This window comes from Lolium perenne, chromosome 7 (genome assembly GCF_019359855.2).
Source record: "Lolium perenne isolate Kyuss_39 chromosome 7, Kyuss_2.0, whole genome shotgun sequence".
Classification (NCBI taxonomy): domain Eukaryota; kingdom Viridiplantae; phylum Streptophyta; class Magnoliopsida; order Poales; family Poaceae; genus Lolium; species Lolium perenne.
The window spans coordinates 33,306,898-33,378,986 of NC_067250.2; the positions used below are offsets into that span (position 1 = coordinate 33,306,898).

The window sequence follows — 72,089 nt, forward strand, 5'->3', positions numbered from 1 at the left end:
TGAAGAGGTGCATTACTTGCAACAAGTCTAAGTTCAAGCTGAAGCCTCACGGTTTGTATACTCCTTTACCGGCACCTACTACACCTTGGGAGGATATTAATATGGATTTTGTGTTGGGTTTTCCGCGTACTAAAAGAGGCCATGATTCTATATTTGTGGTAGTGGACAATTTTTCTAAAATGTCACATTTTATTGCCTGCCACAAAAGCGTCGATGCGTCGCATATTGCTAACCTGTTTTTCAGGGAGGTTGTACGACTACATGGAGTCCCGAAGACTATTGAATCTGATCGTGACGTGAATTTTATGAGCTACTTCTGGAAGACGCTGTGGAGAAAGCTGGGGACAAAGCTACTTTTCAGTACTACTTGTCATCCCCAAACTGATGGACAAACTGAAGTGGTGAATTGAACATTGTCACAACTTTTGAGATCCATGATCAAGAAGAACCTGAAGGAGTGGGAAGAGTGTTTGCCGCATGTGGAGTTTGCTTACAACAGGGCGGTACATTCTACCACAGAGTTATGTCCTTTTGAGGTGGTGTATGGTTTCAAACCCATTACTCCACTTGACTTGTTGCCTTTGCCCATACATGAGAGAGTCAATATGGAGGCATCCAAGAGGGCAGATTTTGTGCGAAAGATCCATGTGAAGACTAAGGAGTTGATAGAAAATAAAGGCAAGCGCAATGCTGCAAGGATGAACAAGAAGCGCAAGGAGATGTTGTTCAAGCCTGGTGATATGGTCTGGGTACATTTTCGCAAGGATAGGTTCCCGAAGCTGCGGAAATCCAAGTTGCTTCCTCGTGGTGCTGGTCCTTACAAAGTGCTTGCCAAGATCAACGATAATGCATACTCGATAGATCTTCCACTTGATGAGTTTGGTGTCAGTAATTCTTTCAATGTTGTTGATTTGACACCATATGACGGAGAAGACCTTGGAGCGTCGAGGTCGACGCCTTTTGAAGGGGGGAGATGATGAGGACATCCCTACTACAACACTACCTCCGTCATTGCCAAATGAAGATGAACCTGCTATGAAGCTCAAGTCCAATGAAGTTCGGATTGGACCTATTACAAGGGCTCGTGCGAAGCTACTTAAACAACAGGTGAACTTGTTTCTAAACAATACTTTGATTGATGAGAACTTTATACTGCCTAAGTCATGTTACTTATGTATCATCAGGTATGAAGAGGAGACAAGCATCGCACGAGGAGGAGAGGAGCAGCTGGACAAGACGATGGACGTGAAGCTGGACATGGAGCTGGACCTGAAGACATCCCATGGACGCGCGAGGGAGGAGCGGGAGGCATGCGCGAGAGGAGGAGATGAAGTTCAGGAGGTCGGCGCAAGGGCCGGTCCAACCGGCCGTGCCGCCGGGCCACCCGGTCCCAGACCCGGTCGGCCGGCTCCCACGCCGGATCCGCCCGGTCCAAACCGGATTCCACGCTTGTGCCAACCGGGGCGTATCCACTAAGCCTGGACGCTCCATCCGGTCGCCACCCGGCGCCAGGCCCGGTCCAAACCGGACCGGCCGGCCCCAGGCCCGGTCGACCGGCCCCCAGACCGGCCGTGTCCGAGTCTGTCTCGACCAGATCTATTCTAGGTCGGTTATTTTTGTATCTTTTCGACCTGAGGTCGTCCCGGACGGCTATATAAGTACCCAAGACGCCCCCTAGCTGCTTTAGACCACATTTAAGATAAACCCTAGTTCTTAGTTGTTTTCTCTGCAAAACTATTGAATTCCCTACACCATATTGCTTGATATTGTGTAGATCTGAAAGTCTTGTGCAATCTGCTATTCCATTGGGAATTAGAAGGTTGCAACTTACAGCTTCGTGGTCGGCGGCTACGTGCGCAAGTGTGTGGAGTTGCGAATATCTTGCAGGGTTGAGAGCTGTTGCCTTGGCGACAGGGACCAATCGAGAGATCTCGTTGCGTCATACAAGTTATCATCCACTTCATCAAGTTACCTCCGCTGCAATCACCCCGTGATCATCATCACCACCGTTGCTTACTGAGAAGATCGGGCCACCCCTTATCAGAGAGGCTAAGTTCTGCAGGGACCTAGCTCTAGACTTATGGTGGCTAAGATTGCTAAGATTGTGTGTGTCCTCGTCAGCCCCTCTCATGGCCCTTATATAGGGAGCCAGGTCTCGAGAGATCTGTCCAGGTACGACTAGGTTACAAAGGGCCTTAGTTCTAAACATTCATTGTATTCTTCGTCTCTTCATCTTGTTCTTCAAGGAATCTTCTTTGGCACTGACGCAGTAGTCCACCTTGCCATCGAGTGTCTTCATGGGCCTCTAGTTGGGCCGTACATGATAGGGCAGCAATAGTTTCCCGAAGGGTAATGCACACGTCAGTAGCCCCCGAGTGTCTAGCCGAAGATATTTCGGGTAGAGACTAAAGCATGCCTCCACCGAATGTTCTCCTCTCTTGATAAATCTTGTCCTTCTTGTAACAGCATCATCTCTGATACGGGGCGACCTTCGGTCTTCACCGCATCATGTGCTTCATCGCCAAGACGGCACACTAAGGTGAATCTTCTCCTTTACGCGTGCCTCAAATCGCCTATTTGGGACGATATACTACTTCATACCCCGTCATATCTTGATGATAGGAACTCGACGACAAGTACGGGGAGAAGAGAGGATGCCATGGAGACCCGAGGACGCAAGGCCGATGTCACGGAAGCATGGAAGAGAAGGAGAAAGAGGAGCTGGACGCTCCAGGCCGGAACTTCCGCCCGACGCAGCCGGAACTTCCGCCCAGATTCCATCCAAGACTGAAGATGCTCATGCTGAAGAGCTGCGGCCGGAACTTCCACCCAGGACGGCCGGAACTTCTGCCCCATCGAACCTCAGCCAGATCTCAGCCCCCTTCGGCTTGTAACTTACCCCTTCATCCTCTTCCCTATAAATAGACACCTACCCCCACCTTCATGAGGGAGAGGTGATGTTTAGATGAATTGGCTTATGCCTCTATTATCCCTTTGTGGATTTGGGAAACCCCCACCTTAGGTTAATTCCTATTGTATCACCCGGGCTCCGATCGAATCCTATTGTATCTCTTTGGTGACTTCTACCAATCTTGATCTTTTGCTTGCACTTCTACCTATTTGGTCTTTTGCTTGCACTTCTATTGTGTTTGGTCTTTTCACTCTTCTAGATTCATAGGATCTTCGATTCGTCGATCTTTTTGCGGGACTTCTACCGAAAGGTCTTTTCCTTGCAACTTCTATCGAGTTGGTGGTTCGGGCCAATGAGAACAAACCGATTGTGTTGTGTGCGTGTGTTTGTATCGAGTTCTTCGCGTTCATCCACTTCCCCGCGAATCCTCCTCCGCAATCACACTCACCCGGGTCAAACCGTGAAGATTGGGCACACCCTAGGGCTTAGCCCGTATCATATGGTATCAGAGCAAAGGTTGCCACGGATTTGACCCTCCGATTCCACCAATTTTGCCCAAAAAAATTTCCCAAAAAAAAATAGCTCGAATTTGGATCTCTGAATTTGTTGCGTTGTTGTGGTTTTGGTCCACAGATCTCTTGTCTTTGGTGTTGATCTACACTTCCTCCAATTTTCAGCCGTCAATTCCACCGTTTTCCCCTCCAAATCCACGATTTTCTTCGCCCAGGCTTCCATCCAATTCGGTTTCCAGATTCGCGCAGAAAAATCAGGAACCGGAACTTCCGGCCCAAATCACCGGTACTTCCGGCCTGGCGGTACTTCCGCCCAACTTTCGCGCAACTTCCGGAATTGCGCTTTTTCCTCGCAGTAGCCCCTGTATACTAGCAGTGTATTTCCGGAACTTGGCCGAAACTTGACCGGAAGTTCCGCCCGGACCAGTTTTTGACCCAAATTTCAGCAACTTTTGACCACCAACTTTGACCCAACTTTTGACAACTTTCCGGAGCCCATTTGACCTCAAATTTCGACCAGTTTGACCATCCATCTTGACTCCAACTTTGACAACTTTGACCGCTCATTTTGACCAAACTTTTCGGGCATTGACTTTTGTGTTCGGATTTCCTTGTGGAGTGCATTGGTTGTCTAATCCGCTTCCGCGCCTACACCAACACCGCGACGACACCTTTGGCACCCCGGATTCCGGCGCAACTTAGACACCATCATCGACACCACCTCGATCATTGCAAGTTCGTGTGCTTGACACCGCCTAACATCAATAGGTATAACTTGCCCCACCCCTTGTAGCCCCGTTTCTTTCTTTGTGTACCTATCCCATTGAGAGTGGCTTTCTGAGTGTTGCGAAGCATTGCACAAGTGTCACGACCGTGAGAGGGTGTGTGTGTGCGTTGTGTTGAGCAAAGCTCCGAAGCAAGCTCGGTGAGAAAGATACACAAAAGAAGAAAAAGTGTGACATAGAGAAAAATAAAGCTTCTAAGCATAGAAAAAAAGTGAAAAAAAAGAGAAAAGGAAAAGGAAATACAAAAAGAGTGTGTGTCCACCGATACAAAGGAGTGCAAAGCTTGTACGCACTAAGAGAGATAAGAGAAGAGTGGCATTTGTGCAAATCTAGTTGCTTCTCTCATATGCAACCAAGCTACGGTCTCTCTTGTGTTGGCGCGACACCGAGCTAATAGTCTTCGTTAGGACCATCCTTGTTACTTGCTCACTTCCTTGGTCGTGCTAACCCCATTGTTCTTCCTTGTGTGTGTTTCCGTCTTTCCTTGACATAGATCACCGCTTTTGACATTTGACTTTGGATCTTACCCACATTTGACAATAGACATTTTCTTTGGTTTTTTTCGTTTGCTATCCACTTCCTCACCTACCACCATATAGAGTTCTTAGCCTTTTGCGTGTGCTTTGAGTGTGTGTGTGAGTACATATCGGTTATTCTCTAACTTGAACCATTTTCTCGATTTTGGTTTGCGAGTTTTGACCTTTTGGTAGTTCTCCTTCCACCATATATACACCAATCCTATAGACTAACATGTATAGTGAGGATGAGCCTACGGAGGACGACATGGAGTACTATGAGGGTGATCGCTCCGCAAGCACCGAAGATATGGAGGACCATGTGGAGCTCGACACCAACAATGGCTCTGCATGCATTGGCGACGTGACCGACATCGAGCATCTCTACACCGACCATGACTCGCCAAGCATGGACAACATGGTGAACCACCACTCCGAGCTCGACTACGACTACGACGTCATGGTGGAGCACCACCTCAACCACGACTACGACTACGACGACATGGTGGAGCACCACCTCAACCACGACTACGACGACATGGTGGAGCACTACCTCAACTACGACTATGACACCATGATGGAACATCGCACCGAGCACTACCTCGAGCACGACATCGACACCATGGTGGAGCCTAGCTTCGACCCCACCTTGAACAAGACCGGTGCCTACAAGTTCCCCATCTTGGCCAATGAAACTACATATAACGATAGAGGACCTTCAAGACGGCGCAACCATGAGAGTGCTTATGCACATGATCATCTTCGTCGAGCTCATCCTATGAAACACCAAGAGCGCCCCCTTCATGATCGCCATCGACACTCTCCTCCAAGCTCAAGAAGGCGCCACAAGCAAAGTGCCAAGCCACATGAACCATCATCTAGGCATGCCGAGGATCGTCATCAACACACGTCGCCTCATGATCGTCGTCGACCATCACCACCCCATGACCACCATCGACATGGATCACCACATGACCGTCGCCGACACAAGTCACCTCATGTTCGCCATCGACCAACACCTCCCAAGGATCTTCGACGACACCCCACAAGACATGGTGATGATGCAAGAAGAAGACGAGAGCCTCGACATGAAGCGGCCAAGGCTACAACGAACAACAACACCAACCATATGGTGTCCACAAAGCCTAGCGCCACCACCAAAATGGCATCTCCAAGACCGCCTACACATGAGAAGATCTCCAATGGTGCAAGACAAGGCGCTACACCAACAAGCAAGATGGTGCCAAGTGCAAAGAAAGAGGAACCACATATCATGGTGCTTCCCCCTCCTACCGCCACCACCATAATGGCGCCTACAAGAAGCTCAAGCCCCAAGATGAAGACCATGGAGTCTACACTTCAAGATGAAGGACGATCTACCCATCTTTATGCCAACATGACAATGCGTTATCCACCAAGATCAAGTAGCTCCCAATGCTTTCGTTGCAAACAAGATGGTCATCTTTGGGAATGCCCCTGTCAACACCCGGATTTTTAAGTCCGAATGCCTATTATGTCATACGTCGCAATCCCAGGAATATTGTTGTTGCGAGGCATAATAGTTAAGTATCACAGTCATCATTCATTACAAACCATAATGTCTTATAAGTGGAATCACATCATCCATATTACACTAATAGTTGATCTATTGATCAACGAACAAACACAAGTTCATAGCGGAAGCGTAAGATACGAGGACTCTCTAGTCCACATGCCAACGCTTGACGTCGGAAGACTCTTAGTTGTCGTAGGCGTCCTGCTGGTCATCTCCTTGTTCATCTTCATACTCTGGCCATTTGAATAGCCAGGGACAAAGCCGTGAGTACTTCATGTACTCGCAAACTAATACGAGTGTAAGTGCTAGACAATTCTAGTAATGTTTGCTAAGCTCTAGTTTATTTGCATAAAGCAAATTTTAGTTCACAAGTATTTGAGAAAAAGCTTATTCCTGTGCTAACTAACTCAAGTGGGAACATTAGTGTCATTCCCACCATTCAAGTGGTGATTTCAATTCAATTCACCACTTCACAATTCAGTTCACCCATTTCATGTCAACATCATTTTCAAGAATTTGACATCGGAAACTGCATGGCCTTTCCAACCGTTCGTAACCATGGATGCGGCTATTCGAATAGATTGACACTCTGCAGAGGTTGCACACTTGTGCCACAACATTTGATTTCATCCGTCGGGATTACCCCGAATCATCATAACACAGTACGCGGATCATCAACCATAACCTTTCACTTACAAATCCTAGTATGAGCACCTCTCCCCATGAGCTTGGCCTCCCAGTGAAGACCCCAACTGTCAACCTGGGAACTGCACAGGGCTTGGCCGTACAATTCACCTCAATTCACATCATTTCTCAACAACGGAGGCAGCCTCAAGCATAACCCCTATGATGTGTGTTCAGAGGGAACCCATACTAAGATGCATAAATTTCCAATTAAGCCCTACCCATAATCAGGTATTGTGGGGGTACTCAATATTGGAAAGGTATCGCATTCAAACCAATATCAGTTTTATCAAAAATCACCATCTTCTATTTGTCATATTCACCTTCAAAAATCATTCAATGGAATGCTTCATCATTCCAAGGTTTCAAAATTCAGTTCAAGTCACATTGTTCCCATCTAGAGTAGTCAAGTTTTAAATAATTAGCACTAGCTCTAATCATGAGGGGCGCTATCTTGCTTTGCTAGTTTGATACTAATTTTACTACTCTAGTAACCATCTTTAACTTAGACCAAAGTTAACTATAAAAGTAACTTCTTGAGAAAACAAGTGAAAAACTTGTAAGGTAGAAACTTGGGATAGGCTTATGGTAAGAAAAGGTAAGACTATGTGCCTTGCCCCAAAGGGCTTTGCACTTTGCAAGAATATTAGCTTGCAACATTATAATTTGCAATAGTCTAGCTTGCCTTGGTGTTAGCTTGCCTTGGTTGTTGAGGTGGTCAAAGTGCTCTTCTTCTTCTGGGTAGAATCCTTCCTCTTCCTGGTATTCTCCGGCACTAGCGTCTATACACGAATACGAGGATACAATGACCAAACAATACTTAAGTAACCTTAATTAGCCCTAATGTCTCACTCCAAATGATCTAGCATCATTACTTAGCATTGCTACCAAGAATTAATCTAGGGTTTTCTTTCTTAGGGTTAGGGAAATAATTGCTTCTCATTACATATGTAAATGATAGTTCCCATTTAGTTCTTGAGGAATAATTTCCTCTCATTGAATCTTCTTAAGATTTAACTTCCTCAAACAATTATACATGAAATCATGTTGACATAAGTCAACCATTCATCATCATCATTTGAGGAATTGATTTAAATGAGGTAGAATACCTCAGACCATTTAATAATGCCTATTATGATTTAAAATCACCAAGCATTTCATTTGAGAGTATTTGACCAGGGGTCAATACTTCATATGAAAGTATTTGGGACAAGATTTAAATGAAGTGAAGCACTTCATATCATTTGCATAATAGTTTTGGACAATATCACTTAAACAAACTAGCCATATTGTCCCTTAATTAAACTAGGGCATGATCATGCAAAGTGACCATACCATTTTCTTGCAGAAACAATTAGTGTAAGTCAAATGTGAGCTATTGGAGTTTGAAATAACTTAATATCTATTTTGGTTGATTTTTAATAATTATTTGAATATGGAAAAGTCCCTGCCTTTATCTTTTTATCAGATTAATTCTACAACAGATCTTGAAGTTGGACCAGTGGCATATTGTAGAACTTTTTCATAGCTTTCCAACAATATAAAATTCATCAAATTTGGTTGGGTAGATTTAAAACTATACAATTTCTAAAACAGGATCAGTATTTAAATTTCTCTGAATTAATTTGACAGGATTTGAGAAATGGGCCGGCGGGAAAACCGAATGGGCCGAAAGATTTAAATCTCAGGGTGACCAGCCCAACTAACGCTGCGGGCCTGCTGACAGCAGGACCCACCCGTCAGTGACCGTAACTTACCGAAGCGGTATGATTTAAAGAGGGCCGCTGGATTAGATGACGATCGGACGGTCGCGCGTCGTCGTCGTCGTCGACGAGAGGGGAGTGCTGCCGCGGCGGAGGTAGGGGGTCGACGGCGATCCTGGACTCCGGCGAGGGGCGGCGATGGTGCTGGACGACGTGGTCGACGACGGGGAGTCGACTGGAAGCAGTGGCGTCGCCGATGGTGCTCGAATTCGTCGGCGGCGATCTCAGCTCCTCCGCGGGCTCCGGCGATCAATTGGGCGGCTCCGGTGAGTAATTGGGTGAGAGGAGTGGACGAGGAGGATCAGAAGGGAGAGGGGAGCGATGTTTGTGTGAGGAGTTGGGCGCGGGAGCTTCTCCTTTTATAGGGTTGAGTTGGCCGTGAGGTGGGCGGCGAGAGCGACAGCAGAGCGGCGGCTCCAGCGAAGGACTGGGGTCGGCGAGGTGGGCGCGAGTTAGGTGGCGTCTAGGCGGTGCCAGGCAGCTAGGGTACGAGGTGGGGGACGGCCTGATACGCGCGCGAGAGGGCGAGGTTCTGGCGGCAGGGTTGCGGGATTCCGGCGAGGTTGTCGTCGGCGACAAGGCCCACGCGAGCAGGGGAGCGTGTCTGACGGGATCCTGGCATGGTGGTGAAGCTCAACGCGGGGCATGGGGGTCCAGGGAAGGCTTGCTTCATCAGCGTTGCACGTGGCCAAAGTTCGTCGTGGCGTGCGCGCTGTGCGACGCGAGCGGCATGCTCCGACAGACTTGGGCGCGCGAATTCTGGCGAATGTCGTCGTCCTCCTCGACAAGTAACGGTGCTAGGTGCTGTAGGGAGTCGAGGTGGCACTCTTGGGCATGGTGGCCATGGCCAGGGAGGAGAAGAAGAGGGGGGAGGTCGCCATGTGTGCCATGGCCGGCATGGCCATGCCATGCTAGCTTGGCTAGCTCCCCCTAGGGTTTCTGTGGGTTGGCTAGGGTGAGAGAGGTCAAGGGAACCAGAGAGAGTGAATTGGAGGCAGTAGGGCTTAGGTAGATCACTATTTAGAATAGTGTTGGCATAGTTCCCTATTTGTAATTTGATATAATTTACCAAATTTGGTTTGATTCAAAAGGTGGCAAGATTTGGAAATGTTGTATTTAGTTGAGTTGTATTTGACCAGAGAAGATGAGAGGTGGTGGTGGAATTTTCCAATTCAAAGATTTGCAAAAACTCTAAGTGTGAGATTGTTGCATATGATAAAATGTTCCAACTTTGGATGAGCATAGCATTTGATCTAGGATGAATTTGACATGGTGGTCTTTACAAAAAAGTGTTCACCTTGATGTGCTCTTGGATGAGGTGCAAAGAATTGGCAAAGTTCGGTTTAAATTTTTTGAATTGCAAGGGCTCAAAGTAGTGATCAGACTAAAAATGGCAGATTTGACCATTATCACATGTGATCACAATTTGAGTTTGAAATTCATTTGATTTGTGTTTCTTTAATTCCAAAAGTTGTAATAAGTGTTTAGTAGCATGGTTCAACTAATGTTGAAGACCAAATTGGTCTAGGGTCAAAATTTATAAAAATGGCATAAACCATATGTGAGGGTTTTGTGAATTTCCAACTTTTATTCTTTTATTTTTCTTTGCTTCATTTTGACAAGAGTAAGGTTTATTTGGTGTTATATTGAGTTGGGTGAAAGGTTCACACTATTTTGAGGCAATGGAAATGGCTAGGTCAAGATTTGATAATTTGGCTAAGTGCCACATATGCCTCTATGCATATATTTGATTTTATTTTGTTTCTCACTTGAATTGATTGGTAGGTGCCTTGTTGAGTGGGTTGAGGTATTTCAATTCATCTACTCAAGGTAGACAAAGCAAAGCTCATCATTTTCAAAAAGTAGCCATAGGCTTGCATATGCCTTTTTCTTAAATAAGATCTTTTCTTTTTATTTTATTTTTCAAAGATTGATGACAAGAGGGATGAGGTTTAGGGTTTAGTAAGTGTTGCAACGGTTCACTACCATTTAGCAAAGTAAGAAAGATAGAGTTCAAAATTTACACATTAGGGCTATATGCCCACATATGTCTTTTTCTTTATTTTGGGTTTTCTCAAAATAGATCCCATGATTTTTGAGAAGGTTAGGGTTTAGGGTTTTTCTTATTTGATTTCTTTCTCTCTAAATTTTATTTGGTTTGTGATCTTCACTTGATCACTTTAGGGTTTTAGGGTTTATCACATAAGCATAATAACACTCATCATGGCAAAAACACAAGTAATAGGTATGAGCACTAAGCATAGCACTCTATTTAAGAAAAGTTTTTGTTGATTCTCATTTTTGGAAAAAAGGAAATTCATTTTCTCTTTGTTTTGAAATTTGGGGTGTTACAGCCCCAATCTCCATTGTGATGTGTGCACATCCAACAAGCACATGACATGGGAATGCAACACACCACAAGCCCACAAGCTCTACTTCGCCCAATTGGATGCCGAAATCGCCAACAAGACACTTCAAGATACCATTGTCTTCAAAGAATGGTGCAAGGAAATGGCCAAGAGGACGACTATGAAGTCCACACTTCAAGATGAAGCACGAGAAGGCCAAGTCAAGGGTGACGTTGATTCGAGCCTAGCTCTCAACAACACCTTAGCGCCATCAAATGGTGTCAACATGGGAGGCGATGGAGTTGAGAAGGTTGAGCATGGGATTTTCCCTTCAACCAAGGAGGCGAATGGAGTTGAGAATGGTGAGCATGGGATGATCCCTTCACCAATGGAGGCGCATGGAGATGAGAAAATCGAGCCTACTCCAATATGCTTGAATGAGGAGATGGTACCAATCCCATATGAGCATGAGAGCCACTTAGCCCACTTGAGTGAGAGTGATAGTGAGTTGAGTGACTCCCACCCCATATGTGAGTTTGAGTGCTTCCATTTGGAGGACATGAGTGATACACCGAGTGAGTTGAGAGAGGTAGTTGATAGGTCCATGGAGACCATTTTGAATTCTAACAACTTACCCTCTACCTCTAGTGTGTTTTCTTGTGTCTCATTAGGTTTCATGGATGACGAGTTCCCGATCATGGAGAAGATGTACATGGTGCATGAAGATGATGCTATCACACCATGCTTGATTGAAGATGAACATGGAGGCCACATGGAGCCTACCACTTCCACAACACCTACCTCAAATGAGTCGGACTACAAAGGTACCTATATGGGTGTTGATGATGTCATGATCCCACTAGTGGACATGATGATTTGTGAGTGCATGCATGAGTTGGATGATCCTATTGCAATGTCATATGCCTCTTTCACATTCCCTTGTGATACTTGTGATACCATTATGGTTGATCATGTGGAATTAGTTTCTTATGATAATATCACCATGCCATGCTATGAGAGTTTCACTTTCTCTCCTATTGCTTGCAATATGTTGAACAATTGCTCTTTCCCATGTATTGCTTGCAATGAAAATGATGATGCTAATGCTTGTGTTGTGACAACCTTGATGAACAATTGCTCTTTCCCTAGGTTTGTCGACAACCATGATAAAATGTTGAACATGTTTTGTGCTAGATGCTTGCAATACTCTCCCATTAATGCAACCAAAATGTTGAACAATTGTTCTTTCCAATGCTTGGTTTGCAATGATGTTAATATGCTTGTAAATGAGATTGCCCCCATAGCTCTCTCAAATTTTGGAAACTTTGCATATATCCATGTTGAGCATGTTCCCATGTTTGCTCCGCATATTCACCATATCTACTATGATGCTTTGCTTAACGCTAATGGTGATGTGCAAAAGAAATGGACCATCATGATGGATGATGTGTTCATATACCATGCACACACGTTCTTTGCTTTGCCTATTGTGTGTGTAGGTACAAGAATGCCAATGTCAACCTCGATTGAGCACGAGTTGACAAAGAGAGCTCTAGAGAGCATAATACAAGTAAGTTCAAGATCGAACCCGGCTCTAATACCTTTCCCATGCTTTGCATTGAACATGTCGAACAATTTCACTTTCTTGTGGTTCTTTTGCAAGCATGATGATGTGATTCTTACCGTGGGTGTTGCCTCAAACAAGTTGACCAATTCCTCTTTTATTTGGTTTGTTGGCACGCATGGTTGTGCAAATTTCTACTGGGTGAACTTTTTGGATGATATGTTGTGTGTTGCACCAAATATGAGGACCAATTTCTCTTTCCAATGGTTTGTGTGCACACATGTTGATGATATTTTAGACACTCTTCTGTATGTGGTTTTGCCAAATTCTCCTCTTATTGCTTCAAGGATGTTGAACAATTTCTCTTTCCGATGCCTTGAGTGCAATAATGCACATGAGTTTCTACATGAGATGGACACCATGGTCGTCTCACAACTTGGAGTTTTTGTGTTCCCACATTTGGAAGATGTTCATATGGAGTTCTTACACATTGACCTTGCACATGCATTATTCTTGATAAATTTGTGTTGTGCTAACGGTGTTGTGAACATGAATGGACATGTCGTTGATGATATGCTCCTCTATCACGCACACATATACTTTGCTTGGTCTTTGTTGTGTGAAGGTACACGTGACATATGGATGAGTGTCAACGAATGGGTTCAACCCCATACATCTACTACACAAGATCTCTCAATGAGAGCACACCGACATCTTGCTAAGGTGATCTCCTTCTACTTGCGCTCTCTTGCTAAACCCGTGGAACATTGGCTATGCTTTGAGTGTTGTTTGGATTTTCTTGTGCTATTCATAGGGCTCTTGACAAGCGAAGCGACATTCAAGCGTGGTTGTCATCTACCTCCTATACAAGTTCATGAAGAGCTACCGTCGAGGACGACTCTTTTTCAAGTGGGGGGAGATGATACGGGGCGACCTTCGGTCTTCACCGCATCATGTGCTTCATCGCCAAGACGGCACGCTAAGGTGAATCTTCTCCTTTACGCGTGCCTCGAATTGCTTATTTGGGATGATATACTACTTCATACCCCGTCATATCTTGATGATAGGAACTCGACGACAAGTACGGGGAGAAGAGAGGATGCCATGGAGACCCGAGGACGCAAGGCCGATGTCACGGAAGCATGGAAGAGAAGGAGAAAGAGGAGCTGGACGCTCCAGGCCGGAACTTCCTCCCGACGCAGCCGGAACTTCCGTCCAGATTCTATCCAAGACTGAAGATGCTCATGCTGAAGAGCTGCGGCCGGAACTTCCGCCCCTGATGGTCGGAACTTCCGCCCAGGACCGGAACTTCCGCCCAGGACGGCCGGAACTTCCGCCCCATCGAACCTCAGCCAGATCTCAGCCCCCTTTGGCTTGTAACTTACCCCTTCATCCCCTTGCCTATAAATAGACACCTACCCCCACCTTCATGAGGGAGAGATGATGTTTAGATGAATTGGCTTATGCCTCTATTATTCCCTTGTGGATTTGGGAAACCCCCACCTTAGGTTAATTCCTATTGTATCACCCGGGCTCCGATCGAATCCTATTGTATCTCTTTGGTGACTTCTACCAATCTTGATCTTTTGCTTGCACTTCTACCTATTTGGTCTTTTGCTTGCACTTCTATTGAGTTTGGTCTTTTCACCCTTCTAGATTCATAGGATCTTCGATTCATCGATCTTTTTGCGGGACTTCTACCGAAAGGTCTTTTCCTTGCAACTTCTATCGAGTTGGTGGTTCGGGCCAACGAGAACAAACCGATTGTGTTGTGTGCGTGTGTTTGTATCGAGTTCTTCGCGTTCATCCACTTCCCCGCGAATCCTCCTCCGCAATCACACTCACCCGGGTCAAACCGTGAAGATTGGGCACACCCTAGGGCTTAGCCCGTATCAATCTCCTTCTATCGGGTGCGCGTCCAACGCTCCCGATGGGAGTAACCCCCGAGTCTAGGTACGGATGCTTGCAACCGTGCGTAGACTCAAGTTGTGCCACTCGAATGTCTTCTTCTGCCGAAGCTTTCTGCAGGTCTTCATAAGTCATCCGATACATTTATATCGGGGCTTCAATTTTTCAAATAAAGTATAACACGCAAAGGATATCGAGTAACGTGCCCAGCTTTGCTGGTTAACTGCCAATGGCAAAACATCGTTACCCTATTCAGGAGAAGAGCTACTAGGTACTCACAAGGATTTATGTGATCCCTCCTGGCTTGATTATAACCTTGGGAGATCTTTAAAGCCTTGGAATCTATATTTACACACTTAGCATCTCTACCTTATTCACATGCATTTTAGTTTATTTTGAATTTGCGTAATAAGTGCAACTTTAGCACCCTTGGACAAAGGAATTATTTATATCCCATGATTCTCGAGTCATTATATAGTTGAAGTATGTTGATTCGTGGTTATTGTTTTAGATGTATGAATTATGATGCGTATTATTTGTCTTACATTATATGATGACTTTGAAGTCTTCCACACTAATGAGTACCGATTGTAGATTTTAAGTGGTCATAATTGAACATGTTGTAGACTATTGGTTTGATTACAAAATAGAACCATGCTCAATAAATAAAGAAAATAGCGATGCAAGAATCAAATAATAGCACTACTAAATAATTTAGAATGAGTGAAAGATGAGTGTGGTACTCAAGCTATAATCTCTGAATTACTTCATACCCAGTCTGGGATTTATTAACTAAGTACCAAGATCTATTTTGAGTCTCATGAAGTTGAAAGTATATCTAGCTCCCTTGCACAACACTACAAAATTAGTGTGCAAAGCAAAAAAAAATGGAGAGAGAAAATAGATATATACCATGATCGTGAGAAGCAACGAAAGGGATCATACGGAACAAAAGGGATCATACTGAGTTTGAATTCCATACGGATGTGCAGGTTCTAAAACATGTTTGAGGTCACCTCACATACTTGTTCAGCCAAAATTATATTGCTAATGGAATGCATGTGGTACGATTGAGCAAATCGTATTCTCTTATGTTCTAAGGGATCATCTCTTAGCTAAGGTATGGAAACCTCATCTTTTACTTTTCCCTCTTCTGGAACTTAGCAAGTATCATACATGGCAGCTCTAAGACCCTGACTAAGCCAATTTTCTCCATTGTACTAGATGGATACTGTTCAATAGCAAGATCCGGCAACAAAGCTGAGAGAAGAGCGACCATGGTCGCGACGGGGAAAGTTTCTCCGCCTCCCATCTCCGGGCAGCTCTACCTCCACCGCGACCAGATCTGGCATCTTCTGGGCGCCCTCTCTCCATCCATCCAAAGGTAAAGCCCGTCGTCGCCGGAATCGAAGCGGCCGCTCCTGCTCCGTGCGGTGCTTCTGGCCATCCTCTCCCCTGAGCTGCGAGCCTCCGTCCACTGCTGAAGCTCCTGCCTCCTCCAGCCCTACTGACGCAGCGAAGTGGGAGTGGAGAATCGAAGGGGCTGCTGCAGTTCTGGTCTGCCTCGTCGCCGTCGTCGGTTCTGCATAGGGCATCGTCTGGCGACGAAGCAGTCGCAGCGCCCACCGCCATGGGCGGCCCTGGATGAGCTCACGGCGCGTTCGTCTGGCCGGCTGGCATGCTGCTGCAGCCACCGACGGCCCCGTCCGCCGGGACAACCTCCCTGTCTCCGGTGCCCGCTGCCGTGCTTGCTGCGGCGGCCCTTGCTCGCCGCAGGTCAGACCCAACGGTTGGTGGGCAGATGCGTCGAGCTCGTCGTTTCAACAAGTCAGCATTGGCATACCCTGCTGCTTCTCGCCCTCTTCCCGGTGAGCTCCGTGACCCGGCCGTGGTGGTTGAGGGGCTCGGGTCCCTGTCGATGCCGCTGCTTGAGAAGATTACCCAAGCTCCGTCGTTGCTCGTGACGGAAGGCCGTGTCTCCAGTGATGCTCAATGCACCGACGATGTGCGCGATGGGGAGAAGTCGCAAGAGAAGATGGAGTGTGTCGACGATGTGCTCTTTGAGGAGATAGCGTCTGAGAAGTTGGAGCCTCTGCTTGGTCCTTCTTCAATGTTGGCATTCGGCGGCCTCTCTGCTGCCGCTACTGCTAAGGAGGGTTGGGTGCATGCGGACCGGGGGCGCCGCTCTAGCCAGGGCGCTTCCCCCGAGCCATCGAGGGGAGGTCTCGAGCGTAGCCTCGCCTTCAAGCGATGGGCTCGAGGAAGGTGTTTTCATTGCCTTGAGCATGGCCACAAGGTCAGCGCATGTCGTGACTATTTCAGGTGCATTCGTTGCCGCCGCCCTGGGCATCGGGAAAGGTTCTTCCGCGCTCGCTCTCCGGCCCCTAGAGATCGTTCTCCGGTCACCCATGCTCTTGGCCAAAGGAGCTCCTCCCCATCTATCCAGCCTTGTCAACCTGCGCTGACCCGCAGTTGGGCTGAGGTGGTCGGCCGCTCATCGTTGAGTGTGATGGTACCGCCTAGGTCCCCTTCCCGGTGTTGCAAAGATTCCAATGCCAACATCAGTTTGGACTCTGCTTTGCATTCCCAGTTTGCCTTGCTGCGCACAGAGCTTGTTCAGCTTGTCGATGCCCGCGTCGAAGAGGTGGCTCGTCCTTTGCGTGATGAGGTAACTAATTTGAAGCTTTTACTGGCGCGTGTTACCGAGTCTGTGGAGCATGCAGACTTGTTTGTTTCCTGTGAGTCCTCTGAGCATGAGTCGCATGTGGTTGTTGATGATGATGCAGTCGCTGCAGTGGCGTCAAAGACTGGTGATGAAGCCATTGATGACACGGCCCATGTGGAGTCGAATATGGTTGGGGAGGAGGAATGCTTCTTTGGTTGTTTCTCCCCTCGGGCATCCCCGTCGCCGCAACCTGATGTGCTAGTTGGCTCTGAGTGCGAGGACATCGATGTGATCATGCATGTGATCTAGATCATGCCCGACCTGCAGGAGCTGTGTGAGGGCCTCTCCCCTCCTCTATCGATGGTTCACTTGCAGGTGGACTCGCTTGTGACCTCGGAGGTGGCTTCCACACCACCACCGGTGGAGGCAAGCTGTTGTGGTGATAAGGTCATCGAGTCAAGCGCTTTGGCACCTAACTCTGATGCGCTCTTTGCTAGGGATCTTGGTGACCTTCTTGCCAGGTTGGAGGCGGCTAGTCCAGGATCTAGCAAGGAGATTGCTCGCCTCCTAGAGGATAAGTCTTCGAGGGGAAAAATCCAGAAGGTGAAAGAATACCTCAAAAGCAGAAGCAGAAAAAGTGGCGCCACAAGAAACGAGTCCGCAGTTGGTTGATGGATGTATTTTGTCCGTAAAGTTTATGGTTGTAGGAGTTGCTTGGCTTGGGAGTAGTCTCTTGTTTTGTAGGTGTTGCTGGTGTTTGTGGCTGTTGGTGGTGTCGTTGTAACGGTCTTTTCGTCCAGTTTCCCGGTAATTAACTGGACAATTCTCTTCTTAATTAATGGATTGGGGCAAAGCTTTTGCCCCCCTTTCAAAAAAAAAATGTACTAGATGTCTTATCTTAGACACTGTTTTCTAGCTCATTTTTATAACCATGCCATAATTTAAGGAGCATGCAACCGATAATTATAGGGGTAACCTAAGAGATAATTCATCGTAGAACTTGTTTTTTTTTCTTCTCTAATCACATGCAAATATTTAAGATAAATTAGTCTTATCAACAAGTATTCATGCCTTCGCATCGTCATATTCTTCGTGCTACTCCATCAGGCAAATGGCAGCACTAGATTGACAAGGTGCAGATCTTATGGTTGGTCGATAGAGGCCAATGAATGGTTAGACCATGGAAATAAATCGCAAAAAAAGAAAATGTTTCTAAAATGGCTTGTTGCAATGAAACTTTCTTTTTCTAGCTGCGGAGTGTGTTCTAGCAAATGTACCTCGGGGGCCTGGTAGGCCGATCCAGCCCCCGTTCCATTTAAGGAAAGATTCCCCGGGACCATCCTCCCACGTCCAAAAAAGGAAAGGAGGCAATTAATGAGCGGGAATGTGTCTCCCGAGCGGGAATTTCGGGCCCAGATATTTTGATGCCCCAGGCCAAAATACAAAGGACCGACCAGCCCCAGATCCAAGACAAAAAACAAGCCTTTCTCACCACGTTCTCTTCCTCCTCCCTTCCTCCTTCTTCCTCCTTCGTTGGCACCCCCAGATCTGTCTTCCTCCCTGCAAATCTCCATGAAAACTTCCTGAATCAGGCAAATCAAAGCATCTGAAGCTTCAAATTCGTGCATCCTCCAGATCAAGAAAGGTACTTTCTTAAACAGAAATCACCAGCCCTGCTTCCTACAGTTTCAGCATCCTCCAGATCTGTGGAATCCCAGGAGCAAAAAATCTAGGGGATTTCCAGTAGCAAAAGCCTTCCCATATCTCTCTACCCCCCGCCCCCCTGTGCAGATTAATGGAACTCCTTTGTATGTTGAAAAAAGAACTCAGTAGATTGCAAAAGGAAGTAGAGAAGAACCTACACATGCCTGTGAGAACATAGTTGATGTGCATAGTAACAGGTGCAAGTAGAAAAGGTTGCAAGCATCATAGTAACAGGTGCAAGTAGAAAAGGTTGCAAGTTTCAACTCCCCCAAGTTGCAACATATATGCAGGTGATGATAATATGTAGTAGTTTGCATTTACTAGAAACTATCCTAAGATCAAGCATTGTAGAAGATGTTTCTGGAGACATCTTTTTCCAACTCAATCTCAAACAAAAAGGACTTGACTTGCAAAAAGTAGCTAGCTTGACTTGCAAAATCTGAGCACTGATAGTTATCTGCATCTGTCTTATCTGACTTTGGGCATAAAGTTGTGGGTGTTGAAGTAGGAACCTTCTCTTAGCTTCTTTGCTCATCCTGCCACCATAGTTATCTGCATCATGACAAAAGAAAAAATTCAATATAGTTGCTAGTAATCTTAATGCTGTCACAAATGAGATATTTGTATCCAAATAACTTCTATATCTAGCATGGAATCCTATTTGTTAAAAAACTGAAAAAGCTAACTTAGATTGTCATTCCGCAGATGTCCGGCTTGGATCTTAATGCTACACCTACAGAAGATGTTGAAATGGACGATGCGGAAAAGCTATTTTGCACTCAAGTTGTCCCAGAACCAGTTGTAGGCGAATCTCAGGACCCAGATTGTGATGTCCATGAAGCTGTGGTTGCTAATTCTGATAGATATAGTGGCAGGGGACATGAACATAACGGGGAGCAAGCAGCAACTGTTGGAAACCAAAGCTTCCCTACAACAACTTTTCCTACAGATACCACCACCAACCCTGATTTTGCTGAAGGTGGAAGTGATGGAGAAGCAGTTGGAATCACTGAAGAAATTTTGTCCAGTCCTCAAGAACCTTTTCTTGGTATGCGATTTGATACCCTAGCTGATGCGAGAGCTCACTACAATGCTTATGCTGCAAAATTGGGATTCTCTATCAAGAATAATACATCAAAAAAGAAAGCACGTACAAATGAACTTGAGAAGCAGCAGTTCGTGTGCAACAAGTATCGCCCACCTAAAACTGAGGAACAAATGGAGCAAGAAAAAATGGCATTTACTGAAGATGTTAGCCCTGTTGTGCTTGATGATGATAATGATGAGGAACAGGAAGCTGGACCATCAAAAAAGAGAAAAACTGCCAACAAGTTTGGGGTTAAGCGAAAGAGAGAAACCATCAAGCAGACAAAGTGTCGAGCAAGAATGTTTGTCAAATTGATTAATAACAAGTGGGAGGTGACTTATTTTATTGCAGAGCATAACCATCCAATGATTGTGAAACCATCTTTGATAAAATACTTGAGATCTCACAGAGGAATTCCAAGAGATGAGAAAGAATTTCTAAGATGCCTTCACAACTGCAACTTGGACACAGGTTTGTATGCCAACCTCTATGCCTTCACTGAGTTTATAGTTTTTAGTAATATATGCTACTAACTAGTACATCAACATGAGGAAGAAAACAAATTAGTTCACATGTGGAATGCAAATTAGGCAATAGCAGTGTGCAATTTACTTGTGCAGTGTATGCAACTGGGAAAATGTGATCTTCTAAAAGAAGAACCAAATGTGTTAAGTACAGTGCGCCACTTAGCCACATAATATGTCGGGGTAGTGTATGATTTAGTTTAGCATCAGTTTCTAACTTTGGTAGAGTTGTAGTTATGAAATAAGGGACAATGTAGGTAAAAAAGGAACGCAATAAAATTGAAGAAATATGTATCTTGAGCATCAACATAATTAACTTGCAAAAACATTAAAATAACACTGGAAAAAACATTTACAGGGCGCATGATGGAGGTGATGTCTGAATTTTATGGTGAAGATTGCATTGTACCCTATGGCCCGAGAACAATATCAAACTTGAGGTCATCATTCAGAAGCGAGAACAAAGAGCTTGACATAAGTGACACACTTGAGTATTTCAAAGAGTTGCAGCAAAAAGACCCAGAATTCTTCTACGAATTCTCCTTTGATTCAGAAAACAGAGTTGAACACATTTTTTGGGTTGACAGTTTGGCAAGAAGAGCATATGCAGAAGCGTACCATGATTGCATCTCATTCGACACTACTTTCTGTACAAATATATTTAGCATGCCGTTTGCACCATTCATTGGTATAAATAGACATGGGCAGTCATTTATGTTGGGTTGTGGTTTCCTAAGAGATGAAAAAGAAGACAGTTTTGAATGGTTGTTCCGCGTCTTTTTGAAAGCAATGAAAGGGAGCAACCAACCAACATAATTACAGACCAAGATTGGGCTATGAGGAATGCAATACCTGCTATTTTTCCATTATGTTGCCATCGAAACTGCAGATGGCACATAATGAAGAAAGCTAATGAGAAACTTGGATCATTCCTAGGACGACATCCAGGCCTGGCTGAAGATTTCAATGAATGTGTTGACGAGAGTATGACTGTAGAAGAATTTGAAGCAAACTGGGCAGAACTGATTCCGAAATGGGAATTGTCGCAGAACGAAACATTCAATTGGTTGAAGAGTAATGCTCATACATGGGTTCCATGTTACTTCAGGGATCGCTTCTTCCCCTTCTTGTAGTCAACTCAAAGAAGCGAGGGATTCAACGCTGTTTTAAAGCGGTGCATTAATCCAAAAAATTCAATCAAGCACTTTGTGAGGCAGTATGAGAAAATTCAGGCCAAGATATTGGGTAAGGAGGGCAACAATGATTACAGGACAGATGAGCTTGAGGTTCAGCCAAGAACAACTTTCCCGATAGAAAAGCATGCGATGGCAGTTTATACAAGGGACATCTTCCACAGGTTCATGCTGGAGTTTGGATTTATTGGTCGATACGATGTGCAAGTGATTGGAACAAACATGTATGAGTTAATTCCTAACAACCTCAGATGCTACCCTTATGGGTCCAGAAACTACTATGTAAATGGTAGTGGTGGTGCCTACAACTGTGATTGCTGCAAGTATCAGCGCGATGGTATTCTTTGCTGCCACGTGCTAAAAGTGTTCACGCATGTAGGAATTAATGCGATACCGGAGAGGTTCATCATGCGCAGATGGACTCAGCAAGCAGTAGAGTATGTGCCTATGCATACTGGGCCAGTACAAGATGATGTGATGCCCGAACAGTCACGTCAGAAAGTGCGGTTTGCAAACTTGTCGACATCGTTTGTGCAAATGGCTAAATTAGGTAGTGAGTCAGATCAAGCGGAAGCTATTGCTCGCAGGCACATAAAGGAGATGAGAGCAGAGTTTGTCCAACTACAAAAGGTTCGAAAGAAGAAGAATGCCCAGCAACCAAGCACTAGTGCGCCACATCCAAACGCAGCTCCTAATGCTCCGCAACAAACAGCAGCCCCAAAAGCCCCGCAGCAAACAGCAACTCCAAGCATGCGCAGGCAGAGAGCAGCTCCTAACGCTCCGCAACAAACAGCAGCCCCAAATGCCCCGCAACAAACAACAACTCCGAGCATGCGCCGGCAACGAACAGCTCCTAATGCTCCGCAACAAACAGAAGACCCCAATGTCACACAGCAAACTGCAACTCCAAGCATGCATCAGCAAAGAGCAGCTCCTAGTGCTCTGCAGCAAACAGCAAGTGCAAGCATGACTCAGCGAAAACTAGTTCCTAATTTGCCACAGCAAAGAGCGGTGCGTACTGTGCATTGCCCGTCAACTTCAGCTCCTAATGTGTGTCAGTCAGGAAATGCAGGAGCTTCCCAGAAAGGACAACAACCTGCACCATCCACCTGGGCATCACACACTGCAAATATTGATGATACTCATGGGTGGACATCTTCAGGTTCTGCACATTTTTCAGCACAACAACCAGCATCAAGCACCCAAAATCAATCAACATCAATGAAGTCTGACCATGCTGTGCCTCAACGTCCATTACGTGCGAAGAAATCGTCTTCTACAAACCAAACGTTGTCTCAGGCAATGTGCTAGTGATTTGAGTGAACCTAGTAGAGAAGGTATGGTTGTCCTAAACCCTCCCAGGTCTAATACTAAAGGGCGGAAAAAAGGAAGAATCCCATCAGGCATTGAGTTGGTTGCTAAGAAGACCACCTTGTGTGGTACATGTGGCTTGCCAGGTCACAACGCAGCGACATGTAAAGCTGGTCTAGGACATAATAAGGAGAACTGAGGGGACAGGACAATCGGTTTCGCAGTCAATGTGATGTTTTCATACCTCAATTTAGTTTAATGATGTCCATCCACTTGACTGTATTCTTCGGAGAAGTCACCCATGTATGCACCATCAACTTCCTAATGTTCGGCATGTTTTCAGACCCATATGTGGGTAGTTGCCTACAATTCCAATGTTCGGCGTTGAATAGCGTGCAAACTCCACATTCATTGTTGTAGTGTGAATGAGAACCAAAATTAGAAATGAAGTAACATGGGCATAAAGTAATAACTAAAAAAGGATGCATGGAATTGAGGGAAAAGCAAGTTATCATGCTTCAGAAAAAGCAACTTAGTATCACTGTTTACACAAGTTAAACTTTAGCAGAGAGCAACTTTAGCACAGGATAATGATCATAGTAAAAAACACATGTGGAGCCAACTTAATACGCGGCAGTAGACCTAACTTATATGTAATTAAAAAACCAAGTTAGTGAAAAAGTAAGTCAAACTTAATAGTTAACAGTAGCCAACTTAATTATAAATGTGCAGACACCTTAACCCATACTGTGCATAGTTATTAAAACTGGTTTCTCTTAAAGCATTTTTTACTTGCTAATTTTAAAGTCCATCTTAAATGCCTAAGTGGTTTAGTTTTACAGCCATTTTCATAATAATCATACTTAACCTACTGTGGAGTCAACTTAAAAAGCAGTAGAGTAGAACTAACTTATATGTCAGAAACCAACTTAGTAAATATATTAAGTGAAACTTAACCATACTTTGAAAGCACAACTTGTTTTATCCGTAAAAATGTTGTAAATTTGAACCACGTTAATACATGATAGGTTCGAAAATGAAAAGATACTTGAGATAACGAAGGATAACTGCATTGGTTATTACTTTGTCCCTTGCTTTGGCGGCTTAATGTCTTGAATATCCCATGTCGCAAGCTTGACTGAAGAATTTGCATAGTATTGTTCCCATAATGTCTTGATTGCACCAACTAACAAATTTACCTTCTGATCAAGTGATTTGTCTGATATTGACCTTACTGAATCCAGTACCTCAAACCTTCTTTCTCTGAAGTTCATCACAAGAAGCCAGTAGTGGTTCACAGGATCTTGTTCCTTAGGTGCCAAATCTTCGAGTACTGGGAACATTACCTAATGTTTGCAAAAAACAGAACAAATTGGAATTACAGTATACAAAAAATATTATAACCGAAAAGAAATTGATGTCCAATGTACAGGAAACACTTACATTGTGTTTCCTGTCAAGATGTGCAGTGGGCTTGCTGAAGTGCTTCTCTAGAAGTCTTCTGTTCCTCTTCAGATCTTCTAAGAGAGTCTGTTATTAGAAGAGAAGGAACATCAGTAAACTAGAAAAAATATATATTCAACTTATTTAAGAAAACTAAAAAAATAATATTCTTACCGCAACCCTCAAAGGCATCACCAATTTTTTATCTTTTTTGTCTCTCCTTAACATTATGGACTCAATTCCTAGTTCGACGACAGTGTTCTTCAATGATCCAGAAGGCATCATCGAGTTTGCAAGCTCTTTAAGTGTAACATAAAAATTGTCGTAGCTGACGAGTATTGGGCTATAGTTTTTTCGCATTACATGAAAAAGGAAAAACAGAGCAATTAATAAAAAAATGGCATAATACCAAAGCCAAAAAATGCTATAATAAAAAAACAAGATAGGCATGCAGAGGGATCAACTGAATTAACCTCGAGTAGCTGACTTGTACATGTCAAAACAAAAACTTAATTAATTTCGGTATCCGACTTAGGCCATTTTTTACAACAGGACTTAAGTAACACAATGCAGTCAACTTATGTATGTAGATAGTAGGAAGTTTTTTGTAAGCATGCAGAAACATCTATCAAACTTAAGCATATGGACAGTACAACTTAATTAACCCCAAGGAGCCAACCTTTGCATGTTTGCTTGGAAAAAATAGGGAAAGGAAACCAACTAGACTTTAAACTAGAACTTCAAACATGTTTTTAAAAACCAAACTTAATTAAACTCAGTAACCAACTTAGGCATATTAATGGTACGACTTACGTAACACAATGCAGCCAACTTGTACATTGTATATGGAAAAACAGAATTTAAGCATTTTTTCAGAACCAAACTTGGGCATATATACAGTACAAGTTAATTAACCCCCGGGAGCCAACCTGTGCATGTTTGGTCGGAAAAAAATAGGAAAAGGAAACCAACTAGACTTTAAACCAGAACTTCAAAACATATTTTAAAAAACCAAACTTAATTAATCACAGTAACCAACTTAGGCATATTAACAATACGACTTACGTAACGCAATGCAGCCAACTTGCACATTGTGTATGAAAAAAAAATAACTTAAGCATGTTGGAGGAAACAAATTAATTCATTTCAGAAAACAAACTTGGGCCTATTGACAATGGCAAGTTTGATTAAACCAGTAACCAACTTATATATGTTGCTCAAAAAGGAATTATGTTAAAACCAACTTAGTGACTATCATCATGAAACTTATCTATTTTATACAGTACAACATTATGTAAGTTGGCTTACCTTTTGTCCACCTCTTGACACCTTTTAGATCGACGACCATGTGCAGTAATTGCGGCGTACAAATCCTTTACTTCAGCTGAACAGGTGTAGAGGCTTCTGTCCACATAAGTCAAGTAAGGCAACAATTTGCAAAGTGCTTGCTTGATGAGCCTTCGTTGCTTCATTTGCGCAAAAGAAGATGTTGAATTGCTTTCAGAAATTTCTTTGTTAGCGGCATCACCAATTCTCACTCCTGCTGGTGTCTGCAATTCACTATCATTTTGCATCGGTTCCTCCTGGATATTAGCATTTGCACTGTTCAAACGCTTCTCCAACTCTACACGTTCGCAAAGGGCGTAAGCTTCTTTCTCCATATCTTCAGTCCAATAGTCGTCATCATTTAACATATCTGCTGAAGATTCTTGTCTGACCTTTTTTGGGCTATCAAAACCAAGATCAAATGAAGGGGGATCGCAAGCTGCTTGCAAAGCCTTTTTTCTTGTCATCTTCTGGCTGCTTGTAACAGATTTGAATTCCTTTGGTCTGGGTGGAGGACATGTCTGCCGTGTTGGAGCTGGTGAAACCTGTTGAGACAAATTGGCTTGCTTCATATGCCCACTTTTAGGTGTAATTGGTGACCAACTTTTGGCTGCTTCTTGGTAAGATGTGTCGCGAGTACTCTGATTTGGATGAACGAAAAAGCTGTTTTGTTCAGAATATTTCTGAAATGATTCAGTTGAAGTTGCAAGTCCAGATGCAGAGTGTGATAGACGTGGTGAAGTTACATGCATAACGCTTGACTGAGTTGAATGCGGTGAAGGTGCAGGCACAGGGCTGGAGTGGAGTGCATGAATTGCATTTGATGTTTTGGTTTCAGGTACTCCCCACGGCCTTGGAACACGGGGGGAAGCACCTGTTGCAGACGGGAAGATGCTGTTAGCTGAACTCGGAGGCACACTGGATTGAGTTGCAACTGTTCTTTGAGCAATTCCTGCTTGAGATGCTGACAACTTCTGGTTACTTGGTCCATCAACAGGTGCAAATACTGGTTCTTCAGCTGTAGATCGAGCGAATGATGTTTCTGCTTGAGCTTTAATTGAGTATGGAGCTGATGGAGCTATGCCTGTTTCGGCTGCAATCTGTGAACTGAACTCAAAATCTACTGGCCGACCACGGTGCACTACAACCTTTTTCTTCACTGTCATATTTCTTGTTATTTCATCTTTTTTTTCCAAATTTCCCAACCCTATGAACTCTTGAGTTAACTTCTGTATTGCATCATCCCTAGCAAACTGATCTATTGGTTCTGAGCTTGTAGGAGACTGACATGCACTGCTAAACTTGTCCATCAATGTATTCCGGGCACACCTCTTTTCCTGTGCATTAAACAACTCAGTTGGCTCGCTGTTTCTCATGTCAATGCCACTTTTCTCCCCTGCAGCAGTATACTCTCTCAAATCTGAGAATGGACTCAGGCCTGGTGTTGTGGATGCGCCTCTTGTACAACTATGTTTCTCTGCATGTATCCCTGCAGACTGTTCTTTCTCCGCAGTACTTGACAACAGATTCAAACCCTGGAATGACAGATCTGCATTGGAATCACTGTTGTTATCCATGCACCTCTTCCTTAAGTTGCCTGCAGGCCCTTCATTTCTCTTGGTGGGTGTTAACCTAGTAGATCTTCTTGGCGTTGTGTGATGATGGCTGCCATTGTTGTTAGCTGCCTCATCCTCACCACCAAGGCCAGACCCAGGTTCTGAAGCTCTGTCACCATCATTGTTTCCATTCCCATGGTTGTCTTCATCTTCATCCTCATCATCATCAATGTTGTCATCGTCACTGTCATCCTCATCTTCAGATTCACCTTTATAATCATCGTCATCTTCATCATCCTCGTCGTCGCATCTACCCTCATCACTTCCAATTCTCCTCTGCCTTTTGCGTAATCTGTTCTGGCCATGCCAAGAACTGGATTCATCAATCTCTATTTGCCCCCACTGTTCAACAAATGAACCTATCCTGTTTGAAATATCGGTGCATAGCTCCCCAATCATGACCGCAATCTTCCTTTTTTTCTGCACATTTACATAGATAGATATGCACTCAGTAATGTGAGTTGAAAAAGTACAAAAAAAGAGCATTACTGAGAAAGGAATAAAGAATCATGGAAAAATATGCATGTGGACACCAAATTAGGTGTAATCAAAACAGTAACCAACTTAGTGTAAGCCTTAGTGTCAACTTAGTTGGAATGAGTGCACAATTTGAAGTTGGGGGCATGTGGACACCAAATTAGGTGTAATCAAAACAGTAACCAATTTAGTGTAAGCCTTAGTGTCAACTTAGTTGGAATGAGTGCACAATTTGAAGTTGGGGGCATGTGGACACTAAATTAGGTGTAATCAAAACAGTAACCAACTTAGTGTAAGCCTTAGTGTCAACTTAGTTGGAATGAGTGCACAAGTCAACAAAATGGTTAACAAATTCAGAAAATAGCAGTTTCCAACTTAAATCATTTTTACTGAACCAGCTTAACTAAAATAAGCAGCCAACTTATCCATTTTTTACAGTACAAAATTTTGAGGTATAAAAAAAGTTCATACATGAATTGGGAAGCTCCGTGGCAACTTCGAGGAAACAAAATCTTCAGTACCCGTGATCCCAACAAAGAGACTGTCTCTAATAGTAGCACCAACACCTTGTTTGAGCTATATTGTAACAGGACAAAAAAGAGAAACCACAGGTGTTAGTCGGTATATGTGAGGAATGGCTGAAAAAATATAGGTTCATCATGAAAAAATGCCAGGAAAAAAGTTTAATAAAAAAATCAGACACTTACTTTAAGCTTGCCGAACTCCCCGCTGACTTTGGTATCCTTGCACATAACAGCTTGTATAAGTTTGTCAGTCCAAGCTGCTGCACGGATGGGGCAATCATCTTCAGATGGCACGTCCTCATCAACCTCAAGTGAATCCAGGTATAATATCTGCAAAAAAATGAAGAAGTTAATCACTGATGGTGAACAGAAAAAATAGAATGTATGTTTGTAGCAGACCGATGGAAGAAAAAACATGAAGAAGTAAATTACCACAAGATGATGCAAACAACAGCAAACAGATTTCTTCTTGACTCCCATCTTCTTGACTTCTGTGATTATTTGATCTATTGCAAATTGGGCAAAATTTGTCCTCTTGAACTCATCAAGATTGAGTAGGCACTGGTAACACCTGGGACTGATGGAGGCAGAGGTTGAAGGACTTATGAAGCAACTGATTACACCAGCAAAGTAAGCACGGAGAAACTTCATATCTGAAGCTCCATTCATGTCCTTTATCATTCTGTACCAATCAGTAAACTCTGGTGCTGATCCACTCTCTATACCATATTCGACATTGAAGAATGCAATAGCTTCAGTAATCATCTCATAACACACTGATCTTCCCTCATTCCGCAAACCAAAAACCCTGGTGTAACTATCAGCATTCACTGGTATGCTACCTCTCCCTGGAATAGCGAGCTCACTTCTGATAGGATCGAAACAGCCAAGAACCCACATGCTCAAAGACGCAGGCATTTCTTTAGCCATCACCTTAAGCATGCCTCCCCAACCCCATTGCTCAATAAGATTTCTCTGGGCATCATTAAGCAGAGCGTTCAATTTGAACAACCTGGCAGGAGATGCGCGATTCCTACCCAACTGGAAAAACATAAACCAAAAATAGGGGACAAAAAACCAGTTAATAATTATTTTTGTTGGAGGTTTTGCTACAAATAGATAGTAAGAGTATAAAAACACACCGCCTGACGCCGTTTAGGTGCACGCTTTGGTGCAACAACCGTATCAACTTCAGGTTCAGTTTGGCGCGGCTCTTTCTGACCATTGTTACCAACTGCATTCTGATGATTGGAGAAAAAATATAAAAGTCAGTTCAATAAAAAAACAATGAAATTAACAGAAAAAAATTGGAATGAAAATGAATAAAACAAATAAAAATTACAAACTACCTGCTGAGCAGTTTGTGGACAGGCAGCAGTTTGTGGTAAACGCAAACGAGAACGCTTGGTCAAATTCTTCATTATATCTGCAAAAATGTAGCTATATTCATGAAAACAAGTTTATAATAACCACTAGGCAACTTATGTATGTAGATAGTAACAAGCTTTGTAAAAGAAAAAACAAGTTAAGCATGTTATTAAAGCTACTTATACACAAAAAATATGGCAGTACATCTCAGCTCAAAAAGCTGCTAGTGGAACCAAACTTAAGTAATCCCTCCCAGTAACCAAGTTAGGCGTATTGATAAAACAACTTAAGTAATCCAATACAGCCTACTTGCACATCTTGCTCAAAAAAGAAAATGAAAAAAAAACCAACTAGGGTATGAAACACAACTTAAGCATCCTGGAGGAACAAAACTTAATTCATTTCAATACCCAACTTAGGCCTACTGACAAAGGCAACTTGATTAAAATCAGTGACCAACTTGTAAGATATCAAATTAAGCATGTATATTAGAGCTACTTATACACACAAAAAAGGATGAGCAGGAACATCTATCCAAAACTTAAGCAAAGGTGTAATAACAAAACTAATTCAATTGCAGTATACAACTTAAGCAAAACTAATTCATGGGTTCTGTTTGAGATGACTATGCTGACAGATAGCAACTTAGTATAAGATTCAGTAGACAAACTTAACAAGATGGCTGCAGTTCTAAAACTAAAATTTCAGATTCAGTAACTAAAACGACATGCGAGTTATTGAATTCCAATATATGCACAAGCAATTTGTGACAAAGAATGTCTTCCAGCGGTTAAGCAACACCAATGGCTGTCCAAAAACCATACATATTAGTTCAAGTGGTGGGTCATTGAGATCGACTGCGAATCGCTTCTGATCCGAGCTTGGTCGCTAATGCTATCCTAAATGAGAAGCAGTACTACCTCGACACACATGCACCGAATAAAAGCATGGAGACGAGATCAATCACAACATAGATCAAAATCCATGTGCTCCAGATGTTCATACATGGAGAGCATCCTATGTCACCGACAGATATATCTCACACAACACGAATCCAAGACAAAACCCCATGAAATTGCAAAGGTACATTACAAAATCGTGCGCTATTGAAGAAGAATCGTGCACAAAATTGGTAGATGCGGTGATAGATTACCTCCTAGCCCAAAATCCGCCGCGAAATTGCCTGACCTCGCCTCTAGCAGCAAGCCTTCGCACCCTGTACTCACCGCAGAGCAACGCCGCCTCTTCGCTACTCACCGCAGAGCAACGCCACCGACTCGATCTCCGTCGCCGCTCCCGAATCGCTCGCCCTTCACCCGCAAATCGCCGTACCACCGCGCCCAAAAACGAGGAGCGCGAGCACGAGCGGCAAAAAGTAGTAGAGCAGTATATTTTGGCAATGACCGTGTAGAAAAAAGGTGTCCACAAGCCAATCCTCTCCCAAAAAAATAGAAGGCGTGTCTCGCATGGATCCGTGTTGAGGTGCTTCTTCTTCCTAATCGTAACAAAAAATAACCGTGGAGCTGGGTAGCTCCGGTTAAGACGGGACGGGATCGCTCCAGCGCTACTGTGGCGCGCAAAATGAACAGAACGGAACGGGGCGGTGAACCATTCTCTGCGCGGGACTGGGCCGGGCAACCAGGGTTTTGCTAACGAACGCGGTTGCGGTGCCGGTATCTCGCGGGGAAGAAGGGCGTGTGGGGTCCACATGTCGGCGCCCGATTCCTGTTGCGCATGGCAGGGCAGAACGATTCTCTCCCGCAACAGAATCCCCAGATACGGCAGCCAGTTCGTTACAGGTGCAGCCGCTTCCCATATATATCCGTGTGGAGGTTCCGCTCGGAATATACAGCCAGCAGGGGTGGTAGCATCTATCCATCCGCCATTCGCGCCGGCTGGGCAGATCCAATCCGCCGGAGATCGGATCCATGGCGCCGTCCGCCATGAACACCACCAAGAGCAAGGAGCAGCAGGAGATCGACGACTGGCTGCCCATCACCTCCTCCCGGAACGCCAAGTGGTGGTACTCGGCCTTCCACAATGTCACCGCCATGGTTGGCGCCGGCGTCCTCAGCCTGCCCTACGCCATGTCCGAGCTCGGATGGTACGTACTTAACGCTCTCGCTCAATTCATCTCCTCGATCGAGATATAGTTATCGTCATTGTCTCTGCTAGCTCCATCCCCTGTTTATGTTTAGATTGGATTTCGCTACCTCCGTGTGCACGTTTAGATTGGATTTACAGATTAGTGAATCGACGTTCATGCTCTTATTTATTTGTGCCTTCAAGATAGAATAGACTTGGCGAGATCGAAACAACTTGAGATTGGTTAGTTTTTGTGTGAAGAACGTAGATCGACCAGTGGATGCATGTCAAGTAATGGTGCGGAGAAACACTGGTGAGCAGTAACAATTATTAAGATCATGACGTGTTTTCACAGAGTAGATCGATCTTAGTATCAATGGAGTACTACCTAAAAATGACTTATTCCTTTCATACGTGAATTTTTCTCAAATCTGCTTAAACTGTTTCAGGGGTCCCGGTGTGGCGGCCATGCTCCTCTCATGGCTGATCACCCTGTACACGCTGTGGCAGATGGTGGAGATGCACGAGTGCGTGCCCGGCAAGCGCTTCGACCGGTACCACGAGCTGGGCCAGCACGCCTTCGGCGAGAAGCTGGGCCTCTGGATCGTCGTCCCGCAGCAGCTCATCGTCGAGGTGGGCGTCTGCATCTGCTACATGGTCACCGGCGGCAAGTCCCTCAAGAAGTTCCACGACGTGGTCAGCCCGGACGCGCCACCGATCCGCACCAGCCTCTTCATCGTCATCTTCGGATCGGCCCACTTCCTCCTCTCGCAGCTCCCCAACTTCAACTCCATCTCGCTCATCTCCCTCGCCGCCGCCGTCATGTCGCTCACCTACTCCACCATCGCCTGGGTGGCCTCCGTGCACCACGCCACCACCCGCGGCGCCGGAGCCGTGGTAGACTACAGCATGACGGCTTCCACGTCGGCAGGGAGGACGTTCAACTTCCTTAACGCCCTTGGTGACGTCGCCTTTGCGTACGCCGGCCACAACGTCGTGCTCGAGATCCAGGCCACCATCCCGTCCACGCCCGACAAGCCTTCCAAGAAGCCCATGTGGAAGGGCGTCATCGTTGCGTACATCGTCGTCGCCATCTGCTACCTCCCCGTGGCCTTCGTCGGGTACTACGCCTTCGGCAACGCCGTCGATGACAACATCCTCATCACCCTCGAGAAGCCCCGCTGGCTCATCGCCGCCGCCAACATGTTCGTCGTCGTTCACGTCATCGGCAGCTACCAGGCAAGTGCTACGTACATACATACTACAGAGATTGATCGCACGGGGTGCATGTATATATATGTTCATAAATATATTACTGTGAGATCTAATCACGTTGTGCGCGTTTGTGAGATTGCAGATCTACGCGATGCCGGTGTTCGACATGCTTGAGACGTTCCTGGTGAAGAAGCTGCGGTTCAAGCCCGGGTGGCCTCTTCGTCTGATCGCTCGCTCGCTCTATGTCGGTGAGTAAAATTGGGGACGCGCAGAAGTACTTGAGGTTTACAGTGTCACAGAATCTAATGTTCAGTTTTCTACCCTCTTGATTCCGTGCAGCATTTACCATGATGGTCGGCATCGCCATCCCCTTCTTCGGTGGATTGCTGGGGTTCTTCGGTGGTTTTGCTCAGGCCCCCACAACCTACTTCGTAAGACTATTTGATTTCTCTTTGGTTTGCACTAAGTTGTTCTTGTTTTAGTTAGTGAGATCTGTACGTTTGGTTTCTTAATCAACTGGATTGACATTGCTTCTGCAGCTTCCCTGCATTATGTGGCTGTGCATCAAGAAGCCAAAGAAGTTTGGCCGGTCCTGGTGTATCAACTGGGTAAGTCTCAGTAACTCTCAGCATAGCCTGCCTCTTGTTTTCTCTGATATTAAGACTCTATTATTTGGTAACAGTTCCAGATGTTGTTTTTTCATTCCGAAAATCTAACTGTTGTTTTCCTGGTTGGATGGCAGTTCTGCATTATCATCGGCGTGCTCCTGTCAGTGCTGGCGCCTATCGGAGCCCTCCGTTCCATCATCATGAACTACAAGTCTTACAAGTTCTTCTCATGATCTGCTGGAACAAACTCCACCTAGCTACTTAGTAGAGCATTAGATGCAGAGTGTGTTATTCTGTCATGTTTAATTAGGCACAACAAAATATTCAAAGTGTGTTGTGGATGTTGACTCGGTTGGCGTTGGTGTGTCAAGTCGAATGTCTAAATGGAGGCGTTATTTAGCCTTTGCTATTTAGGAAATGTCAACTTGATCTAGTTATCCCAGTTCAGCTTCAAAGTACTATCTGTCGCAACTCTATCTCCTATATCTAGATAAAGTTGTGATATTTATTTTGTTAAGGATGGAGTAGCTTAAATCTTGCTAAAAACTCTTAATATTCTACATTTGAATGGCTGCCCCTCACAACGTGATTTTCATATCTCTATGTCCCTTTGGCATTTTTTAGAAGCACATCTCCTTAGCTAGTGTGGGATGTTCACATGGTCTAGCGGCAATGCGACACGTTCCAACTTTAGCTAGCCCAATGTCAACAGGCAACAACCCATATCTTCCATCCCTCTATGATGGAAATTTATATATGAAAAAAAAAGCCATAACTATGTCCCGATATTGTTTTGACTCAATCAAATTTAGATACATATGAAGGAAATAAAACATATAAACCAGCTAAAAGCCCTTAATTTATACAACAACCGTAGGAATTTTGTTAAGTGAAACACAAGGCACGCCAATCCAACACTTCAGCGAGAGATCTACGAGAAAAATGTGACCGATCCCTAAAAGGGGGTATATAGTCAAAAAGTTACCTAATCTAAGCTAACAATGTCGCAACAAACCAAAATATAAACATCTAAAATACCAAAAGATATCAATAATCCACAAGAAGATATATGTCTATAGTGTGCTTAAACTATATTGTAGTTGTTGATAATTTCTATTATAAATTTGGTTGAATTTAGTAAGTTCTGACTTTTGACTAATAAGATGAGAATCGAACATGAGTATGATGATTGACTAAAAACTTATGTGTGGGAGATGCTCATGAGTGACATTTTCTTTCACCCTATAGTCTGAAGTTTAAACGAAGAGCCAAAACTCGACATTTCGACGAGGATTTCGGTGACTAGTGCACCCTCCTTCAAGTATACCTCCGTCATAGATGGTTTTCACCCGCGTGATTAGTTTCTACTAGTTGAACGCCTTGTTGACGTAACTACTTCATGCTAAACACTGAAAAAAACTACTTCATGCTACAACCGGTATTATCCTTTCCTGTGGTGAAGCTTGGAGATAACAGTAAGGAGGCGTGAGAGCGTAACTTAAACAATTCAATAGTAATTAGGATGGATAAACATCATCAAATTTCTCTAAACAACCTAATAGCTAGGCAGAAGAATTACCAAACTTAGGGGTGGGGGAGCCAAACTTTGTTTAACCGTTTTCTTAAATACTATTGTATTATTTCGTATGTCCATCTTTTATGTTAATTTTGGATAACTGAATAAGTAACATTGCCAAGTAACTTTTGCAAATTTATATGATAAGAGGCCTAAGAAGGAAAACCCCATAATGAAAAAAAGATCATTAAACATGCTTGGTCCACCATAGGCCATAGGTTCTCTCCCATCCACGCATCGTGGACCAAAATGACCTTTGTAGCCCTCGTATCTCGCCCTGCAAGGATATCATTAGTCATGTGTGAAGAACACCTACTGTGATAGCCTATAAAAGCCCGCTCTCATGGGCACACTTTCACTTGAAATAAACTTCAAGGGGAGAGGCTCTAAGAGACTATAGAAAATCTTTAGAAGAAAGATTTCCAAGGGACATAATAATGTCTTAAGGATAAAGATTCCCACTCAAAAGATCCAAGAAGGAGGATAAATTTTAAGTTACCTTTGCAAGGCTCAAAACTATCACAATAGAAGGGGAGTTTTGAGGTGGCATCACCTCTTCGGCCCTATTCACTAATCGAAACACTTCTATCATAACATCTCCCAACATAGTCGTATGACTAGAGCATGACGCCATAGGACTTGATGCCATGCTTACATGCTACGGATTTGGCTCACCATGTCGGAAAATAAGCATATCACACTAGACCAGGGAGACGTGCAATGTAACCATGGCGTCATGGGTCATGCAAAAGGGTCAAAACATGATCTTTTTAGAGTGGGTTTATTTTATGTTGCAGTTTTAGATAATTTGCCAGTTTCGTCATTTTTCACATCTAGTATATATTACCCTCTCCGTCCCAAAATATAAGGCAAAATTTTTCATGGTCTTTGGTCCACAACTTTGACCACTGATATATACTCATTCAGTTCCATATTAGTTGACTCAGCTTTGTCTAGATCTACATGTGTGTATATCTGGACAAAGTTGATTTAATTAATTTGGAATGAAGAGAGTACAAAATTATATGGAATCAAAACGTATAATGATATTGGTGCATTCTCTTGCAAATATCTTTCATGTCATATATATTTTTACAAATTTTATAGACATTATATAAGTATAGACTATAGTTACAGTTGTAAGTTGTTGACCACTAAAATTTAAGGCATCTTTATATTTTTTTAACGGGGCAACAATGTTAAAATGTTAACTGAGACCATACCAAAACCTCCCCCAACCCTTCTGCCTCTCTTGACCTAGTGATGCCCACAAATATAGGGGATCTGAAAGTTTAATGTCGGTAACCTAGAGGGGGGTGAAAAGGTTCTACAAAATATTCCTTAACTTGTTTGCAATTTTAGGCTATGCGGATAAATAAAGTGGCATAATGCAAACTAAGTGAAGCACCTAAATGACAAAATATAAATATCAAGAACTTCAAACTCGATGGCTATCACAAATAAATAGGTGGAAAGAAATAACCGAAACACATGGAGACGCCGATGTATCCCGATGTTCACTTTCTTGAGGGAAAGCTAGTCAGCGTTGGAGAGGTGCCGTACCACGAAGGACACTGAATGCCACGAAGGCACACCTTCTTCTCCGTGAGCTCCTTCCACGAAGTAGGAGCTCATTCCACTATGTGAAGACTTTAGGAAGGCCTTCAATCCCGTACAAACTTTGTCGCTCGGTCACAAAATTGATCGCTCCTAGCGACCGCTACATTCTAGGAGTCCTCAACCTCCAAGAGTAAAAAGATCAGAGAGGGAAACTTGATACAACGGCTCAAATCACAAATTTGATCGGTGGAAAGAGAGATGATGACGAGATGTTCAAGATGCATGGATCAACTCCCAAAATTGATGGATGAAACACAAGGGATCAAGGATTTGAGTTGGGGAATAGAGATGAACTTCTTGAGACCTTCACAAATTGGATCTGGATTAAAATAGAATGACAAAGGTAATTGATCCCAACACATAGTTGCCTTTTATGCAGAAAAATCAGGAAAAAACACAGAAAACTAGATGATTCCCCGCGCGTTGCTGCGGTAACTTTTAGACATATACATGAGCGAAGTTAATAAGTGAAAAAGAAAATTTAGCCTGTTGCAACGTACATGCTATTATTTGAATTACATAGTGTAACATATCATGCCCATGCATGTACATGTATCTAGGTGGAGCTATTTATACTATGATCTGCAATTGTCAAATGTTTACATATTTTGAATACAACAACGAATATGTAGGGTAACATTTCTAAAAAAGAAGTCATAGAACTTGCGATTATATAATGTATGAAACAAAAAAGAACTAACTTTTGGGTAAATGTATACCTCTGCAATGATAGGAGATACAAAATGTTATTGGAGTATAGATTTGTAGCAAGGAATCAAGAGCAAGACACCTGACAGAGGAAATCAGTTGTCCGTCTTGCATGTTGTCGGGCTTAGACTGTTGGTACAATTTATTATTCTCCAAACTATTGTCTGGAAAATTATAATTCTAAAAGTTCCTTCTCGAAGTACATCTTTAGATCCACTGAAAGTCACCACATGAATGGATAGTAGCCAATAACAACGACGTTCCATTAGAACAATGCAATAAATAATTTCATAGTTGCATGTTTTTAGGTTCCTTAGATAGTCTCCATAGGCCTTACTGCATATCATCAAGTGTGAACAGGAGAAAGCCATAATTTCAGTCAAAATACATCCACTGGTTGATTGCAGAAATGGAGAGAAGACCTTTGTCATGGTTCAGGAAATGTTGGAACCAATCATCATGATGGAAACACAGGAAGAGTCATAACCTCACTTACATTTCGTCAAAGATATCAGGTTCTAGTGTTCAACTGCAGACAATACATACCACTCGGAAACTGCAAGAAGTAGAGAGCATAGAATGGAGCAACCTGAGTGTGTATGGCGCCGGAATGTACAAACACATCAACAACAGGAGCGTCACCAATCTGGAGGAGCAGCTTCCACGACCTTGCTCGCAAGACTGGGCGATTTAAGATAATTGGAGACTTGAACACAGGTATAGAAGTGGTAGTATAATGGTTTCATGGCCAATGCTTCACATGCATCGGAAGATGGAAGAAGGCTCACAAAAGCTGAGGGATGGTTGTTCTATAAAGAGGGCTGAGACGTTCCCAAATAACTTCTGGAATGCCTCCATCCGTTACTTATCATGCAGCTGAGTGTTTCATTCACATGGAATTTTTTTGGACAACCCATCATTAGGAAACTAAATAGCGATGCTTCAGAAACGAATAGTGCACCTCTTTTTGGTAGATGAATGGTTGATGCCCTGTTAATAATTAGCATTGACAGTTTTTCAGAGTGGAGCATTGCCGTTCCGGATGGGCATCTTATTTGCAGCCCAAAAAGCCACGACATCAATGTTCTAATTAGCATGTGGTGTGCAGGTGAAACGACTAAACATGCAGACAACAAATGCTGATGTGGTAGAGCTGCACAACGTGGCACACTACAATTGCTCTGTAATGGTTGGTGAGGTGGACATCTTGCATGTTGAGAGAAATACTTTTAGTGGGTTGCTCCCATTTAGATATTACTAGAAGATACCCCGCGCGTTGCAGCGGGATATTTTGTTACATTATATATATCCAAAAGAAATATGCACACTAAAAAGAAGGAAGTGAAGATAAACTAAATGAAATTTTTTGATGCTAACATATTTTGGATGTCGGATAAATACAATTAGAAGTAAGAGGTATCATTAAAAGGTTCTCATGCCAGGTAGTCACCTTAGGCTTTTAAACCTTCTTTGAGATGACCTAAAGTGACCTAAAATGAACATAAGGGTCGCCCCGCATTTAATTTTCCTGTAGAAGACCAAATGTTGTTTCTGGCTATAACCCTTTGTTGAAAACAGTAATTTTTACTCCAACTGCACACACCAACGAAGAGTTATAACTTCAGTTTAGCACTGGTAAGAGAATGTAAAATGAATCCAATATACTGTACACAAAGAATAATTTAGTAGTTTGGTTAAAACGAAGAATAGCTTCAAACTTGGGATACCCCATCCAAACCTATGGTCTAATTTCTTGTATAGATAGTACTAATACACCACTGTTGAAAACACTAAATACCTACAGTACCTACACATGAATGCATTAGTTTTATTTTCACCTGTTGTCTGCATATAGATAATACCTGATGCAATTACCATATGACTATCATGCCACAGTCAAATATTCGAGTTATATGGGAAATTGCATAGTCACACTTGCATCGGATCACAATGTTTTTTCTTTCTTTTCATTTGTCCTGAATAATTTGGACTATATGCTTTGTATTTCTTAAGAAAACACAAAATGGTAATCATGAATATATATGTCGTACTTACCAAGAAGACACATCATAATTAATTTCTTGGATAATCTTACTTCCGTTTGCAGGCCACAAACTATTTCTAATGTTGGCAAACTCCGCAAATTCAGAGAAAGATTATTATAGAATCCACAGTAGTAAACTGAATAAAAAATAAAAACATTGAATGATAGATGAGAGGAAATAATCTTAGATCCAATAATAACAACAGAAGAACTTTTCGGAACCAAAATCTCATTCCATTACCATGGGCTAGTGGATCTCAAAAAAAAAATTACCATGGGCTAGCTTGCATGAAGTTGAAGAAGTCCCGCCTTAATTATTAGAATATAAAACAATGAAGGTCATACTACGTAAAGAAAGAGCTTTATATATAAAACAATAGGTTGTTGAGGCATGCTCATGTGCAGCAAGAGCATTACCTGTGAACAAATGACAAATGCTCAATAATCATACTCTAAAATCAAGCACGACACACCATTTTATATAGCTTCTGCCAGCGATTAGTAAAGAAAAACTGCAGTTTGTTTAGCTTCTACCAGCGAGTCAAAAAAATAGAGCGCTAATATTTCAGTAATGTTGTTTGGTAACTTCAAGAACTGCACCGTCAGATTTGTACATATACCTAAGAAAAACCAAGGCAGTAAGCATACAATTCAATACATGAAAGGGGATGAGAGGAAGGCAAAAGCAGATCGGGGATCAACAAACTGAGGTAGTATTGCAGGATAATAGATTAAAAGGGAGAAATTTTCTTCTCCAAAGTCCAAACTCAATGAGGATATATATCCTCCAGGGTCTGGAGAGTAGGATCTTTGTGGACTTCTAGCGGTGGTGATCACCGGCCAGATGAAAGAGAGGCATCGACATTTGAATCGGTGCTACAGGCAAAGTGGAGGCAGGAAATTGGAAAGATGCCTACAGATTAAATAGAGAAGAACGGGCACATGCATGCAGTGGACAAAGGTAACGGAAAAGAAGGTGAAGAGATACAGACTGTGAAGGTTTGTGGGAAGAGAAATAATATGTTTAACTAAATGAAACAGTAATGGAGATGGAGCGACGGAATTAACTGAACCAACAACTATTCGTCTCTTCTAGTGGGATAGTAAAAGACATGCATGCCGTCTGTTCAGTTTCATCATAATGTACAGAGATTTGGACATTTGGTGATGCGTGATTTTCATGGTGGAGTGAGCCAACAAAAATAAAATCTTCTCTTGTGAACAAAAGATGATGTGGCATGTTTGCTTAGGTGGGTAGTCTGCATGTTGAGAGAAATCCCATAGTGGGTTGCTCCTATTTAGGTATTATAGATTATAGATGAGTACCCGGTATGACTGGCTGAGTGCCTGGTCATACCGATTGAACTCACTGGAAACGGACTCGGGAAAAGAGGGAACCAGAGATATTGGCCGGTATGACCGGGCCCGACCCATGCAACAGCTCCGAGGCGGCCTGGACGCGGAGGCGTTGCGCGTCATGCGGCAGGAGAGAGAAGGAGCAGGCGACGCGTGGATCGAGGCAGGGCGACGTGGGTGTGTGGGGCCACAGCAGGAAAAGCAGCGGCAACAGCTTCAGGCGCGGGCCACGCATACGAGCCAGTGCGCGGGCGACGGAATCGCCCGAGAGCATGTCCAATAAGGCTTACTCAGCTGGCTATAAGAAATAAAATAACATATTCTTGTCTAGTTGGAGGAGAGAGAAGGTAAGTGGGTTCCAGCTCTAGCACGTGCTCCTAGGTAGTTTGTGAGAGTGAAAGGTGAGCCATACATTGATAAAGTACTACATTATTATAGCTAACTATTGTACATGTTAGCTATACAAGCTAACTATAGATGACTTGGCAACTTGCTTAGGGTATCTCCAACGGGGTGACGCATTTCGCGTTCGAAAATGTCCGCGCGCTTCCGTTTGCGTCGGCCGAAATGGTCAAAATCGACCACGCGTTCGTTTGCGTCGGGGGGTGACTCCAGCGGCACGACGCATTTTTTCTCGAATTTCCATTTTTTATAACATGAAAACATAATTTACATAGTTGAACACATGGAAAAAAACCTAAACGCCTGTGCCTACTTCTTCTCCTCGTCGCTGTCGAGCACGACGAGCTCCGGTACCACCCACGGCCAGTTGGGAACCGGCAGAACGTACGCCGGGCGCGCCGGCGGTGCTGGAGGTGGAGGAGCCTAGTCATGTGGCTGTGGCGGTGGTGGACGCGCCCAGTGGCGGAGGTGGAGGAGCCTAGGGCTGTGACGGAGATTGAGAATCCCAGGGCTGAGGTGGGGGCACCCACGGGTTGTACGGGGGAGATGGAGGCGGCGGTTGTGGCGTGGCCGAGTCCTGTAGCGCCAGTCATAGGGCTTCATCCTCCGACAGACCCGACGGCATGATGCCGGTGGCGTATCGGGGCAGAGGCGGATGCACAGGTCGGTCGTTCTCCGAGACGAGGATGTCGAGTGATGACCCACAAGTATAGGGGGTGTATCGTAGTATCTTCGATAAGTAAGAATGTCGATCCCAACGAGGAGCAGAAGGTGTTGACAAGTAGTTTCGATGAAGGATTCACTGTAAATGCTCACAGACAAGTATTCAGGGGGTTTTGATGTAACAGTTGAATAAAGTACGAGTAAGTAAAGTGCGAGAGTAACAATTGCAGCGAGTGGCCAAATCCTTTTTAGCACAAAGGACAAGCCGGTTTGTTTACTTATAATGACCAAACGTTCTCGAGGACACACGGGATTTTAGTCTAGTGCTTTCGCTACATACGGCTAAATAATCTTCATTGTTATGATAAGTGTTGTGTGGGTGAACCTATGCTAATGTACCGCCCTTCCTAGGACTAATACATACTTGTGATTATACCCCTTGCAAGCATCCGCAACTACAAGAAAGTAATTAAGAATAAATCTAACCACAGCCTTAAACTCTGAGATCCTGCGATCCCTCCTGCATCGATATACCAACGGGGGTTTAGGTTTCTGTCACTCCGGCAACCCCGCAATTAGCAAACGAATACAAGATGCATTCCCCTAGGCCCATAAATGGTGAAGTGTCATGTAGTCGACGTTCACATGACACCACTAGAAGAATAACACCACAACTTAAATATTATACCATTGAATATTACTCAACCATAGTTCACTACTAACATTTAGACTTCACCCATGTCCTCAAGAACTAAACGAACTACTCACAAGACATCATATGGAACATGATCAGAGGTGATATGATAATGAATAACAATCTGAACATAAACTTGGTTCAATGGTTTCACTCAATAGCATCAATAACAAGTAGAGATCGATACCGGGAGAGTTTCCCCTATCAAACAATCAAGATCAAACCCAAATTGCTACAGCGGTGACGAGGTGCTGCGGAGGAGATGGCGGTGATGATGGTGGAGATGATGATGATGGTGATGGTGATGATGTCCAGCTCGATGACGGTGACGATGGCGTCGATTTCCCCCTCCCGGAGGGAATTTCCCCGGCGGATTCCTGCCCGCCGGAGAGCTCTTTTCTCTCTGGTGTTCTCCGCCCCGCAGAGGCGGCTGTAACTCTTCGTGAGGTACCCTCTGTGGCTTAGGTCTTCGGGACGAAGGGTTTCGCGAAGAAAAGGAGGCGAAAGGGGTCGTGGGCCCCCCAAACCACATGGCGGCGCGACCAGGGCATGGGCCGCGCCGCCCTAGGGTGTGGGCCCACCCTGGGTCCTCCTGGCCCCTCCTTCTGGCTTCCTTCGTCATCTTGAAAATAGGATTTTTGGTATAATTTCCTCCCACAGTTGATCTTCCGAAATATTGTATTCTGACGGTGCTTTTTCCAGCAGAATCCTGGCTCCGGTGCTTGATCCTCCAATAATGATGAAACATGCAAAATAGATGAAATAACATAAGTATTGTGTCCCAATATGAAATATATCAATGAATAACAGCAAATTATGATATAAAATAGTGATGCAAATTGGACGTATCAACTCCCCCCAAGCTTAGACTTCGCTTGTCCCCAAGCGAAACTGAGCTCGATAGACAGGACCACATGTTTATGGAGTGAAGAGTCGATAAATAAAATACGGACAAGAAGCATCATATTCATTCACACAGGACATTATAGTAAACAACCTCTTATAACTCATCTTGAAACAAGTATAAGGTAGTCACAAGTAAAGGTACATAAGAAATCATAATTGGTGATGGCAAACTTCGTTCTTGGTCAGAGAACAATTAACAGATTATATTTACCTCATTGAGCAGCGCTCTCATGTTAAAGTTTATAAGGCACAACTTGCATACTCAATCATAATGGTCTTTTCATGATCATTGATAACTTGCAAAGCTATATTCATTCAGATAAAACTTGTACTAAACAAGGAAGAATAAAAGACATGATGTAGCGAATCACAATATAATGGTTTGATCACAACTACTCAAATGCTTGCTTGAGATGGAGGGAAATAGGTTTACTGACTCAACATAAAGCAAAAGACAGGCCCTTCGCAGAGGGAAGCAGGGATTAAATCATGTGCTAGAGCTTTTTCAGTTTTGCAATCATATAAAGAGAATAAAAGTAACATTTTGAGAGGTGTTTGTTGTTGTCAACGACTGGTAGCGGGTACACTAACCCCCTTGCCAGACAACGTTCAAAGAGCGGCTCCCATATTATTTTCATTTTGTGTGGCACTCCTTCCAACCTTTCTTTCACAAACCATGGCTAACCGAATCCTCGGGTGCCTGCCAACGATCTCATACCATGAAGGAGTGCCTCTTTATTTTAGCTTTATTATGATGATGACACTCCCCCCAACCTTTGCTTACACAAGCCATGGCTAACCGAATCCTTCGGGTGCCGTCCATCAATCACATACCATGGAGGAGTGTCTATTTAGTTTAATTAATTTGGGACTGGGAATCCCATTGCCAGCTCTTTTTGCAAAATTATTGGATAAGCGGATGAAGCCACTAGTCCATTGGTGAAAGTTGCCCAACAAGATTGAAAGATAAAACACCACATACTTCCTCATGAGCTATGAAACATTGACACAAAAAAGAGATACTAAGTTTTGAATTATTTAAAGGTAGCACATGAAGTATTTACTTGGAATGGCAGAAAATACCATGTAGTAGGTAGGTATGGTGGACACAAATGACATAGGTTTGGGTTCAGGTTTGGATGCACGAGAAGTATTCCCTCTCAATACAGGTCTTTGGCTAGCAAGGCTAATTAGCAAGCATAAGAGTTGAAGGAAACAAACAAATATACATGTGATAGAAACAATCATGCATCTTCCTTGTAAGCACAAACAATCTTAACTTCAGAATAATAAGCTATGAGCTAACAAGAAAGAAAGACAATGAAGCAACTACATGTATTTCTCTTTTCTATTTAAACCTCAAAGTGTTGTTGCTATTGACCAATGCTAAGTTTGCCAAAACCAAATAGATTTATTCAATGCTTCCAAAGTGATACCAATACTATCAACAAGGTAAATCATATGATAGAGATTGCAAACTAAAATAAGATGTGCAATATGTAAATGATAAGACTTCTCATTAATATTCCATAACGATAACTCACACCAAGGGATACATAGATAACCAACTAAAGAGAGATACTTCCAACTGCAACCCATCTTATATGATAACTTCCCTACTCATGATATGACACTACTTGACAATAAAAGTAAAAGGTAGTGATGATGTGATACCGCGGCACTCCCCCAAGCTTGGAACAAACCAAGGGGATGCCAATACCGATGATGAATTACTCCTTTGGAAATGGTGGTGATGAACTCCTCCCGCGCTTCTTGATAAACTCCTTCAACTTCAGTTTCTCAGCTTGACAATTCTGCACTAAGATGCGAAGAGATTCATTATTATCTGAAGTTGGCGATGACGACCTTGTGATGCGAATCGAGTGGTATTCCAGCATTCTTCGGAGACGACAATTCTCCTCTTGGAGTATCTCCACTTCTCTTCTTAGGGCCCGATATTGATCACAAAACTCATCGGTAGTCCGTAGAACTTCTTCCAACATGGGGAAGGAGTCGAGGCTAAGAGCGTGTTATCACCAGAATTTGACCGAGTCAGAGGTGGGCCGCGATCAAGATGAAGTTGAAGAATTTATACATGGAAGAAATACGTGAATCGGCCTTATGTACCAAGTTTGGGCGAATTGCCCGTGTATCTGTAACATATTAGGATACGTGTCGGTTAGTTAGAGTTTTACCCGTGCACGGTTAGGTGCACGCCTAAATTAGAAAGTCCCCTGGACTATAAATATGTATCTAGGGTTTATGGAATAAACAACAACCAACGTTCAACCAACCAAATCAATCTCGGCGCATCGCCAACTCCTTCATCTCGAGGGTTTCTACCGGTAAGCAACATGCTGCCTAGATCGCATCTTGCGATCTAGGCAGCACAAGCTCCACGTTGTTCATGCGTTGCTCGTACTGAAGCCTCGTTGATGGCGAGCAACGTAGTTATCATAGATGTGTTAGGGTTAGCATAGTTCTTCGCGTAACATGCTATCGTAGTGCAACCCTTGCATATCTAGCCGCCCTCACACCTATCTTAGGTGTGGGGGCGGCACCCCGCTTGATCGTTATTTAGTAGATCTGATCCGTTACGATTGCTCCTTGTTCATCAAGGATTAGTTTAATATCTGCAATAGTTAGGCCTTACAAGGGGCTGGAGGATCCAGCGGCACGTAGGGTGTCGTTCGTTAGTCCTAGACAGGATGTTTCGGGGATCAACCTCGTGTTGGTTTTTAGGCCTTGTCTAGGATCGACTTACGATCACCGTGCGTGGCCGCGAGGCCCAATCCTGAGTAGGATGATCCGATTATGCGGTGAAAACCCTAAATCGTCGTAGATCTCATTAGCTTTATCTTGATCAAGCAGGACCACCATATATTCGTGCACCCCGTACGAATCATGGGTGGATCGGCTCCTTGAGCCGATTCACAGGATAACCTGAGAGCCGATCGAGGCTCGTATTTAATGTTTACATGTATGCCATGCAGGAAACTAAGCGAGGCATCTCCATCACCTTCCTGACCAGGTATAGGTCAGGTGGCACGCCCTTGCAATCAGCATCGGACGTGTGACCAGAAGGCTTTGCGGGCCGTCGCTCGGAGGGACCTCGGCCAGCCGCAACCCTAGGTTGTTCCCGGCTCTACGGTGTTGCCCGTCGCTACCCGCCGGTGGGTTTCGGACATCAACAGAGCAGGTGGTAAAGGTCCCTGCAGGTTATGAGAAAAAGAACGTCGAGTGTCAATAGATCCCACCAAGATTTGCTTGCTCCCTCCAGCTTGGTGCTCTTGTCTTGATGGCATCTTCTTCACTTCTTCCTCCGAAAGCCCCTTGCCCTTGTTGTTGGAGGTCATGGAGCTTCTAGACCGAAAACAGATCCTGGCAGAAACAGCTCGAAACAAAACACGTCGAGAACACGATATACGGACCTCCAGGGGTCCGAGGGATTATATAGCAAAAAATTTCGCGACATAAGGAAAGTACCAGATCGAACTAGAGTCGGAAAGGGGCGACGCGGCGGCCAAACCATAGGTCGGCGTGGGCCCAGGGTTGGCCGCGCCGGCCTATGGTGCCACGCCCTCGTGCGTCCTTTCCACTCCGTTTCGAACTCGTAATTTTTCATATTTTCCAAAAACAGCGAAAATATTGTTCGGAAAGTAAATTGCGTACTTTTCATTACCAAGATGCGTTACCTATTCAAAGTCGAGTTCTGGCGGACTGTCAATTTGCCCTTTGATGAAAGCTTCCGGTGTTTCCACTTGAATAATATCAACATCAACATTATAGGAATCACCTGAGATATAATGCTTGAGTCTTTGTCCATTCACTACTTGCGTAGCATTGCCTTGGAGAGAGCTAATTTTGATTGCTCCTGAACGATACACCTCCTCGACAACATACGGTCCTTCCCATTTCGAGAGTAATTTCCCTGCAAAGAATCTGAGACGAGACCGATACAATAGGACTTTATCCCCAATATTAAATTCTCTTTTGATAATCCTTCTATCATGCCATTTTTTAACTTTCTCTTTAAAGAGTTTAGCATTTTCATAAGCTTCACTTCTCCATTCATCTAGGGAACTTAATTGCAACAACCTCTTATCACCGGCAAGTTTAGGATCTTTATTTAATTCTCTAACAGCCCAATAAGCTTTGTGCTCTAGTTCTAAAGGTAAATGACAAGCTTTCCCATAAACCATTTTATAAGGTGACATTCCCATGGGATTTTTATAAGCAGTTCTATAAGCCCATAATGCATCCTTCAATTTACTAGCCCAATTCTTTCTAGTTTTATTAACGGTCTTTCCCAAAATAGATTTAATCTCTCTATTTGATAATTCTACTTGACCACTAGTTTGAGGATGATAAGCGGAAGCAATTCTATGATTAATACCATACTTAGCAAGAGTTTTTCTAAAACCTCCATGAATAAAATGAGAACCTCCATCAGTCATAATATATCTAGGTACTCCAAATCTAGGAAAAATAATATCTAAAAGCATTCTTAAAGAGGTCTCACCATCAGCACTTTTTGTAGGTATAGCTTCCACCCATTTAGTAACATAATCAACAGCAACAAGTATGTGAGTGTTACCTTCTGAAGACGGAAAAGGTCCCATGAAGTCAAATCCCCAACAATCAAACGGTTCAATAACAAGAGTATAATTCATTGGCATTTCATTACGTCTGGAGATATTACCAACCCTTTGGCATTCATCACAAGATAAAATAAACTTTCTCGCATCTTTGAAGAGAGTTGGCCAATAAAAACCTGATTGTAGAACCTTTTGCGCTGTTCTTTCTCCGGCGTGATGTCCTCCATAAGCACTACCATGACATTTACTCAATATCTCCTATTGTTCATATTCGGGAACACATCTTCGCATAATACCATCCACTCCTTCTTTATATAAGTGTGGGTCATCCCAGAAATAATGCCTCAAATCATAAAAGAATTTCCTCCTTTGCTGAGCTGAAAAGGTTGGAGGCAAGTACTTGGAAACAATAAAGTTAGCATAATCAGCATACCAAGGACTGTCTCGTGAGCTCACCTTTATTACAGCCAATTGTTCATTTGGAAAACTATCATTAACAGGAACAGGATCATAAGCAATATTTTCCAATCTAGACAAATTATCAGCAACAGGATTATCAGCACCTTTCCTATCTACAATATGTAAATCAAATTCTTGCAAAAGAAGTACCCATCTAATAAGCCTTGGCTTAGCATCTTTCTTTGTCATTAGGTATCTAATTGCAGCATGATCAGTATGAATAGTAACTTTTGAATCAACAATATAAGATCTAAATTTATCGCAAGCAAAGACTACAGCTAATAATTCTTTTTCAGTTGTAGCATAATTTCTTTGAGCAGCATCAAGAGTTTTACTAGCGTAATGAATAACATTCAGTTTTTTATCTACTCGCTGTCCAAGAACAGTTCCTACAGCAAAATCACTAGCATCACACATAATTTCAAATGGTAAGTTCCAATCAGGAGGTTCAACTATAGGAGCAGTTGTTAAGGCTTTCTTAAGAGTTTCAAAAGCTTCCTTACAATCATCATCAAAAACAAATGGTACATCTTTTTGAAGAAGATTAGTAAGAGGCTTTGAAATCTTGGAGAAATCTTTAATAAATCTCCTATAAAACCCAGCATGACCAAGAACACTACGAATACCTTTAACATCCCTCGGATAGGGCATCTTCTCAATTGCTTCAACTTTAGCTCTATCAACTTCAATACCTCTCTCAGAAATTTTATGTCCCAATACAATTCCTTCATTAACCATAAAGTGGCATTTCTCCCAATTAAGAACAAGGTTAGTTTCTTCACATCTCTCATTTCTTACCACTTCCTTCATCTTCGGAATTAGACGACGCTGATGTTCAACAACAGGCTTTGCATCATCTTCCATATTAATAGCATGTTGGCAAATAGAAGGAGAAATCCCCTTCAAATCATCAAGAGTGTAGCCAATAGCTCCTCGGTGCTTCTTCAATATTTCCAATAACCTTTCTTCCTCAATCTCTGAAAGCTTAGAACTAATAATAACAGGATATATTTTCTTATCATCAATATGAGCATATTTAAGATTATCAGGCAAAGGCTTTAAATCAAAAACAGGATCTTCCTTTGGTGGAGGTGTTGTACCCAAATCTTCCACCGGTAAATCATGCTTGAGAATAGGTTGGCGAAGAAAAATTTCCTCAAGCTCATCTCTTTCTTTCCTAAAAACTTCACTCTCGCTATCCTCCAAATGTTGCTGCAAAGGATTATTAGGAACAAGAACAATAGATGCACATTGCTCCATTTTAAGATCATTTCTAGGCAAGTCAGCTTTATAAGGAGTTTTAGTAAATTTAGAGAAGTTAAACTCATAAGATTCACCAGCAAATTTAGTCAAAATTTTCTCTTTCTTGCAATCTATAATAGCTCCACAAGTATTTAGAAAAGGTCTACCAAAAATAATAGGACAATAATCGCTAGCAGCAGAACCAAGTACCAAAAAGTCAGCAGGATATTTAATCTTACCGCATAATACTTCCACATCTCGAACAATACCAATTGGAGAAATATTTTCTCTATTAGCCAGCTGAATAACCACATCAATATCTTCAAGTTCACAAGAATCAATTTCGTGCATAATCTCCGTGTAAAGCTCATACGGAATAGCACTAACACTTGCACCAATATCACATAATCCATAATAGCAATGATCACCAATTCTAACAGATAGCATAGGAACACTAGCTTGTTTGGGTTTATTAGGATGTGAAACAATATTAGAAGCATCTTCACAGAAAATAATATGACCATCCTCCACATTTTCAGTCACAAGATCTTTAATTATTGCAACAAAGAGTTCAACTTTTATTTGTTCTTCAGGTTCTACAGGTTTCTTTTCACTTTTATGAACCGCACTATTTATAACAGAGTACTCCTTCATTTTAGCAGGGAAAGGAGTTTTTTCAATATAAGCTTCAGGAATAACATTATCAGCAGTTTCAACTACAACGCATTTATTAATAGATGAATCAATTTTATCTTTATACGGTTCATGATACTTATCAAAATTCTTCTTTGGCAATTCATAATGAGAGGCAAAAGCTTTATAAAGATTTGCAACAACTTGAGAATCAAGACCATATATAGCACTCATATTATGAAATTTATCAGTATCCATAAAAGCTTCAATGCATTTATAATCATAAATTATACCTGATTCTCTATCCTTGTCGTTCTCCCAACCTTCAGTATTTTCTTGAATCCGATCAAGAAGGTCCCTTTTAAACTCTTCTTTGTTGCGTGTAAATGGTCCAGAACAAGAAGTATCCAGCAAGGTCTTGTCTTGAAAAGAAAGTCTTGCATAGAAATTATCAATAATAACATTACCAGGAAGCTCATGAATGGGGCATTTGAGCATTAAAGACTTCAATCTCCCCCAAGCTTGGGCAATACTCTCTCCATCATGAGGCCAAAAATTATATATGCGATTCCGATCCTTATGAATTTCACTTGGAGGATAGAACTTAGAATAAAACCGGGGCACAATATCATTCCATTCAAAAGAATCCCCATTATCCAGTAATTTATACCAATGCGCCGCTTTACCAGACAGCGATAAAGAGAATAGTTTCTTCCTCACTTCATCCATAGCAATACCTGCACATTTGAATAACCCGCATAATTCATGCAAAAACAGTAAATGATCACCGGGATGGACAGTTCCATCCCCTTCATAGCGGTTATCCATAACACGTTCAATAATTTTCGTAGGTATTTTATATGGTATCACTTCCTCACCTGGCGCCTCATCCACTACCGTTGCAGTAGTAGTAGATTTCCCAAATAAAAATTGAAGAGAAGATCTCTCCATGATGACTTATGGCAGCAGGCAGAAATAAAATCAGCACAACAGTAAAGGTTTTCCTTACCAATTCCACTTACCAATAGCGCTTCACTCCCCGGCAACGGCGCCAGAAAATAGTCTTGATGACCCACAAGTATAGGGGGTGTATCGTAGTATCTTCGATAAGTAAGAATGTCGATCCCAACGAGGAGCAGAAGGTGTTGACAAGCAGTTTCGATGAAGGATTCACCGTAAATGCTCACAGAGACAAGTATTCGGGGGTTTTGATGTAACAGTTGAATAAAGTACGAGTAAGTAAAGTGCGAGAGTAACAATTGCAGCGAGTGGCCCAATCCTTTTTAGCACAAAGGACAAGCCGGTTTGTTTACTTATAATGACCAAACGTTCTCGAGGACACACGGGATTTTAGTCTAGTGCTTTCGCTACATACGGCTAAATAATCTTCATTGTTATGATAAGTGTTGTGTGGGTGAACCTATGCTAATGTACCGCCCTTCCTAGGACTAATACATACTTGTGATTATACCCCTTGCAAGCATCCGCAACTACAAGAAAGTAATTAAGAATAAATCTAACCACAGCCTTAAACTCTGAGATCCTGCGATCCCTCCTGCATCGATATACCAACGGGGGTTTAGGTTTATGTCACTCCGGCAACCCCGCAATTAGCAAACGAATACAAGATGCATTCCCCTAGGCCCATAAATGGTGAAGTGTCATGTAGTCGACGTTCACATGACACCACTAGAAGAATAACACCACAACTTAAATATTATACCATTGAATATTACTCAACCATAGTTCACTACTAACATTTAGACTTCACCCATGTCCTCAAGAACTAAACGAACTACTCACAAGACATCATATGGAACATGATCAGAGGTGATATGATAATGAATAACAATCTGAACATAAACTTGGTTCAATGGTTTCACTCAATAGCATCAATAACAAGTAGAGATCGATACCGGGAGAGTTTCCCCTATCAAACAATCAAGATCAAACCCAAATTGCTACAGCGGTGACGAGGTGCTGCGGAGGAGATGGCGGTGATGATGGTGGAGATGATGATGATGGTGATGGTGATGATGTCCAGCTCGATGACGGTGACGATGGCGTCGATTTCCCCCTCCCGGAGGGAATTTCCCAGTTCCTGCCCGCCGGAGAGCTCTTTTCTCTCTGGTGTTCTCCGCCCCGCAGAGGCGGCTGTAACTCTTCGTGAGGTACCCTCTGTGGCTTAGGTCTTCGGGACGAAGGGTTTCGCGAAGAAAAGGAGGCGAAAGGGGTCGTGGGCCCCCCAAACCACATGGCGGCGCGGCCAGGGCATGGGCCGCGCCGCCCTAGGGTGTGGGCCCACCCTGGGTCCTCCTGGCCCCTCCTTCTGGCTTCCTTCGTCATCTTGAAAAATAGCATTTTTGGTATAATTTCCTCCCACAGTTGATCTTCCGAAATATTGTATTCTGACGGTGCTTTTTCCAGCAGAATCCTGGCTCCGGTGCTTGATCCTCCAATAATGATGAAACATGCAAAATAGATGAAATAACATAAGTATTGTGTCCCAATATGAAATATATCAATGAATAACAGCAAATTATGATATAAAATAGTGATGCAAATTGGACGTATCACCGAGCCTCGCGATCTCGTCGTCTGTCATGTTGTCCGGGTACTCAAACTTGCGGCCCTCCGCCATGGCTAGCTGCCATTTCTGGAAGATGCACGCGACGTAGTCGTCGCTGTCGTCCTTGACCTCCTCGTTGTGGTACGCCAGCGCCTCGATGTAGTTGTCGTCGTTGTCGTTAGGCGTTGGCGCCTGCTACGCACGCGTCGGCGCCTGCTGTCTTCGACGACGAGGCGCCGGTGGACGGTTGAAGGGAAAGTCCCTGTCACCCATGAAGCCCGCCCTCCTCCTCCGATCCCTCTTGGATAGGAGATACATGTGCCAGCTGTCAGACTCGATGACTTAGGCGGGATCGACGCGGAGGTCCGGCGGCAGGTACCGCCTCCCTCACCGGATCTCGGTGCTCCTATCTAGCTCGCGCGCAGGCATAGGAGGGACGGGCACCGGGCGGTAGCTGAGCTGCCAGCCGCCAGGCATGTGCACGTCCCCCCAGGCGTCGCACGACGTCCAATTCCGATGCATCAGCCTCCCCACGCTGACGGGCAGCACCACCCTGATCACCCGCTCCTCCTTCTTGGTGCCGTTGTCGGATGCCTCGAAGTCGTTCTTCTTCTTCCCCATGGTGTTGCGGCGGTGGTGGTGGGAGTGGAGGTGTGGGCGATGTAGGAACGATGCCGGTGGACTTTTAAAGCCGGCCACGCGCGGGAAATGATGCCACTGAAGGCGACGCAGAAGCCCAGCCGCCGCCCGCCAGTGCGCGCGCAGAAGAGGCAGCCGCGACATTGATGGCGAAGGCTGCGGCGCAGACTCGAAAGCGCTGACCGCGGAAGCGATGCCCTCGATACATGCTCGCTACCAGGCGGGCCCGGTGGAGATGCGAGCGGCTACTTGGCGCGTCCACACAGCGTCCGCCGCGACGCATTCCAAGAGCAAATATGCGCTGTGTTTGCATCACCGCGGACGGCCCGGTCACGATGCGTCGCCCCGTTGGAGGTGGTACCAGACGCATTTTCGGTCCGAGCGAACGCAAACGGTTGCTCAACGTCCGTTTGAGTCGCTACGTTGGAGATGCCCTTATAGCAAACAAATAACAAACCGACTATACTATTGGACTTGCTCTGACTAAAGTCAGGCACGGGTCAACGAGGAGCAGCAGTGGCGGGGCCCACGCGAGCGAGACGTGGAGCGGGAGCAGGGATCGATCGGCATCTACGCATGAGGGCGTGCGGTGTTCCATCTTCCAGTGGGCTAGCGCGTGGAAAGAGAGGAAAACAAGGGAGCGAGCGGGAGTGCATGGGCCAGCGAGGTAAGAGCAAGTACAATAAGATCTAGTCAACTAGCTATAAAGATTAAAATAATATATTTGTGTCTAGTTGGATGAGAGAGAAGAGGGGAGAGAATGTGAGTGGGCTCGCAAGAGCTAGCTCTAGCACGTGCTCCTAGGTAAGGTGTGTGAATGAAAAGTGGGTCATCCATTGAAAAAGTAGAACATTCTTATAGCCAATTATTGTACTTGTTGGCTACATGTTGACTATAAATGACATGTCATCTTGCTTATAGCCAACAGTCAGCTATACTATTGGAGTTGCTCTAAGACTAGTCATAGTGGGAAGTAACATAGAGTAGTAACATGCACATGTTACTACTCTATGTTGCTACTTTCATAGTGGTTAGTAACATCAAAGTAGTATCATATATGTTTTCATTAATTAGCTTATAGACTCATTGTATCTTGGGAAGTGTGATGTTACAGTAACTAGCTATGTTACTCCATCCTCCTCTCTCCTCATTAACTCATTGCCACATAAGCAAATTTGCCGAGTTGGACACTTAGTTACTAGTGAAGTTACTCCCACTATGAGTAGTCTAAGACTGCTCATAGTGGGAGTAACATAGCTAGTAACATCACACATCTCAATGCATTTTGGTGACATGGCATGCCAATAAATGAAGAAAGAGAGTGAGGTGGTAACTAGCTATGTTACCATAACATCACACACCCCAAGGCAAAATGAGTCTACAACATAATAAATGACACAATGCATGACACCACATATAAGTTACTACTACCTCGGGACTGATTTAATTCACGCGCCCGTTGCTTTGAACTCTCGCTTCGCATGTACCCCTCCAGCGTCGATTAAATCCGACCGGAGGGAGTACCCATTATGAAGATAGTAACCTAGACTAGTAACATGACATATGTTACTAGTCTAAGTTACTCTCCACTATGACCAGCCTAAGGAGTGGACCGTCCTCGGGCGCCGGAGTCGAGGCGCGCGTGCGCGGTCAACGCGACCGCATGCGGGATAGATCGAGGCTGGCTCGCGCGCAGTGCGGGAGCCAAGGCACGCGGCGATGCGAGAAGCTTAGGAGCGGGTGGCTCGGTGGGCAAGGGCGCGCGGCAGATGGGCTGGCCCGGCATGACCGGTCGGTCTGCCTGATTTGAGCCCGTGTGGCAAACGAGGAGATGGGCCATCCGATTTGACCGGCCTGAAGGCAGGTCTGACCGGCCAAACCTCATGTTCTAACTCTTTTTTCTTTAGTCTCTTTTGGCAAAAAAAACGGAGCAAATTTTTGTGCCCTTTTTAGGTAAAATCTGAGCAAATTTTGCTCATCATCGGGAGCAAAATATTGGAGAGGGTGATACGTCTCCAACGTATCGATAATTTCTTATGTTCCATGCCACATTATTGATGTTATCTACATGTTTTATGCACACTTTATGTCATATTCGTGCATTTTCTGGAACTAACCTATTAACAAGATGCCGAAGTGCCGATTCTTGTTTTGCTGTTTTTGGTTTCAGAAATCCTAGTAACGAAATATTCTCGGAATTGGACGAAATCAACGCCCAGGGTCCTATTTTGCCACGAAGCTTCCAGAAGACCGAAGAGTCAACGAAGTGGGGCCACGGGGTGGCCAAACCCTAGGGCGGCGCGGCCCCACCCCTGGCCGCGCCGGCCTATGGTGTGGGCCCCCCGTGCCGCCTCCTGACTTGCCCTTCCGCCTACTTAAAGCCTCCGTGACGAAACCCCCAGTACCGAGAGCCACGATACGGAAAACCTTACTGAGACGCCGCCGCCGCCGATCCCATCTCGGGGGATCCAGGAGATCGCCTCCGGCACCCTGCCGGAGAGGGGATTCATCTCCCGGAGGACTCTACGCCGCCATGGTCGCCTCCGGAGTGATGTGTGAGTAGTCTACCCCTGGACTATGGGTCCATAGCTGTAGCTAGATGGTTGTCTTCTCCCCATTGTGCTATCATTGTCGGATCTTGTGAGCTGCCTAACATGATCAAGATCATCTATCTGTAATCCTATATGTTGCGTTTGTTGGGATCCGATGAATAGAGAATACTTGTTATGTTGATTATCAAAGTTATATCTATGTGTTGTTTATGATCTTGCATGCTCTCCGTTATTAGTAGATGCTTTGGCCAAGTTGATGCTAGTAACTCCAAGAGGGAGTATTTATGCTCGATAGTGGGTTCATGCCTCCGTGAATCTGGAGGAGTGACAAGAACCACTAAGGTTATGGATGTGCTGTTGCCACTAGGGATAAAACATTGATGCTATGTCTAAGGATGTAGTTATTGATTACATTACGCGCAATACTTAATGCAATTGTCTGTTGTTAGCAACTTAATACTGGAAGGGGTTCGGATGATAACCTGAAGGTGGACTTTTTAGGCATAGATGCAGTTGGATGGCGGTCTATGTACTTTGTCGTAATGCCCAATTAAATCTCACTATACTCATCATGATATGTATGTGCATGGTCATGCTCTCTTTATTTGTCAATTTCCCAACTGTAATTTGTTCACCCAACATGCTGTTTGTCTTATGGGAGAGACACCTCTAGTGAACTGTGGACCCCGGTCCAATTCTCTTTACTGAAATACAATCTACTGCAATACTTGTTCTACTGTTTTCTGCAAACAATCATCTTCCACACAATACGGTTAATCCTTTGTTACAGCAAGCCGGTGAGATTGACAACCTCACTGTTTCGTTGGGGCAAAGTACTTTGGTTGTGTTGTGCAGGTTCCACGTTGGCGCCGGAATCTCTGGTGTTGCGCCGCACTACATCCCGCCGCCATCAACCTTCAACGTGCTTCTTGGCTCCTCCTGGTTCGATAAACCTTGGTTTCTTTCTGAGGGAAAACTTGCTGCTGTGCGCATCATACCTTCCTCTTGGGGTTCCCAACGAACATGTGAATTACACGCCATCAAGCATATTTTCTGGCGCCGTTGCCGGGGAGATCAAGACACGCTGCAAGGGGAGTCTCCACTTCTCAATCTCTTTACTTTGTTTTTGTCTTGCTTAGTTTTATTTACTACTTTGTTTGCTGCACTAAATCAAAATACAAAAAAATTAGTTGCTAGTTTACTTTATTTGCTATCTTGTTTGCTATATCGAAAACACAAAAAAATTAGTTTACTTGCATTTACTTTATCTAGTTTGCTTTATTTACTATTGCTAAAATGGCCAACGCTGAAAATACTAAGTTGTGTGACTTCACAACCACAAATAATAATGATTTCTTATGCACACCTATTGCTCCACCTGCTACTACAGCAGAATTCTTTGAAATTAAACCTGCTTTACTGAATCTTGTTATGCGAGAGCAATTTTGCAGTGTTAGTTCTGATGATGCTGCTGCCCATCTTAATAATTTTGTTGAACTATGTGAAATGCAAAAATATAAAGATGTAGATGGTGATATTATTAAACTAAAATTGTTCCCTTTCTCATTAAGAGGAAGAGCTAAAGATTGGTTGCTATCTCTGCCTAAGAATAGTATTGATTCATGGACTAAATGCAAGGATGCTTTTATTGGTAGATATTATCCCCCTGCTAAAATTATATCTTTGAGGAGTAGTATAATGAATTTTAAACAATTAGATACTGAACATGTTGCTCAAGCTTGGGAAAGAATGAAATCTCTGGTTAAAAATTGCCCAACCCATGGACTGACTACTTGGATGATCATCCAAACCTTCTATGCAGGACTAAATTTTTCTTCACGGAATTTATTGGATTCAGCTGCTGGAGGTACCTTTATGTCTATCACTCTTGGTGAAGCAACAAAGCTTCTTGATAATATGATGATCAACTACTCTGAATGGCACACGGAAAGAGCTCCACAAGGTAAGAAGGTAAATTCTGTCGAAGAAACCTCTTCCTTGAGTGATAAGATTGATGCTATTATGTCTATGCTTGTGAATGATAGGACTAATATTGATCCTAATAATGTTCCATTAGCTTCATTGGTTGCACAAGAAGAACATGTTGATGTAAACTTCATTAAAAATAATAATTTCAACAACAATGCTTACCGGAACAATTCTAGTAACAACTATAGGCCATATCCTTATAATAATGGCAACGGCTATGGTAATTCTTATGGGAATTCTTACAACAATAATAGGAGTTCACCCCCTGAACTTGAAGCCATGCTTAAAGAATTTATTAGTACACAAACTGCTTTTAACAAATCTGTTGAAGAAAAGCTTGGGAAAATTGATATACTTGCTTCTAAAGTCGATAGTCTTGCTACTGATGTTGATCTTTTGAAATCAAAAGTTTTGCCTAATGAGAATCATCATAATAAAATTGTTACTACAGCAAATGCCATTCAAGTTAGAATTAATGAGAATATAAGATTAATGGCTGAACTGCGTGCTAGGTGGGATAGAGAAGAAAATGAAAAACTAGCTAAAGAGAAGAATGTAGCTAAAGTTTGGACTATTACCACCACTAGTAATGTTAATGCTACACATGTTGCTGCACCTCCTACTAATACTAATAAAAGAATTGGTGTTAGCAATGTTTCCACTTCTAATGCAAAGCGAGAAACGCTCGAAGCTGCTAAAGCTATGAAATCGCTTGTGATAAAGCTGCTGAAATTTTTTCCAACATTGGGGATGATGATCCCATTACTTTAGATTATAATGGTTTGAATTTTTATGATTGCCACATCTCTGAAGTTATAAAGTTCTTACAAAAACTTGCTAAAAGTCCTAACGCTAGTGCTATAAATTTGGCTTTTACACATCATATTACAAATGCTCTCATAAAAGCTAGAGAAGAGAAACTAGAGCGCGAAGCCTCTATTCCTAAAAAGCTAGAGGATGGTTGGGAGCCCATCATTAAGATGAAGGTTAAAGATTTTGATTGTAATGCTTTATGTGATCTTGGTGCAAGTATTTCTGTTATGCCTAAGAAAATTTATAATATGCTTGACTTGCCACCATTTGAAAAATTGTTATTTGGATGTTAATCTTGCTGATCATTCTACAAAGAAACCTTTGGGTAAAGTTGATAATGTTCGTATTACCGTTAACAATAACCTTGTCCCCGTTGATTTTGTTGTCTTGGATATTGAATGCAATGCATCTTGTCCCATTATATTGGGAAGACCTTTTTCTTCGAACTGTTGGTGCTATCATTGATATGAAGGACGGTAATATAAAATATCAATTTCCTCTCAAGAAAGGTATGGAACACTTCCCTAGAAAGAGAATGAAGGTACCTTTTGATTCCATTATGAGAACAAATTATGATGTTGACACTTCGTCTCTTGATAATACTTGATACACACTTTCTGCGCCTAGCTGAAAGGCGTTAAAGAAAAGCGCTTATGGGAGACAACCCATGTTTTTACCTACAGTACTTTGTTTTTATTTTGTGTCTTGGAAGTTGTTTACTACTGTAGCAACCTCTCCTTATCTTAGTTTTGTGTTTTGTTGTGCCAAGTTAAGCCGTTGATAGAAAAGTAAGTACTAGATTTGGATTACTGCGCAGTTCCAGATTTCTTTGCTGTCACGAATCTGGGTCCACCTCCCTGTAGGTAGCTCAGAAAATTAAGCCAATTTACGTGCATGATCCTCAGATATGTACGCAACTTTCATTCAATTTGAGCATTTTCATTTGAGCAAGTCTGGTGCCATTTTAAAATTCGTCAATACGAACTGTTCTGTTTTGACAGATTCTGCCTTTTATTTCGCATTGCCTCTTTTGCTATGTTGGATGAATTTCTTTGATCCACTAATGTCCAGTAGCATTATGCAATATCCATAAGTGTTAAGAATGATTGTGTCACCTCTGAATATGTCAATTTATATTGTGCACTAACCCTCTAATGAGTTGTTTCGAGTTTGGTGTGGAGGAAGTTTTCAAGGATCAAGAGAGGAGTATGATGCAACATGATCAAGGAGAGTGAAAGCTCTAAGCTTGGGGATGCCCCGGTGGTTCACCCCTGCATATATCAAGAAGACTCAAGCGTCTAAGCTTGGGGATGCCCAAGGCATCCCCTTCTTCATCAACAACATTATCAGGTTCCTCCCCTGAAACTATATTTTTATTCCATCACATCTTATGTGCTTTTCTTGGAGCGTCGGTTTGTTTTTGTTTTTTGTTTTGTTTGAATAAAATGGATCCTAGCATTCACTTTATGGGAGAGAGACACGCTCCGCTGTAGCATATGGACAAGTATGTCCTTGGTTTCTACTCATAGTATTCATGGCGAAGTTTCTCCTTCGTTAAATTGTTATATGGTTGGAATTGGAAAATGATACATGTAGTAATTGCTATTAATGTTTTGGGTAATGTGATACTTGGCAATTGTTGTGCTCATGATTAAGCTCTTGCATCATATGCTTTGCACCCATTAATGAAGAAATACATAGAGCATGCTAAAATTTGGTTTGCATGTTTGGTCTCTCTAAGGTCTAGATAATTTCTAGTATTGAGTTTGAACAACAAGGAAGACGGTGTAGAGTCTTATAATGTTTTCAATATGTCTTTTATGTGAGTTTTGCTGCACCGGTTCATCCTTGTGTTTGTTTCAAATGAACCTTGCTAGCCTAAACCTTGTATCGAGAGGGAATACTTCTCATGCATCCAAAATACTTGAGCCAACCACTATGCCATTTGTGTCCACCATACCTACCTACTACATGGTATTTCTCCGCCATTCCAAAGTAAATTGCTTGAGTGCTACCTTTAAAATTCCATCATTTACCTTTGCAATATATAGCTCATGGGACAAATAGCTTAAAAACTATTGTGGTATTGAATATGTACTTATGCACTTTATCTCTTATTAAGTTGCTTGTTGTGCGATAACCATGTTTACTGGGGACGCCATCAACTATTCATTGTTGAATTTCATGTGAGTTGCTATGCATGTCCGTCTTGTTTGAAGTAAGAGCGATCTACCACCTTATGGTTAAGCATGCATATTGTTAGAGAAGAACATTGGGCCGCTAACTAAAGCCATGATCCATGGTGGAAGTTTCAGTTTTGGACATATATCCTCAATCTCAAATGAGAAAATTATTAATTGTTGTTACATGCTTATGCATAAAAGAGGAGTCCATTATCTGTTGTCTATGTTGTCCCGGTATGGATGTCTAACTTGAAGAATAATCAATAGCGAGAAATCCAATGCGAGCTTTCTCCTTAGACCTTTGTACAGGCGGCATAGAGGTACCCCTTTGTGACACTTGGTTAAAACAGTGCATTGTGATGATCCGGTAGTCCAAGCTAATTAGGACAAGGTGCGGGCACTATTAGTACACTATGCATGAGGCTTGCAACTTATAAGATATAATTTACATGATGCATATGCTTTATTACTACCGTTGACAAAATTGTTTCATGTTTTCAAAATCAAAGCTCTAGCACAAATATAGCAATCGATGTTTTTCCTCTATGGAGGACCATTCTTTTACTTTCAATGTTGAGTCAGTTCACCAATTTCTCTCCACCTCAAGAAGCAAACACTTGTGTGAACTATGCATTGATTCCTACATATTTGCTTATTGCACTTATTATATTACTCTATGTTGACAATATCCATGAGATATACATGTTACAAGTTGAAAGCAACCGCTGAAACTTAATCTTCTTTTGTGTTGCTTCAATGCTTTTACTTTGAATTATTGCTTTATGAGTTAACTCTTATGCAAGACTTATTGATGCTTGTCTTGAAGTGCTATTCATGAAAAGTCTTTGCTATATGATTCACTTGTTTACTCATGTCATATACATTGTTTTGATCGCTGCATTCACTACATATGCTTTACAAATAGTATGATCAAGATTATGATGGCATGTCACTCCGAAATTATACGTGTTATCGTTTTACCTGCTCGGGACGAGCAGAACTAAGCTTGGGGATGCTGATACGTCTCCAACGTATCGATAATTTCTTATGTTCCATGCCACATTATTGATGTTATCTACATGTTTTATGCACACTTTATGTCATATTCGTGCATTTTCTGGAACTAACCTATTAACAAGATGCCGAAGTGCCGATTCTTTGTTTCTGCTGTTTTGGTTTCAGAAATCCTAGTAACGAAATATTCTCGGAATTGGACGAAATCAACGCCCGGGGTCCTATTTTGCCACGAAGCTTCCCGAGGAAGACCGAAGAGTCAACGAAGTGGGGCCACGGGGTGGCCAAACCCTAGGGCGGCGCGGCCCCACCCCTGGCCGCGCCGGCCTATGGTGTGGGCCCCCCGTGCCGCCTCCTGACTTGCCCTTCCGCCTACTTAAAGCCTCCGTGACGAAACCCCGATGCGAGAGCCACGATACGGAAAACCTTGCGAGACGCCGCCGCCGCCGATCCCATCTCGGGGGATCCAGGAGATCGCCTCCGGCACCCTGCCGGAGAGGGGATTCATCTCCCGGAGGACTCTACGCCGCCATGGTCGCCTCCGGAGTGATGTGTGAGTAGTCTACCCCTGGACTATGGGTCCATAGCTGTAGCTAGATGGTTGTCTTCTCCCCATTGTGCTATCATTGTCGGATCTTGTGAGCTGCCTAACATGATCAAGATCATCTATCTGTAATCCTATATGTTGCGTTTGTTGGGATCCGATGAATAGAGAATACTTGTTATGTTGATTATCAAAGTTATATCTATGTGTTGTTTATGATCTTGCATGCTCTCCGTTATTAGTAGATGCTTTGGCCAAGTTGATGCTAGTAACTCCAAGAGGGAGTATTTATGCTCGATAGTGGGTTCATGCCTCCGTGAATCTGGAGGAGTGACAAGAACCACTAAGGTTATGGATGTGCTGTTGCCACTAGGGATAAAACATTGATGCTATGTCTAAGGATGTAGTTATTGATTACATTACGCGCAATACTTAATGCAATTGTCTGTTGTTAGCAACTTAATACTGGAAGGGGTTCGGATGATAACCTGAAGGTGGACTTTTTAGGCATAGATGCAGTTGGATGGCGGTCTATGTACTTTGTCGTAATTCCCAATTAAATCTCACTATACTCATCATGATATGTATGTGCATGGTCATGCTCTCTTTATTTGTCAATTGCCCAACTGTAATTTGTTCACCCAACATGCTGTTTGTCTTATGGGAGAGACACCTCTAGTGAACTGTGGACCCCGGTCCAATTCTCTTTACTGAAATACAATCTACTGCAATACTTGTTCTACTGTTTTCTGCAAACAATCATCTTCCACACAATACGGTTAATCCTTTGTTACAGCAAGCCGGTGAGATTGACAACCTCACTGTTTCGTTGGGGCAAAGTACTTTGGTTGTGTTGTGCAGGTTCCACGTTGGCGCCGGAATCTCTGGTGTTGCGCCGCACTACATCCCGCCGCCATCAACCTTCAACGTGCTTCTTGGCTCCTCCTGGTTTGATAAACCTTGGTTTCTTTCTGAGGGAAAACTTGCTGCTGTGCGCATCATACCTTCCTCTTGGGGTTCCCAACGAACGTGTGAATTACACGCCATCAGAGGGCAAGAGAGAAATATTGTGGAGAATAGAGTGGAAGCCAAGAGGTGAAATATTTTTTGTGGCGAACAAAAATGGTGGAAAATAATTTGGCAAACGCCGAGCAAAAAAATTCGAGCTACCTTTGGAGATGTGGAATAGTGAGAATCAAAGGCGGCATACGATGGCAAAGAAAAAAAAAGGTCAAAGATGCCAAACGAATGAGATGGTGATTTGAGCCAAAGAACCAAATAACGATTCCGACCCCCTCTTAATAGTGCGGGGTCCTATACTCAATAAAAACCAAAAAGAGGGGATTACCTTGTCGCGCTTCGCCTTCGAGCGCTCCTTCGAACTTCGTCTCGAGTTGTTCCTCTCTCTCTTTTCACATCTTGACCCGAAACCTTAAGAGGGCGAGAGAATTAACCGCGTCCCGCTTGATCTTCATGATGGCGTTCATGCTTCATTCAAACCGGAACACTTCATTTGATTGCATGCTCTAGATCTTGGTCACTGATAGCTCAAATCATGAGCCTTGGAGGATTGTGACACTGACTTCGAGCCAAACCTTCTCTCTTGAATTTTTTTTATCTTGAATCCAAAAAATGGTCTCCAACAAAAACCTATGGAGTATTCCTTCAACCAAAGACTCAATGAAAACATTAGTACATAGGAATTGTCATCAATTACCAAAAAAACAAACATATGGGTAAAGTACCCTTATAGGATCGCTGAAATCTTCGATGGAAAGTACTACCCAAATTTATAGTTTGACTCGAGAGAAACACAAGAATACCAATAAAACTTTAGCAATTGAGACGCCACTCTCAACCACACCTGCGTGTCAATAAACTCATAGAGAAAGTGATGATTTGTAGTTGTTGATTCAAAGCAGTAAACGAGTAGTAGACAATAGCAACAATTTTTCAGTTTTCACCGGAAGTAAAGATGTGTAACTTTTAGTAACTAAAAGCGTAAGCATGAGGTGATAGCGGGGTGTTACATGAATGATATTGATCATATAATGTAATCCTAGTAACATATCACTTATCTCTAATTCAGTTGTATGCAGGTGTGTGATCCAAATATAGTTATGCATACTAACAAGAGAATTTGTATAACATCTTTTGCCCTGCCTGCCTATTTCATCGGGGTCAACTTGGAACTACATGCAATTAAAGTATATCCTTTCGAATAACCCGGAACAAAGCATTAAAATTCATGGACACACAATATCCTTGAACTATCACATATTCCCCTTGTTTTTTTCCTTAACTGACACTTTATGGATTCGCGTGTTCAACATAATAATAAGAAATAAACATTGCAGATAAATGCCAAACTCATATATATGATGGAGCAATATAGGTTCAGTACTGAAATCATATCACTCGGTCCCTAGTAACAAGTATGAAACATAGCAAATGTGTACCAACACTCATACATGAATATCCTCAAGATAAACACCTCAAATCTCGATACATATGCATGATTACATGATCAATCTCATCCAAACACCATCCACCTCATATGCCTACAGAGAACTACTCACTCATGATGATGGAAAGTGATCACATGGTTGTTGGCGATGACGTTGGTGGAGGTGATGGTGAAGAAGCCCTCGAAATCCCCCTCTCCGGGGTGGAGGGCAGGATCAATCTGACCCCAGAACAAAGATCGTGGATGTGGCGGCGCTCTGTTTCGCGAAAAGCTCTGTGTAGGTGGAGAGCCTTGGAGGATCGTGGATGTGGAGAGCCTTGGAGGATCGTGGAGGAGGCGAGGCGACGCTCGAGGGCCAAACGAGCACTAGTGGCGCGCTGATACGTCTCCAACGTATCTATAATTTCTTATGTTCCATGCTAGTTTTATGACAATACCTACATGTTTTGTTCATACTTTATGATGTTTTTATGCGTTTTCCGGAACTAACCTATTAACAAGATGCCGAAGTGCCAGTTACTGTTTTCTGCTGTTTTTGGTTTCAGAAATCCTACACAAGAAATATTCTCGGAATTGGACGAAATTAACGCCCACGATCTTATATTTCACGCAAGGTTCCAGAGCACCGAAGAGGGGCCAGAGGGGAGCCAAGGGGGCCCCACCCCACAAGGCGGCGCGGCCAAGGGGGGCGCCCCCTATGGTGTGGGTCCCCTGGGACTCCACCGACATTGCCCCTTCGCCTATAAAGTTTTCCCGACGCGAAAACCCTAAAAAGATAAGCCACGGGACGAGAAAAGTTACGCAGCCGCCGCCGTCGCGAAGCCAAGTTCGGGGGACAGAAGTCTCTGTTCCGGCACGCCGCCGGGACGGGGAATTTCCCCCGGAAGGCATCTCCATCGACACCACCGCCATCTTCTTCGCCGTTGCTGTCTCCCATGATGAGGAGGGAGTAGTTCTCCCTCGAGGCTGAGGGCTCTACCGGTAGCTATGTGGTTAATCTCTCTCTCATGTACCTCAATACAATGATCTCATGAGCTGCCTTACATGATTGAGATCCATATGATGAGCTTTGTATCACTATTAATCTATGTGCTACTCTAGTGATGTTATTAAAGTAGTCTATTCCTCCTTCATGGTGTAAAGGTGACGGTGTGTGCATCATGTAGTACTTGGCGTAGGTTATGATTGTAATCTCTTGTAGATTATTGATACGTCTCAAACGTATCTATAATTTCTTATGTTCCATGCTACTTTTATGATGATACTCACATGTTTTATACACATTATATGTCATTACTATGCATTTTTCGGCACTAACCTATTGACGAGATGCCGAAGAGCCAGTTGCTGTTTTCTGCTGTTTTTGGTTTCAGAAATCCTAGTAAGGAAATATTCTCGGAATTGGACGAAATCAATGCCCAGGGGCCTATTTTTACACGAAGCTTCCAGAAGACCGGAGGACTTACGAAGTGGGGCCACGAGGCGCCGCCACAACAGGGCGGCGCGGCCCAGGTGCTGGCCGCGCGGCCCTGGCGTGTGGGGCCCTCGTGTGGCCCCCTGACCTGCCCTTCCACCTACTTAAAGCCTTCGTCGCGAAACCCCCAGTACCGAGAGCCACGATACGGAAAACCTTCCAGAGACGCCGCCGCCGCCAATCCCATCTCGGGGGATTCAGGAGATCGCCTCCGGCACCCTGCCGGAGAGGGGAATCATCTCCCGGAGGTCTCTTCATCGCCATGATCGCCTCCGGATCGATGTGTGAGTAGTCCACCCCTGGACTATGGGTCCATAGCAGTAGCTAGATGGTTGTCTTCTCCTCATTGTGCTATCATGTTAGATCTTGTGAGCTACCTATCATGATCAAGATCATCTATTTGTAATGCTACATGTTGTGTTTGTTGGGATCCGATGAATATTGAATACTATGTCAAGTTGATTATCAATCTATCATTGTTGTTTATGTTCTTGCATGCTCTCCGTTGCTAGTAGAGGCTCTGGCCAAGTTGATACTTGTGACTCCAAGAGGGAGTATTTATGCTCGATAGTGGGTTCATGCCTCCATTAAATGCAGGACAAGTGAGAAAGTTCTAAGGTTGTGGATGTGATGTTGCCACTAGGGATAAAACATCGATGCTTTGTCTAAGGATATTTGTGTTGATTACATTACACACCATACTTAATGCAATTGTCTGTTGCTTGCAACTTAATACCGGAAGGGGTTCGGATGATAACCTGAAAGTGGACTTTTTAGGCATAGATGCATGCTGGATAGCGGTCTATGTACTTTGTCGTAATGCCCTGATTAAATCTCATAGTACTCATCATGATATATGTATGTGCATTGGTATGCCTTCTTTATTTGTCAATTGCCCAACTGTAATTTGTTCACCCAACATCTGCTATCTTATGGGAGAGACACCACTAGTGAACTGTGGACCCCGGTCCTATTCTTTACATCTGAAATACAATCTACTGCAATTGTTCTCTACTGTTCTTTGCAAACAACCATCATCATCCACACTATACATCTAATCCTTTGTTTACAGCAAGCCGGTGAGATTGACAACCTCGCTGTTACGTTGGGGCAAAGTTCTGTGATTGTGTTGTGCAGGTTCCACGCTGGCGTCGGAATCCCTGGTGTTGCGCCGTACTACATTCCGCCACCATCAACCTTCAACGTGCTTCTTGACTCCTACTGGTTCGATTAAACCTTGGTTTCTTACTGAGGGAAACTTGCTACTGTGCGCATCACACCTTCCTCTTGGGGTTCCCAACGGACGTGTCAACTACACGCATCAAGCAAATTTCTGGCGCCATTGCCGGGGAGATCAAGACACGCTGCAAGGGGAGTCTTCCACTTCCAATCTCTTTACTTTGTTTTTGTCTTGCTTTATTTTATTTACTACTTTGTTTGCTGCACTTAAACAAAACACAAAAAAATAGTTGCTAGTTTTACTTTATTTACTATCTTGTTGTTGGAGATATGCCCAAGAGGCAATAATAAAAGTGGTTATTATATATCTTTATGTTTATGATAAATGTTTATATACCATGCTATAATTGTATTAACCGAAACATTGATACATGTGTGTTATGTAAACAACAATGAGTCCCTAGTAAGCCTCTTAACTAGCTTGTTGATTAATAGATGATTAGTTTCATAATCATGAACATTGGATGTTATTAATAACAAGGTTATATCATTGTATGAATGATGTAATGGACACACCCAATTAAGCGTAGCATAAGATCACGTCATTAAGTTATTTGCTATAAGCTTTCGATACATAGTTACCTAGTCCTTATGACCATGAGATCATGTAAATCACTTATACCAGAAAGGTACTTTGATTACATCAAACGCCACTGCGTAAATGGGTGGTTATAAAGGTGGGATTAAGTATCCAGAAAGTATGAGTTGAGGCATATGGATCAACAGTGGGATTTGTCCATCCCGATGACGGATAGATATACTCTGGGCCCTCTCGGTGGAATGTCGTCTAATGTCTTATAAGCATATGAATAAGTTCATAAGAGACCACATACCACGGTACGAGTAAAGAGTACTTGTCAGGAGACGAGGTTGAACAAGGTATAGAATGATACCGATGATCAAACCTCGGACAAGTAAAATATCGCGTGACAAAAGGAATTGGTATCGTATGTGAATGGTTCATTCGATCACTAAGTCATCGTTGAATATGTGGGAGCCATTATGGATGTCCAGATCCCGCTATTGGTTATTGGTCGGATAGAGATCTCAACCATGTCTACATAGTTCACGAACCGTAGGGTGACACACTTAAGGTTTGATGTTGTAATAGTAGAACTTGAATATGGAATGGAGTTCGAAGTATTGTTCGAAGTCCCGGATGGGATCCCGGACATCACGAGGAGTTCCGGAATGGTCCGGAGAATAAGATTCATATATAGGAAGTCATTTTATAAGTTTGAAAATGATCCGGTGCATTTATGGAAGGTTCTAGAAGGTTCTAGAAAAGTCCGGAAGAAATCACTTTGGAAGGCGGAGTCCCAGAGGGACTCCACCACCATGGCCGGCCAACCCTAGAGGGTGGAGTCTCAGGTGGACTCCACCAAAGGTGGCCGGCCACCCCCTCCCAAGGAAAGGTGGGAATCCCACCTCAAGTGGGAATCCCACCTTGGGTAGGTTTCATGTCATATGGAAGGTTTTGGTTTGGGGTCTTATTCGAAGACTTGTAGACCAACTCTTGGGTGTTCCACCTATATAATGAGGGCCAAGGGGAGGGGGCCGGCCACACCAAAGCCATAGCTTGGCCGCACCCCCTAAGTGGCCGGCCACCCCCTCTCCCAAACCCTAGCCGCCCCCTCTCCTCCACCTCTCCCGCAACGCTTAGCGAAGCTCCGCCGGAGTTCTCCATCGCCACCGCCACCACGCCGTCGTGCTGCCGGATTCAAGGGGGAGCTACTACTTCTACTGCCCGCTGGAACGGGGAGAAGGACGTCGTCTTCATCAACACCGAACGTGTGATCGAGTACGGAGGTGCTGCCCGATCGTGGCGCCGTGATCAAGATCTTCTACGCGCTTTTGCAAGCGGCAAGTGATCGTCTACCGCAGCAACAAGAGCCTCATCTTGTAGGCTTTGGAAATCTTCAAGGGTGAGTCTCGATGATCTCCTCGTTGCTCCCGTCTTCTAGATTGCATCTTGGCTTGGATTGCGTTCTCGCAGTAGGAAATTTTTTGTTTTCTATGCAACGAATCCCTACAGTGGTATCAGAGCCGTGTCTATGCATAGATGGTTGCACGAGTAGAACACAATGGTTTTGTGGGCGTTGATGCTTATGTTGTCTTTAGTTTGAGTACTTTGCATCTTTGTGGCATAGTGGGATGAAGCGGCTCGGGCTAACTTTACATGACCGCGTTCATGAGATTTGCTCCACGCTCGACATGCAACTTGTATTGCATAAGTGGCTTTGCGGGTGTCTGTCTCTCCTACTATAGTGAAGATTCAATTTACTCTTCTATTGACAACACTAGTATCACCGTTGTGGTTCATGTTCGTAGGTAGATTGGATCTCACTCGAAAACCCTAAACCACGTAAAATATGCAAACCAAAATAGAGAACGTCTAACTTGTTTTTGCAGGGTTTGGTGATGTGATATGGCCATAATGTAATGATGACTATGTATGAGATGATCATTATTGTATTGTGGCAACCGGCAGGAGCCTTATGGTTGTCTTTATATTTCATGTTGAGTAGTATTTCAAAGTAGTTGTAATAGTTGCTACATGGAGGACAATCATGAAGATGGCGCCATTGACCTTGGTGCTTCGCCGACGATGATGGAGATCATGCCCGTTGATGATGAAGATCATGTCCGTGCTTTGGAGATGAAGATCAAAGGCGCAAAGACAAAAGGGCCATATCATATCACATATGAACTGCATGTGATGTTAATCCTTTATGCATCATATTTTGCTTAGATCGCGACGGTAGCATTATAAGATGATCCCTCTCACTAAAATATCAAGATAATAAAGTGTTCATCCTTAGTAGCACCGTTGCCAAGACTTGTCGTTTCGAAGCATCTCGTGATGATCGGGTGTGATAGACTCAACAAGTGCATACAACGGGTGCAAGCCAGTTTTCCACATGCGGATACTAAGGTGGCCTTGACGAGCCTAGCATGTACAGACATGGTCTCGGAACACGTGATACCGAAAGGTAGAGCATGAATCATATGATTGATATGATGAACACTTTGAGTGTTCGCCATTGAAATTACATCTTGTCTCGTGATGATCGGACTTGGTGTGATGGATTTGGTTCGTGTGATCACTAAGACAATGCGAGGGATATTGTTTTGAGTGGGAGTTCACCTAGTTTTTAATTATGTTGAATTAAAATTTGAACTCAATTTGTCATAAACATTAGTCTAAACTATTGCAAATATATGTTGTAGATATGGCGTCCCCAATCAATTTTAACCAGTTCCTAGAGAAAGAAAAGCTTAAGAGCAACGGTAGCAACTTCACCGACTGGTTCCGTCTTGTGAGGATCTTCCTCAATGGCGGAAATCTGCAATATGTGCTTGATGCACCGCTAGGTGACCCTCCTGCAGAAACTGAAACCAATGAAGTAAAAAATATTTACGCGACTCGGAAAACTCGGTACTCTCAAGTTCAGTGTGCCATCCTGTGCAGTCTGGAAGCCGATCTTCAAAAATGTTTTGAGCACCACGATCCACATGAGTTAATCAATGAGTTGAAAACTATCTTTGAAACTCATGCGGCCGTGGAATGCTATGAAGCATCGAAACACTTCTTCAGTTGCATGATGGAAGAAGGCAGCTCCGTTAGTGAGCACATGCTCGCCATGACCGGGCATGCGAAGAAACTCAGTGATTTGGGAATAGTGATTCCTAACCGACTGGGGATTAATCGTGTCCTTCAATCACTGCCACCTAGTTACAAGAACTTTGTGATGAACTACAATATGCAGAACATGAACAAAGAGTTACCTGAACTCTTCTTCGTGCTGAAATCTGCTGAGATTGAGATCAAGAAAGAGCACCAAGTGTTGATGGTCAACAAGACCACCAGTTTCAAGAAACAGGGCAAGTCTAAGGGAAAATTCAAGAAGGGTGGCAAGAAAGCTGCCACGCCTCCTGTGAAACCTAAGACTGGCCCTAAGCCTGATGCTGAGTGTTATTACTGCAAGGAGAAGGGACACTGGAAGCGTAATT

The 72,089-nt window shown here is 43.4% G+C and overlaps 2 protein-coding genes across 2 annotated transcripts; both read left to right on the top strand.

Annotated features, from left to right (window-relative positions):
* Window positions 1–19,619: 19,619 nt before the first annotated feature.
* On the top strand, window positions 19,620–21,658 carry LOC139833555 (protein FAR1-RELATED SEQUENCE 5-like). Its single transcript, XM_071823857.1, has 3 exons — window positions 19,620–20,472; window positions 20,884–21,139; window positions 21,415–21,658. Exons 1-3 carry the CDS (start codon window positions 19,620–19,622, stop codon window positions 21,656–21,658), a joined length of 1,353 nt encoding a protein of 450 aa, XP_071679958.1.
* Window positions 21,659–31,618: 9,960 nt separating this feature from the next.
* On the top strand, window positions 31,619–34,133 carry LOC127317878 (lysine histidine transporter 2). The gene is made up of 6 exons (XM_051348478.2): window positions 31,619–31,887; window positions 32,318–33,107; window positions 33,226–33,331; window positions 33,423–33,514; window positions 33,623–33,691; window positions 33,826–34,133. Exons 1-6 carry the CDS (start codon window positions 31,712–31,714, stop codon window positions 33,922–33,924), a joined length of 1,332 nt encoding a protein of 443 aa, XP_051204438.1. The 5' UTR covers window positions 31,619–31,711; the 3' UTR covers window positions 33,925–34,133.
* Window positions 34,134–72,089: the final 37,956 nt, after the last annotated feature.

Bases quoted from the DNA above. Each gene is read 5' to 3' on its own strand.
- LOC139833555 (XM_071823857.1), top strand. From the start codon at position 19,620: ATGTCCGGCTTGGATCTTAATGCTACACCTACAGAAGATGTTGAAATG. The intron at 20,473-20,883 runs GTTTGTATGCCA...AAACATTTACAG, and splicing joins CAACTGCAACTTGGACACAG to GGCGCATGATGGAGGTGATG. The intron at 21,140-21,414 runs GTACCATGATTG...TCGAAACTGCAG, and splicing joins AGAAGAGCATATGCAGAAGC to ATGGCACATAATGAAGAAAG.
- LOC127317878 (XM_051348478.2), top strand. From the start codon at position 31,712: ATGGCGCCGTCCGCCATGAACACCACCAAGAGCAAGGAGCAGCAGGAG. The intron at 33,515-33,622 runs GTAAGACTATTT...TTGCTTCTGCAG, and splicing joins AGGCCCCCACAACCTACTTC to CTTCCCTGCATTATGTGGCT. The intron at 33,692-33,825 runs GTAAGTCTCAGT...GTTGGATGGCAG, and splicing joins GGTCCTGGTGTATCAACTGG to TTCTGCATTATCATCGGCGT.